This window comes from Triticum urartu, chromosome 7A (genome assembly GCF_056163025.1).
Source record: "Triticum urartu cultivar PI428250 chromosome 7A, HENAU_Tu73, whole genome shotgun sequence".
Taxonomy (NCBI): domain Eukaryota; kingdom Viridiplantae; phylum Streptophyta; class Magnoliopsida; order Poales; family Poaceae; genus Triticum; species Triticum urartu.
Window position 1 is genome coordinate 690,546,370 of NC_141879.1, and position 71,588 is coordinate 690,617,957.

Below are 71,588 nucleotides of genomic sequence, written 5' to 3' on the forward strand. Positions count from 1 at the left end.
TGCGCATCGTATTTGTGGCGAAGATCTCGAGGGGAAGGCGGCGGTCGACCCACACCTTGTTACTGCAAAGCGGGACGGAGCGCACATTGTATTTGTGGCGAAGCTCTCCAGGAGGAGGTGGCAGTCGATCCGCACTTCGTTACTGTAGAGCGGGATGAATCGCGCATTGTATTTGTGGCGAAGCTCCCCAGGAGAAGGTGGCAGTCGACCTGCCCCTCGTCGTCCTTGAGGATTGAGATGTGTTTCGTACTTAGGCGAGTTCTGGACTGCAGCTAAGCCCCCGAGTGGGAGGATTGCTCTCCACTCGGTAGGATTTTTTCAAACTTAGGCGAGTGTCGGACTGCAACTAAGTCTCCAAGTGAGAGAATTTAGGCGAGTACTGGACTGCAGCTAAGCCACCGAGTGGGAGGATTGCTCTCCACTCGGTAGGATTTTTTCAAACTTAGGCGAGTGCGGGACTGCAGCTAAGTCTCCAAGTGAGAGAACTTAGGCGAGTACTAGACTGCAGCTAAGCCCCCGAGTGGGAGGATTGCTCTCCACTCGATGGGATTTTTTCAAACTTATGCGAGTGCCGGACTGCAGCTAAGTCTCCAAGTGAGAGAACTTAGGCAAGTACTGGACTGCAGTTAAGCCCCCGAGTGGGAGGATTGCTCTCCACTCGGTAGGATTTTTTTTCCAAACTTAGGCGAGTGTCGGACTGCAGTTAAGTCTCCAAGTGGGAGAACTTAGGCGAGTACTGGACTGCAGCTAAGCCCCCGAGTGGGAGGATTGCTCTCCACTCGGTAGGATTTTTTCAAACTTAGGCGAGTGCCGGACTGCAGCTAAGTCTCCGGTGAGAGAACTTAGGCGAGTACTGGACTGCAGCTAAGCCCCCGAGTGGGAGGATTGCTCTCCACTCGGTAGGATTTTTTCAAACTTAGGCGAGTGTCGGACTGCAGCTAAGTCTCCAAGTGAGAGAACTTAGGCGAGTACTGGAGTGCAGCTAAGCCCCCGAGTGGGAGGATTGCTCTCCACTCGGTAGGATTTTTTCAAACTTAGGCGAGTGCCGGACTGCAGCTAAGTCTCCAAGTGAGAGAATTTAGGCGAGTACTGGACTGCAGCTAAGCCCCCGAGTGGGAGGATTGCTCTCCGCTCGGTAGGATTTTTTCAAACTTAGGCGAGTGCCGGACTGCAGCTAAGTCTCCAAGTGAGAGAACTTAGGCGAGTACTGGACTGCAGCTAAGCCCCCGAGTGGGAGGATTGCTCTCCGCTCGGTAGGATTTTTTCAAACTTAGGCGAGTGCCAGACTGCAGCTAAGTCTCCAAGTGGGAGAACTTAGGCAAGTACTGGACTGCAGCTAAGCCCCCGAGTGGGAGGATTTTTTAAATACTTAGGCGAAACGGATTCGCAGCTAAGCCCCCGAGTGGGAGGCTGGCTCGCCACTCGGTAGGAAACTGTTTTTTCAAACTTAGGCGAAGCGGATTCGTAGCTAAGCCACCCACTGGGGGACTTACGCAAACAAAAACAATAATAATCATTGGGAAAATTATAACGATCTTGTCTTTGATAAATAAACTATAGGAGTTTTTCTTATTACATCTCATCCAAGTGAGAATTCAAGTATAAAAGGGGCGGAGTAGCTCCGCATTCCAGGCTCGTGGCTCATCAATCTGGCGATCAACATTGTAGAGGTGGTATGCTCCATTGTGGAGGACTCTGGTGACTATGAAGGGGCCTTCCCAAGTAGGAGCGAGCTTGTGTGGTTTCTGCTGATCCACTCGGAGGACTAAGTCTCCTTCTTGGAAGGCTCGGCTCTTCACGCTTCTGGCATGGAATCGACGCAAGTCTTGCTGATAGATGGTCGATCGAATTAAGGCCATTTCTCTTTCTTCTTCTAGGAGGTCGACTGTGTCCTGCCGGGCTTGTTCTGCTTCATCTTCAGAGTAGAGCTCGACTCGGGGAGCGTTGTGAAGCAGGTCACTCGGTAAGACTGCCTCGGCTCCGTAGACCAGAAAGAATGGGGTTCTTCCGGTCGATCGATTCGGGGTTATTCTCAATCCCCAAAGGAATGATGGAAGCTCGTTGACCCATGCACCTGCTGTGTGCTTGAGATCGCGCATCAATCGGGGTTTCAGTCCTTTGAGAATTAGGCCGTTTGCCCTTTTAGCTTGCCCATTCGACTAGGGGTGAGCGACCGAAGCATAGTCGACCCGAGTGCCCTGAGAGGCGCAAAAGGCCCTGAATTTGTCGGAATCGAAGTTTGACCCATTGTCCGTGATGATGCTGTGCGGAACTCCATATCTGAATATCAACTCTCTAATGAAACTGATAGCGGTGCAAGCATCGAGATTCTTGATAGGCTTGGCTTCAATCCATTTGGTGAACTTGTCGATTGCTACCAGCACATGAGTGAAGCCGCTCTTGCCTGTTCTCAGTGGTCCAACCATGTCCAGCCCCCAAACAGCGAAGGGCCAGACGAGTGGAATGGTTTTCAGGGATGACGCGGGCTTGTGCGGCATATTGGAGTAATACCGACATCCTTCACATTTGTCGACTATCTCTTTTGCCATCTCATTGGCTCTTGGCCAGTAGAACCCCGCTCGGTATGCTTTAGGCACAATGGTCCGAGAGGACGCATGATGACCACAGGTCCCCGAGTGGATATCATTAAGGATCATCTGACCTTCTTCTGGTGTAATACACTTCTGGCCGACCCCAGTCGCGCTTTCTCTATATAACTGTCCCTTTATGACTGTAAAGGCCTTGGATCGACGGACGATCTGTCGAGCCTCTTCTTCGTCTTCTGGGAGTTCTTTCCTTAGGATGTATGCGATGTACGGTTCTGTCCAGACGGGAGTGATAACCAAGACTTCCATGATCAGGTCGACCACAGCTGGAACTTCAACATCAGTCGGATCCGTGGCGCTTTTTGGCTTCGGGGCCTCTTCAGTGAAGGGATCCTCCTGGACCGATGGTGTGTGGATGTGTTCCAAAAACACATAGCTGGGAATGGCTTCTCTTTTGGAACCTATTTTTGCCAGATCATCAGCTGCTTGATTTTTCAGTCGGGGTATGTGATGAAGCTCTAACCCCTCGAATTTCTTCTCCAGCTTTCTCACTGCATTGCAATAACCAGTCATGGCTGGACTTCTGACGTCCCGTTCCTTCATCACTTGATTAACCACCAAATCTGAGTCGCCATAAACCATGAGGCGACGGACGCCGAGTGAAATGGCCATGCACAACCCATATAAAAGTGCTTCGTATTCTGCCTCGTTGTTAGAGGAACCAAAGTGGATTTGAAGAACATATCTGAGTTTATCTCCTCTGGGGGAGACCAATACCACTCCGGCGCCGGAACCATTTAGCATATTGGATCCGTCGAAGAACATGGTCCAATGCTCCGAGTGAACTTGAGTCGGCAGTTGCTGTTCAATCCACTCGGCGACGAAATCCGCGATTGCCTGGGACTTGATAGCTTTCTTTGCCTCAAACTTTATATCTAGAGGAAGGAGTTCAATCGCCCATTTTGCCACTCGACCAGTTGCGTCTCTGTTATGCAAGATCTCTGACAACGGAGCGTCGCTGACGACTGTAATGGAATGATCAGAGAAGTAATGGGCAACTTTCTTTGTGGTCATATAAATCCCATATACGAGCTTCTGATAATGAGGATATCTTTGCTTCGATGGGGTCAAGACTTCAGAAATATAATACACTGGGCGCTGAACTTTGAAGGTTTTCCCTTCTTCTTCCCGCTCGACCGTAAGTACCGTACTGACGACTTGTCCTGTGGCTGCAATGTAAAGCAGCAAAGGCTCCTTGCTAATTGGGGCAGCAAGCACCGACTGGGTGGAGAGCAGAGCTTTGAGCTCTGCGAACGCTGCATCAGCTTCAGGAGTCCACTCGAACTTGTCAGACTTCTTCATCAATCGGTAAAGAGGCATTGCCTTTTCACCGAGACGAGATATGAATCGACTTAGGGCGGCCAAGCAACCAGTAAGCTTCTGAACATCGTGCACTCGCACAGGAATTTTCATTCGGAGTATAGTACCGACTTTTTCTGGATTGGCGTCAATTCCCCGCTCGGAAACGAGAAAACCGAGTAACTTCCCGCCAGGAACCCCGAATGTGCATTTTGATGGGTTAAGCTTGATATCAAACCTTCTGAGGTTGGCAAAGGTTTCAGCAAGGTCAGTCAGCAGGTCGGAACCCTTCCGTGACTTGACCAAAATATCATCCATGTACGCCTCCACATTCCGACTGATTTGGGTGAGCAAACACTTCTGAATCATCCTCATGAATGTGGCTCTGGCATTCTTGAGGCCGAATGGCATGGTAACATAACAGAAGCACCCGAATGGAGTGATGAAAGCTGTTTTGATTTCGTCAGGCCCATACAGACGGATCTGATGGTACCCGGAATAGGCGTCTAAAAAAGACAGTCGCTCACATCCCGCAGTCGAGTCGACTATCTGGTCGATGCGGGGGAGAGGAAAATGATCTTTCGGGCAGGCCCGATTGATATGTTTAAAGTCAATGCACATGCGAAGTGACTTGTCCTTTTTGGGGACCATGACAACATTGGTGAGCCACTCGGAGTGGTAGATTTCTCGGATGAACTCCGCCGCTAAGAGCCGAGCCACCTCTTCGCCGATGGCCTTTCTCTTCTGGACGGCGGACCGTCGGAGATGTTCCTTGACAGGTTTTACTTTTGAGTCGACTCTTAGGCGGTGCTCAGCCAGCTCCCTGGGAACACCCGACATGTCAGAGGGCTTCCATGCGAAAATGTCCCAGTTCTCACGGAGGAACTGGATGAGCGCTTCTTCCTATTTGGAGTTGAGTGTTGTCGAGATATGAGTTGGAGCAGCGCTGGGGTCGGTCGGGTGGATGTGAGCTGTCTTCGTAACGCCAGTCGACTGAAAAGCTGACTCTGTAGCGGGCTTCTTGGCTCTCAACAAATCACTCGGGTCTGCAGTCTTCTGGTATTCCTGCAACTCCACTACTGCCATCTGAGCATCAGCGATCTTCGAACCTTTCTGAAAACATTCTTCTGCTTTCTTTCGATTGCCCGTAATAGTGATCACACCTTTGGGGCCAGGCATCTTTAATTTGAGGTACACGTAGCATGGTCGGGCCATGAAGCGTGCATAAGCCGGCCTCCCCAAAATAGCATGATAGGCACTCTGGAAGTCTACAACTTCAAATGTCAATTTTTCTTTGCGGTAATTTTTGGAATCACCGAAAACCACATCAAGAGCAATCTGGCCGAGTGATTCAGCCTTCTTCCCAGGAATGACTCCATGGAAACTCATGTTGCTAGCACTGAGTCTGGACATCGGAATGCCCATCCCTTTCAACGTCTCAGCATACAATATGTTCAAACCGCTGCCACCATCCATCGGGACTTTGGTCAGTCGAGTGCCTTCAACAGCTGGGTCGACCACCAAAACTTGCCTCCCAGGGGTGGCGATGTGCGGTGGGTGGTCGGACTGGTCGAATGTTATGGCAGTCTGAGACCATTTCAGGTAACTAGGTGTCGCCGGAGCGACCATATTCACCTCTCGGTTAATAACTTTCAGTCGACTTTTGCTTTCAACATCGGCAAAAATCATCAGAGTGGAATTGACCTGAGGGTATCCGTCGTCACTGTCTTCTTTGTCCCCGACCTTGTCCGACTCCTTTTCCTTACCTTTGGGCTGCTTGCCCTGGAACTGCTGGATCAAGAGTCGACACTGTCGAGTGGTATGTTTCGGGTAAATGAAATTACCCTCTTCATCTTTCTTTGTGTGGACGAGACATGGCAAGTCCAACACATCATTTCCGTCCTGGTCTTTAACCTTTTTGGGGTTCCAAGGCCATTTAGGTTTCCCTTTAAACTTTCCTTGGGTTAAAACCAAGGCTTCCCCGGGAGCCACTGGCTCGGCTTTTCGCTTCTGTTTCCGATTGGAATTTCCTCCGGTTTCTTGGGCGACTGACTTGAGCTTGCCACTCCTGAGTTGATCCTCATCTTCACCATTAGCGTACTTGGTGGCAATCTCCATCATCCGATTCAGGGACATATCCCCGGTTCGACCGAATTTCAAATTCAGTTATCTGTACTTGACGCCTTCCTTGAAGGCACAAACTGCTTGGTGGTCAGGCACATTCTCCATCGAGTGATGTAACGTGATCCACCTCTGGATGTAATCCCTCAAAGTTTCATTCGGCTTCTGCACGCAAGACCGCAGTTCTGTCAGCCCTGCCGATCGCTTGCATGTGCCTTCAAATGTGGTGACGAACACTCGGGAGAGATCTTCCCAAGTGTAAATGCTGCTAGGTGCTAACTGGTTCAGCCACGCTCTGGCCGAGCCCTCCAACATGAGAGGCAGGTGCTTCATGGCCACTTCATCATTGCCGCCGCCAATCTGGACGGCCACTCGGTAGTCCTCAAGCCAAGTATCGGGCTTGGACTCGCCAGTGAACTTACTGACTCCAGTCGCCAACCTGAAGTTGGGAGGAATCACAGCGGCCCTGATGGCTCTACTAAAGCACTCTGGCCCCGAAACATGTACTCTGCTGCTGGTAGGTGCATCTCTGTCGTGACCTTCTCGGTGAGCCCTGTTCCTGTCGACCAAACCTTGGACGAGAATGGATCTCGCGTCAAAGCCTGGCCCTCTGGGGTCGACTGGAATCCTTCGCCCACCACTATGAGGGCGTCTGTCATCCTGCTGGCGAGGCACATACGACCCGCTCCTCGGGGGAGACGTGGGCACTCGACGTCGACCGTCACGGTCGACTCGGTGATCATACTGCTCATGGTTCCCATACTGGTCACGCCGGTCTCCACGTCCCTCACGCCTCGGGGCGATCTCGGGCTGTGAGCCGACTGGACTGTGTCCGCGGCAACGGATCTGCTGTGAATCCTGTTCCGCGACTGAGAAACAGCGGAATTCTGATCTCCTGCTGCCCGGAGTAACGCTCTGATCTGCAGCAAGCCTCTGCCAGCCTCCGACTGGGAAGGCTGAATCGACTCCGCTATACGGGCCGCAACTGCTAAATTCTGAATCGGAGTTCGATATACCTGCGGGGGCGGGAAGAGCTATCGTCGACTGGATTCGGGAACCCGTTGTCGCGCACGCTCGTCGAGTGCTCGCTGGAGGTTCTCCAGTCGAGTGCGCTCGGCCAAGTTTGCCAGGCGCACGTCCTCCAAGGCGCGAGCCTCGGGGTTTCTCCAACGATAGGAGTGTGTAGTGCATCCACGTTCCGGCGGCGAAGTTCTTCTCTCTGCAGCGACGTGAGAGGCTCGGGAAGATACTCCTCATGGAGATGCGACGGGTCGCCTCCACCCGCGCCTCCGTCGGTGCGGGGAAAACCGGGAGGACTGGGCGGTCCACCGACCATCAGAACCTCCGCCGCCGGATCGCTGTTGTCGCACTCGAATGCGGTCTCTGCGGAGCCAGTCGAACAGGCCGTAGAGGGATTCGTCGGGCTCGATTGCCGCGACTTGAGAGGTGGCCTACTAACGTGCCACCGCGTGTCTCATCCACCACTGAAGTCTCGACCGACCGAAGCGCTTGCGCCAGCGGGAGACGGGGAGGGAGGACAACACAGGAGCCGACCGATAGGGGGTCAACGGTTGCCGCAGGAGAACGCCGCAGACGCACGCGCTAAAGTGCGTTGCCCCGCGAACAGGGAGTGCGTCCACGTCGAGTGGAGCCTCCTGGAGCCAAACAGAGTCGTCGACGATGAACGTGAGCGCACCGAGACGGATCTCGCGGCCCTCCACCAAAACTCCGCCGAAAACCATGATGATTCGGGTCGGAAAAGGTCGCAACTCCTCCAACAAACGCTAAAACATCGGCCCCACGGTGGGCGCCAACTGTCGTGGTTCCAAGTCTGACAGTAGTGTAGGGGGGTAAGTATGGAGAGGCAAGATCTTAGCTGTGGAGAAGTTGTAAGAACGCAAGGTTTACGAGTTCAGGCCCTTCTCGGAGGAAGTAATAGCCCTACGTCTCGAAGCCCGGAGGCGGTCGACTAGATTATGAGAGTATGAATTACAGGGGTGCGAACCCTTGTCTCGGAGGAGGGGGGTGGCTTATATAGAGTGCGCCAGGACCCCGGCCAGCCCACGTTACAAAGGGTTCAATGTATATTAAGGCAGGGCGTTACTGGTAACGCTAGTAATAAAGTGCTATGATGACCATAAAAGCTACTTAATGACCGACCGTTAGCGTGCGGAGTGACTTTAGGTCTCCTGGCCGTCGAGTGGTTGGATCTTGGTCAAGTGATTGCTTCTCGGTCGAATGTCTTCGAGTCTGTCGAGTGGAACACCTCCAATTCGATTGAAAGGTGATTTCTTGTAGAGATGTCTTTGGATAGGGCAGTTAGGACAGGTACATGATCCTATCCTAGGTACATAGCTTCATCACCCTCTGGGCAGGGCACTTCGCTTTCAGATAGCAACCAGAGAATTCATTCGTTGATCCATCCTTCCCGATCTCTGGCACCCAAACAAATTCAGCCGCATGGATTATTAATAGCGCTCCAGCCCTCCATACACGTCTACTGTTACCGTGTAGGCAGTACAGGTAAGTAATTTTTTGAGCTGATGAACTTACATGATTCAGGGGTCCTGCTAAGCCACCAGAACAACTTTCAGACTGAAATGAATCTGGCACCTGATTGATCTTGTAGTACTATTTTCATTACCTTCAGAGAGTGCTGACATTTCTCCATGGCTTGGGCGATCTGGCGTATCTTGAGAATTGATGGAGCCTGGAAGTTAGGTGTATTTTTGTCTGTGTGGTGCGTCCAGACACTGTTATTATCCTAATTGATGCCGGAAACAGTGCTCAATTAGTGTGTCCTTTCGTACCATCAATGGCAGCTACAGTCGGTGTACGTGTTGATCAAGGGCTACGTTTCACCATCGGCCGTTGAGTTGGGGCAAGCTTAAGGGTGGTACAATTGTTATTACTACAACATCATATCGCTCTTGAAGAGAAGAAGAACAGAGAACGTCAGGCGACTGGTTCCTGGCCATGGAGAAGGTGGGTACGAACAATTGTTTTTGCTTTGTTATTAAACTGTTAGCAATTCAAACTACAGCCTTGGTTTTGCCGAAGATCTATGGTTTCCTGTTGCAGAACTGGCAGCGCCTTCATTCATCCATCCCCAAAGATGACAACCTTTTCTTTTCCGGAAAGAGGCAAAACGCTGCCATTGCGCTGAAGGAAAACAAAAAAACTCACAACAGCGGGCAAATTCAGAAGGCAAGCTTACTGTAGCTAGACTTAGTGGCAAACAATCATGCTGCATGCATGTGAGCCATGTATTATTGTTACTTCGTATTTGAGAGTTAATTAAGGGCCCCTCCATTCATGGGGAACGACTAGTACAGAGATGCATGCGTGTGTATACACTTGACTTCGCTTAACTCCTACAGTCCTGCTTGTGCGAGCGGTCCCGTTACGGATGCAGGAACTCTGTACACCATACATACACAGTAGAATAATCGAGATTGGGAAATTCTTTTGGAGTCTACTTTAAAGTTTAAACCCTATGTTTCTCCAAGAGTACGTGCTCAGTTTTAGCAGTGTTCTATACTACTAGTACTACTATAGTACTTCCTCCGTAAACTAATATAAGAATGTTTAGATCATTAAAGTAGTAATCTAAACGCTCTTATATTAGTTTACAGAGGGAGTACTACTATTTTGGTTTTGCGGGAACAAATTGGTAGGAGTACTACTACTATACCGTTTGCAATCTTTTGGTCATGTTATTTCCCAGCCATGTCTTTGACACAAAACCTACATATATACTACACTTTAATTGGTGATCCATCAATTCCGTATGTAGCTAGGCACGATGGCGATGGAGCCGAACAGGGGTATCCCTCTCTGACAGCTGAAGCAGCTAGCGAGTTCCGGCGGGAACAAAATTGGTTGGCGAGCGGAGCTTAATTAAGTGCCACTTACTCCGGCCATCCTGACGCGCGAGGCCGGTCGAAGCATCAGGCATTCAGGCGTCGAGGGACCGATCCAATATGCAACCTCTGGAATCAATTTCTTTTTAAAATAGCTACTACTACTAGCTAGCTAGCTAGCTCTGAAAGCGATGCGCCGATCGACCAGTAATCATCGGCGAGCGCGCGTTAATGTCGCGGCGGCCGGCGGTTGGTCGACGGACGGTCCGGCACGGCTCGCGCATCGCGTGGTCGATCGAGGGCTACGTGGGCCGCGGTCCTGCGCCTGTGGCCGGAGGTTGGCTACGTCGCGTAGTATGTGTACAAGCTCGGTCGAGGCAGGTGGCCACCGCTGGCGCTGGGCGCCGCATGGGAGACGAGTGCGCGCGCGCGCGCGCGTGCGTGCTGCTGGCATGTCGATTATTTTTGCGCGTGGAACATGTCCGTAATGAATGTGCGAACTACGGTAGCAGATTGCGTGGGCGCACGGCAACCGCGAGATGGACGGATCAGCGTGCGCGCGTGCGTGCATGCATGCATGCCGTGTGGATCATCCCATGTGGTACTCGTAGTACAAAGCATGCGCGGGCGAGATGGATGGATCAGTGGGTGAGACAAGTAACCTGGACTTTGGAACGTCGCCGGCGAGTTTGCACTAGGTAGGTACACGTGTTGCATGGGGATGGGAGGAGGAGGAGTCCATGCGTATATATATACGCGCGAATAAAGTACGCAAGCAGCATTGCCAACATGTAACAAATAATACTCGTGGGCAAGCTAAGCCACAGCCTGTGTAGAGGGGCGATCAGGCTCAGAGAGTTCTGGCCTTCTGGGACCTTCAGTGTCATCAGTGCGGCCACATTAAGGCTAGTCATAGTGGGGTAACTTAGGTAGTAACTTAACACATCCCAAGATAATTTTACTTATGTGACAAGTATTTAATAAGGAAAGAGATGCTTATGGTAACATAATATGTTGGGTGAATTCTGTATATGCCACTCAAAACTTACCCGTACCCCCATCTGTCATTGGCAATTTCCCTCTGTCAAATATGCCACCGAAAATTTGCACCGCGTACAGATATGCCATTATGGCCAGTTTGACCGTTAGTTGACCGTCAAGTGGAAGGTGAAAAGACAATTTTGCCCTTGACCTACACTGTAGCAACAAAGCGACATTGCAGCGTCTGATGCACTGTAGCGCCCACTTTTTAGAAAAATGTGAATATCTATACCGCCCACTTTTTTCAAATTTTGTTCACTTTAAAAAAAATTGTTCGCAATATGGGATGGAGCCTGCTGTAGCAACAATTACTGTAGCACGCGATTTTTTAAAAACTGTGCCACCCACTTTTTCCAAATTTTGTTCACTTAAAAAAATTGTTGGCAACACAAGCTCCGTCGCAGTAATTGTTCACTTTAAAAAAATATATTATTAAAAATTGTTCGCAATATAGAAGGACACATTTTAAAAAAAATCATGCGCTACAGTAATTGTTACTACAGTGCGTCGCCCGCATCACTAGTTGCTCCAGTACTGGACGCGAAAGTATTCTGTGCAGTGCATCGAACGCTACAGTACTGGATCAATAAAGTTGGTGCTGCAGTGCACAAGAACGCCCAGGGGCAAAATCGTCTTTTCACCTTCCACTTGACAGTCAACTAACGGTCAAACTGGCCATAGTGGCATATCTGTACACGGTGCAAATTTTCGGTGGCATATTTGACAGAGGAAAATTTCCAATAGCATATGCGGATACGGGCAAGTTTTGAGTGGCATATACGGAATTCACCCTAATATGTTACTGTAACATAGCGCTTCCCGAGGCAAAATGAGTCTATGAGCTAATAAATGAAGCAATCTATGACACTACTACTATGTTACTTTGCACTATGAAGGAGTAACTTAGAGTAGTGTCATATTGAAAGAACATGTGGTACCCCCATGTTTGGTTTTGGTAATTGATGACAATCTCTATGGACTAATGGTTGCCTTGAGTTATATTTGAAGGTTTTGTCCATAGGCTTTTCTTGGAGTACATGTGTTGGTTTCAAGGAGAGTTTGTGTCGACCAAGGTGTTATTCAAGGAATTATCCAAAGATTGGTCATGTGAGAGTTGAGCTTATTGCAAGCATGTCTTGAAGAAGAAGATTGTGTGATCATTCATGTCTACCTTCAAGACATCATTCAAATGAAGAGAATTGGAAAGATTCAAGGATGATCAAGACTAATTCAAGAGTGAATCAAGTTGATCAACTCACAAAGCGCAGAAGATGTACCGAGAGGGCTCAAGTGATCTCATGGTATGGTAAGAATTGTCAATTACGCTTTGTGTACTAACCCATGGTCTTCGTGAGAGTTCTTTGTGGGGTTAGGTTGCGGTGTGCAAGTTCAAGTGGAGCATCACGAAGAGATCAAATGCTTGAAGCTTGCCGTCCTTTGTGGTGATAATGGACTTGTGAAGATGTGCGGAAGAGTGGCTCACCCATAGTGGAGTATGGGGGAGCAATCAACTAGTCTTCATCGAGTCAACACAATCAAGAAAGATGGTCCAACTTGAGGGAGTCAAGATTGTCATCATCTAGCTCAAGTGGACCATGTGCAAGGCAAAGGTTTGCCCTTGATAGGTTTTCTATTTTACCGGTCTCATGATGGTAGTTGGGAGACCGGGTTATAGGATCGATTGTCGTACTATCAAGGGGGGCTCTCGATGAGTAGCTTGATCGTATTGTTTGTAGAGAGCTCAAACCATTGCATCCTTGCATCATCTTTCTTGGTTCTTGTTTGGTTCTCTTTGTGAGTCTTAGAGCTTATGGTCATCTTGATGACAAGCTTGAGTTCATCGAAAACGGAGTTCGCATGCATCTTCTATGATGTTTTCGATGTTGAAGGTTTTGCCGATTCTTCTCGGTTGGAGGTTTCACTCCTCTTTTGTTAGGCATACCTTCCCTGCCTCTTCTTACTATTACCAGTCGCTGTTTTGATGCTACTCGTCGTCTTGTTTCCAACAAGCTTGAGTTTGCTCAATTCGGAGCTCATATGCAGAAGTTATGGCAGTTCTTGTTTTCTTGGAAGTGGTTTTTGTCTGGTCCCAGCGGTAGTACCACGAGCCCCAGCGGTAGTACCGCTTGGAGCTCTCAGCCGTTGTACCGCTGCTTCCGGGCGGTGGTACCGCCATCTTGCTCAGCAAAGACTTGGGCGGTTGTTCCGGCCAGGCACCGCCCAAGTACCGGTCACGCCTCTGTTTTGATGCGGTACTCGGGCGGTGGTGGCCCGGTTGGTCCGGTCGTACCGGTACCACCGGTGTCCGGAGCGGTTCTACCGCTCAGGACTTAGCCGCCCGAGCGCTCAAGGCCATGCGGTTGCACTGGCCCGGTACCGCTCGACTACCGCACTCAGGGGTGACTCCCTTCTGTTCCTATGCGGTGGTTGAGAGGTGGCTGGGCGGTTTCTCCGGTTGTTCTTCTCAACCGGTGCTACCGCCTGGTCGCCCGGTTGTACCGCCTGGTAGGGTTCTGCACGTATACTGTGAGTCTCGGTTGTACCGGGACCAGGAGCGGTAGTACCGCTCGTGTGCGGGCTGAGCACATAACGGTTGGATTTCCCCCCTCCTATAAAAGGGGGTCTTCTTCCCCAATGAACCCTATCTCTTGAGCTCGTTTTTGCCCCCATTGTTGACCTTCTTTGAGCTTGCTAACTCTCAATCCCTCCATGGATTCTTGCTAGTTTTTGAGGGAAAAGAAAGAGGAGATCTAGATCTACATTTCCACCAATCACTTTCTCCTCTATGTGAGGGGAACCCCTTGGATCTAGATCTTGGAGTTCTTGGTGTTCTCCTTCTTGTTCTTCCTCTCATTTTCCTCCCTAGCATTAGTTGCTCCGGTGGGATTTGAGAGAGAAGGACTTGTGCACTCCGTGTGCCCTTGCCATTGCATTTGGTGCATCGGTTTGAGTTCTCCACGGTGATACGTGGACGTGAAGTTTGAGAAGCTTATTACTCTTGGGTGTTTGGGCACCCTAGAGCTTGTTCCTCTTGGGTGCCTTGGCGCCCTAAACGGTTGGTGTTGTTCGGAGCTCAATCATTGTGGTGTAAAGCTCCGGGCAAGCGTCGGGGTCTCCAATTAGGTTGTGGAGATCGCCCCGAGCAATTTGACGGGTACCGGTGACCGCCCCCAAGGGTTGCCAAAGTGTACGGGTTCGGTGACCGCCCCCAAGGGTTGCCATTTGTACGGGTTCGGTGACCGCCCTCAAGGGTCCCTTAGTGGAATCATGGCATCTTGCATTGTGCGAGGGCGTGAGGAGATTACGGTGGCCCTAGTGGCTTCTTGGGGAGCATTGTGCCTCCACACCGCTCCAAACGGAGATTAGCATCCACAAGGGTGTGAACTTCGGGATACATCGTCGTCTTCGCGTGCCTCGGTTATCTCTTACCCGAGCTCTTTACTTATGCACTTTACTTTGTGATAGCCATATTGTTTCTTGTCATATATCTTGCTATCACCTAGTAGTTTATCTTGCTTAGCATAAGTTGTTGGTGCACATAGGTGAGCCTAGTTGTTGTAGGGTTTGTGCTTGACAAATTAACCGCTAGGTTTATTCCGCATTTGTTCAAGCCTAAACCGTAATTATTTTAAAACGCCTATTCATCCCCCCTCTAGGCGACATCCACGATCTTTCACATGTCGGCGTTGGTCTTGTCGTTGTCGCCGAGGTGCAACGTGGAAGCTTGTGAGAAGGGCAGCACGCCACGGCGGAGAGGGGGCATCGGGGAGCACGCGTAAGCCGGCGGCGAGTAGTTGTATGGAGGGTACTGCACGCCGGCGAAGGCGAGCGAGGGCGTGCACTGGGCCGGGTGTCCATGGGGGAAGGTGACGTTGGGGTCGAACCCACCGTGCGCGTCCCAGTCGGCGTAGCCCGGCGACGGCGTGCATCCCCATGGCTGCGGCGACAACGAGAAGCCGAACGGAGAGCCGACGCTTTGCTGGCTCCAGGGCGTGTACTGGGCGTGGCCGCCGGGTGGATTCGTCATCCCCACGCCAGTTGCCTCGACCTCGGCTTGGTCCGCTGCAGTCGCAGCCGCACGCGCCGCGTTGTCACGGGCCTTCTTGGCAATTGCCCTGTTCCGCCGGTCGGCGGTGACAGCCTCCCGTCGCTGAACTTCCTCCCTCCACTCGGCGTTTGTCATGCCCGGTGGCTTGGACGACGACGCCCTCGGTTTCCTCTGCTTCGGCTGGGCGATGGAGGCGGTCGCGGTGGTCGCGGCGCTGGGGATCACGTACTTCTTCGGCAGCATGGCGGCCGGCTGGGAGGCGAGCGGGAGGGAGATTAGCGGAAGGAATGGAGAGAATGGGGGAAAAGCGGGAAGAAACGGCGGGAAGAGGCTCTCGACTCGCCGACAGAGCGGCCCCACGCCCCTTTTCGCTTGTGCGGTGTCTCCAGCGCGCCAAGTTCGGCTCGGGTCCGCCGGCACCAGTTTTGACCCGTGCCGGCGAAAAACGGGCTACTAAGGACGCGACTAGAGCGTTTTTGGGCGCCGGTACGACAAAAACATCTAGAAAGGGCTTGTTGAGGACACGGCTGAAGATGCTCTTAGATAGAGAAAGGCCAAGCTTGTGAGTTCCTCTTCAGACTGCGTTTCCCTGCCTTCAAGGCACGAAAAGTAAAGTCGGGTAGCTGCATCATATATTTTCTTACACGGATAGAGAAGGATAGTACTTGGCTACATAATATTGTTACATGGACAGAGAAGTGACACCGATGGTTACATGAGCCCCCAATGGTTCGCCATTGCCTTCAGGTTACCGCTCGACTACCGCACTCAGGGGTGACTCCCTTCTGTTCCTATGCGGTGGTTGAGAGGTGGCTGGGCGGTTTCTCCGGTTGTTCTTCTCAACCGGTGCTACCGCCTGATCGCCCGGTTGTACCGCCTGGTAGGGTTCTGCACGTATACTGTGAGTCCGGGTTGTACCGGGACCAGGAGCGGTAGTACCGCTCGTGTGCGGGCTGAGCACATAACGGTTGGATTTTCCCCCTCCTATAAAAGGGGGTCTTCTTCCCCATTGAACCTAACCTTTTGAGCTCGTGTTTTTCCCCCATTGTTGACCTTCTTTGAGCTTGCTAACTCTCAATCCCTCCATGAATTCTTGCTAGTTTTTGAGGGAAAAGAGAGAGGAGATCTAGATCCACATTCCCACCAATCACTTTCTCCTCTATGTGAAGGGAACCCCTTGGATCTAGATCTTGGAGTTCTTGGTGTTCTCCTTCTTGTTCTTCCTCTCATTTTCCTCCCTAGCATTAGTTGCTCCGGTGGGATTTGAGAGAGAAGGACTTGGGCACTCCGTGTGCCCTTGCCATTGCATTTGGTGCATCGGTTTGAGTTCTCCACGGTGATACATGGAAGTGAAGTTTGAGAAACTTATTACTCTTGGGTGTTTGGGCACCCTAGAGCTTGTTCCTCTTGGGTGCCTTGGAACCCTAGACGGTTGGTGTTGTTCGGAGCTCAATCATTATGGTGTAAAGCTCCGGGCAAGCGTCGGGGTCTCCAATTAGGTTGTGGAGATCGCCCCGAGCAATTTGACGGGTACCGGTGACCGTCCCCAAGGGTTGCCAAAGTGTACGGGTTCGGTGACCGCCCCCAAGGGTTGCCATTTGTACGGGTTCGATGACCGCCCTCAAGGGTCCCTTAGTGGAATCACGGCATCTTGCATTGTGCGAGGGCGTGAGGAGATTACGGTGGCCCTAGTGGCTTCTTGGGGAGCATTGTGCCTCCACACCGCTCCAAACGGAGATTAGCATCCGCAAGGGTGTGAACTTCGGGATACATCGCCGTCTCCGTATGCCTCGGTTATCTCTTACCCGAGCTCTTTACTTATGCACTTTACTTTGTGATAGCCGTATTGTTTCTTGTCATATATCTTGCTATCGCATAGTTGCTTATCTTGCTTAGCATAAGTTGTTGGTGCACATAGGTGAGCCTAGTTGTTTTAGGTTTTGTGCTTGACAAATTAACTGTTAGGTTTATTCCGCATTTGTTCAAGCCTAAATCGTAATTATTTTAAAACGCATATTCACCCCCCCTCTAGGCGACATCCACGATCTTTCACATATGCATGACACTAGTATAAGTTACTCCCCACTATGACCAGTCTAAGCAAGCAAGTTATGAAGTTAGCTAGTTGCTACTCCCTCATTTCCGGTTTATAGGGCTTATCTCAAAATTTTAGTTTTTCCATTTTATAAGGCTCAATTTGGTTGTTCCCCATCACATGTTTAGACTTCAAGGTGCATTAAATCATTGCATGCAAGTATTAAGAGAAAACTGACCAATGCATGCACTTTATGCATGCATGCATTGCAATTAATGCATTCGTAAACATAATTTTTTGAGGAAAACAAGAGCATTAATTGGGTGCTTTTGTAAACTACAAAAAATATTTCATCATTCATCATCTACCTTGGTTGGTGAGATTTTTGAATTGAGCCTTATAAACCGGAAAAGAGGGAGTAGCTCCCAGCTGCCAACGCCAGGATCCGGCGCCCATACCTAGCTTGCTGCTTGCCCTGGTTCCCAAATACGTACAGCAGTACTCCCTTCATCTCATCATAATATAAGCTGGTTTACAAGGTTATGAGATGGAGGGAGTACTACCAATACCAAGTCGTTTCGGGATCTCCGCCTTCGCCCGGTTGCCTCGCAGCCGCACGAAGCAACCAACACGAGGAGGAGGGCGGAAACAGGGGAAGGGAGCACGGTCAGTGGCAGGGGCAAAAGTTTTTTTAGGAGTCAATTACACCAGTGGTGCCAGAACTTGTCGTGAACGATCATTTTGGTACTAGAACTTACGGCATACATCGAACTGGTGTAAAAGATTGGCTCGGTCGTGCAAATACGGTGCAAATCACGTTTGGATACGAAAGCGGCGCTGACCAGGCTCGCATGCATGGTGCAGGTCCGGCTGTCAGTGACAGGAAGGGAGGAAGGAGGGCATGTGCCTGTTTTTCACGAAAACACTCTTGATTTTTATTTTTTATTTTCACATAAGAGCTCCTTCTCACGTTGGAGAGTTGACATGTTTTCCGTCTCTGTTGAAAGCCCGTCCCGCCTGTTAGTATAATATGGAAATTTGAAAGAAAAACTCAAATTTGCTATCATATAGGTGGGAAACAACCCGTCATAGCCACTGCACCAACAACGTCATCACACCTATAGTTCGTAAGTCCTTTGTAATGTACTCCCTCCATCCCAAAATTATTGTCTTAGATTTGTCTAGATACGGATGTTTCAAAAACATCCGTATCTAGACAAATCTAAGACAATAATTTTGGGACGGAGGGAGTAGTAGAACAAAGTCGCTCCTGGAGTTTGTCTTTTTAGAAATATGTAAAGGTATCTAAATTCTAATCTCACTAATAAAAATAAAGTTTAATTATTCTTGCAGTATAAATAATACATAAAACAGAAGAAATTCTTTAGAAAATAGTTCACGTATTATTTTAAAATTATGCATCTATCTAAAATAGTATTTATGAACTATAAAAATGTTTTTATACTGTAAAACAATACAAATAAAGCCAATTTTGCACTCTATTTTTAGAACACTGTAGAATATATATATATATATATATATATATATATATAAGTAAAATCTAGTACTATATTATAAGTAATATACATAAAATAAATCACATTATAAAATGTTGACGTATTAATTTAAAATTTATCCATATGATTAAATTATAAATTACAGAAATATTCATGTAATAATATGCATATTGAATAAAATATGTCAAATTTATTTTTATATTTTTCCGTATATTTCAGTAAATGCTTATATAAGTTTAAAAATGTTCAGAGTTTTCACAAAATATTGATTGATTCATGTTTTAAGAATTTAGTTTTTATATCCTTTTAAATATTATAAGGGAATGCACTTCATGCGGCCCATTTTGCACTATTACTTTCGTTAAGTTTACATAATATATGTAAATTATAATCAAATGTTATAAATAATATATATATATGTAAACAATTTAATTATAAATTATTCACTTTTTATTTAAAATTTTGCCCATATATTCGAATTATAGATTACAAAAGTATTCACATTATAATTTTCATAATTCACAAAACATGAAATGGAATTTCTATGTTTTATATATTCAATAAATGTTCATATATGTTTAAAATGTTCACAGTTTTAATAAAATATTATGCATATAAGGTGCTCATTTTTATAATTTAATTTATTTTACTACTATGTATATTTTTTGTAACACATGATTATAATATAAATAGATTTTATAAAAAATAACACTGCAAAATGGGGGTCCCACCATGTGCAGCCCACATAGGACGTGAAGGATATATACATGACGTATCCTGTCAAAACAAGAAAGTCTAGTCGTGGTTAACCATTGGCGGAAGCTAGCAAACCTACATGGTTTGAATTCGCAGTCGCGCTATTTTTTTAATATAATTTATGTGTGGCTGACATATGGAACCCATATGGCCAACATTTTGACACGTGTCAGGGGCTATTTCGTGAGGATAAAAAATTTGAGTTTCTTTTTGGTAAAATAACAGGCCTCATGTCATCTGGTAGCTGACAGCGGGACCCTGCTCCATGCAAGTGAGCCTAGTCAATGTCGCTTTCGTATCCAAACACGATTTGTACCGTATCTGCACGCCCGAGCCAAATTTTTACACTAGTTTGATGTATGCCGCAAGTTCTAGCACCAAAGTGACCGTTCACGACAAGTTCTAACATCACCGGTGCAATTGACTCTTTTTTTAGCCCCAAAAGACGTAGTAAAGGATCCTATCCTATTTCTTGTGGCTGAGAGCGCCTGCCTCTCCCTCTCTCTCTCGTCAGGGTTCGGAGGACCAAAAAGAAACAGAGCACAGAGGTGTCGGATTGACACGGCCGGCTACCTCTAAGGGTGTTCATGTCAACCGCGCCCTCAAGAGAAACTCCCAAGCTTGGTCGGTTTATATACGCAAGCGTTATGGGTCAACAGGTTCAAGGCCAGCAAAGCAGATTGTATCTCCAGGTCCAGGGTAACAACAAAAGCCGGTCCAAAACTGTGTGACATTCGGCAGTCAGGGAATTGCTTTGTTCACAGCAGATAAGAGCGCAAGCAACATGCATTTAGTGTGTACGTACATATGTACGGAGTAGTCAGTAAAGCATCGTAACTGGAACCAGTACAGAGTACAGAACAAAGCAATGCAAAAATCTCCATGCTATCACTGTGCAGTATATACAGATGAATAGATTTTTCACACGCTCTACAGTATGTACAGTGCATACCCGTGGCAAAAATGTACCGCCACTGTGTTATGTGCACAGGATGAGGTTCATTAATACGGCGCACAGCATAGTTAGAAAAGAGAACAGTTCTGCCCTGGCTCGACGTTCCTACGGCCGAACGGAATATGCCCATCGCCCTGCTCTGGAGCACCTGCGCCACGCGGCGCACGCCGCCGACGCATTCTGCCAGGTCCTCGGGGCGGCTGAAGTAGTTGAAGCGCGAGCAATGCTATACCTACGATGAAGTTACGTTAAGTTTTACGTAATTACCTACTCCCTCCATTCCGAATTACTTGTCTTAGATTTGGCTAGATACGGAGGTATCTAGCATTAAAATGAGTCTAGAAACATCCATATCTAGACAAATCCAAGACAAGTAATTCGGAACGGAAGGAGTAGTTGGCAAATTGTGATTGGGAGTAGGGGGGAGAGGGGTCCACCCCCTGAAATTCAGGGGTCTAAAGAGAATTGTTGAAGGAGAGTTACGTAACCTTTTGTAACTTGTTCGTAGGTGCAGGATTATTCATTGAAGCACACTACACCTACGAACAAGTTACGAAGTCTTACATAACTTTTCTTCACGACATTCTCTCCCCCTCGCCAAATTCTAGGGGGTGGGCCCCTTGCCCCCTACTCTCAATCACAATTTGTCAACTATTTCCTTCGTTCAAAAAATCTTGTTTCTCAAATGGATGTATTTAACACTAAATTAGTGCTAGATAAATCCATTTGAAAGACATGTTTGGAATAAGTTTTTTCAGACGGAGGGAGTAGCTATTTACTAAAACTTAACGTAAGTCTTCTTATAGGGGTAGCATGATTCGGGTCTCCATAGGATTGGGTGATGATAACCAGAGTGAGCCTTCAGATAATGGGTGAGGAACATTCTACTACATTAACCGAAAGTTTTGTTTGCAGTGTTTTAGTTCTATGTTATTTATTTTGTACTCTCGTTACTTTGTTACTATCCCTGATTACTTCTTCTCCGACACCATACTAATCCCAGCAGATACCAAAATAGTTAATTCACATAAGAGTAGTGACAACTTGTGTGCGTCAGAAACACACACATTAGCACTCCTTTCTGCTCCTCGTTTGGGGCCGATGCTATTTGGAATTCTTACACAAATGCTACATAATCCTGTGTGTCTTGCAAGTTATCAAGCAATTTTCTGAAGTTGTTGTCGGGGAGCGTGTTAGTTCTGTAACTGATTTGCAGGTATAACTATTGTAGATGCTTGCTCTAGCAGACAGAGGTTCTACCCACTCGGAAAAAATGTATCTACCATACTATATTGGAAAGAAGAATTCATGAAAAGATTACAAAAATCTCAAACTACGGACATTAGCTCTTTATTTGCAAAGATCAACTCCAAAAATCAAAAAAGACACTAAGGGAGTATGGTGTACCATCTAGGTTGGTCGCTAAATCTCCTATTCATTATGCTACCAATTATGCTGCATTTTTCTTTATAAACACCGAACTTCTCTGTGTAGTACAAAATTACACTTTTTGAGGAAAAGAAGATGAAGACCCTCAAGCACACCTACCAAATTTTTATGCCCTGTGTGATACTTTTAAACTAAATGATGTGCCTAGAGTAAACCCGATCATCGGTCGGGCCGGGAGGTGTTTCGGGCCAGTCTTGCATGATGAGTGCAAATCATGTGAAGTTTTTACGCTTTATTTTGTGTCTACACAGCCAGCTTTGTGAATTTTTATCGTGTTTGCATACTAACTTTTGTCGGTTTTTCCTAGGATACGTCTTTTGAAACAAATAGAGCACTATGAAAGAAATCCCATAAAATTATGATGGAATCACGTCAATCAGTGTGACTATTACCTACCATAATAAAAATATAAACAATTTGATGCAGTTGGAGCCAGCGCGGCTCATCTAGAGCGCAAGATGGCCAACCATATGAGCATGTGCACTCGTATGAGCTGCCGTCGCCGCCTCCTGGTCGACTACTTCACCCTCGTGGAGTTGGATCGGGGATCTGACGCACAACACCTATAGAGGCGCATTCAGAACACATAACCCTAGCCTCTGGGAGGCATCCGGAGGGGTAACCGATCGAAGGACTTCGTCGCCGCAACGCTGCATCAAGAGGGCTTCACCATCATCATCGTCACCATTACCATCTCATTACTATCCACAGTAGTTGGAGTGGATTCAATCGTGTATTACCTTGAACTCATCATGATCATCATAATTCATCTCGTTCCATTCATTCCCTCGATGTGCGGGTAGTTTTCCTAAATCTCAGGGATATGGAGGAACCCTAGTATGTAATAGATCATTTGGTATTACTCCCGCCGTTCCAAAATAGATGACTCAACTTTGTCTAAAGTTAGTACAAAGTTTAATCATCTATTTTGGAACGGAGGGAGTAGAATTTAAGATCCTCTTTAGATTGGAGGTACGATTGCAAGCGCTTTGCCCAGTCCTCATACCCAAGGGGCTCAAAAATCTCCATTGATTCTAGAAGAGAAGATGGGGCGCGGTACGAGTGCAAGTGCTCATACCGACCCTCATACCAAGTACCCAAGAAACTCTAATTTGCATTTTACATGCAATACAGCGTGTGATACAAGCACAAGCGCTTGTACCCGTGCTCATCCGCGTGAAATTTGGCTCTTAAGAGTCCAACGGCGGAGGTAAGGGCTAATCCAGCCATTATCCCGCGATTCTTTCTCTCCTCTCTCATACTCACACCCTAAATCCTCGTAAACAATCGTTTCTTTGCCGTTTTTTTTGTTTGAGTCGGGGAATCTTCTCTTCTCCCGCGATGCATGATTTATTTTTCTGCAATCCTTGATTATTTCTCTTGCAATATTAATCCAGATGAGAATGGTAATACTTTGATTTCCCATTTGATTTTAACGTTAGAGTTTGTAGAAAATATATGGATTGATTATATGTGTTGCATGAACTCGATAACTACGTAAATTTTATGGAATTTCGTCATTTTTTCGTAGGTGAAGATGAATCTCCTTTTGAGCAGGAAGGGGAAAAAGTCCGTGGAGGGGAACCCCCGTAGACACGGGCGCTTGAGGGGAATAAGTGTGTCTGGTCAACTACGCTCCCAAACCTATAAGGAGATCACCCACGAGTTCCTTTCCACCTTTGAGGATAAACTAGATATCAGGCAGTGGTGGAATGTGGGTCAACAGCAGCTGGGTGGCATCGACGATGCTGATTCACATGGACAGAACCATCAGCCTCTGCCTAATGAGTGCATGTTGTGTTATTTATTTTTATTTCATTTTCTTATCATCTTGTGGGAGTTCGAACATCAATTTGTTTGTTTTTCACTATCGGAGATGAAACTGATCCTCAATTGAGAAGCAGCTAGTGGTTGAGTTCCCTCTTTTGTAGGGTAGAATACCACCAATTTATACTAAAACTTTTACTTTTTGTATACCACTTTTTAACTAAATCTTATATTTAAATATAAACTTCACAAACAAGTTTAATCGATATTTCTCTATTGTGTTTAAAAAGATTGAAAACAAAAGTATATTCGTCATAGTCTAAATCATGGTTCAGAATTATAAATTTCATCCATCATTAGAAAATACACTAGTATAAAAGCGGAACTACATTTCGCAACAAAATTGCAATAATACTTTACTACCTCAGCTTGGAATTTTTTGTTGAATTGAATTATGCCAACCTAAGAAAAACAGAAAAATATGACAAAATCATACTTCTCTACGGATTATTTTGCGACGCTTGGATCTGGTGTAGTGTGTCTATATTGATTTTAGTACTTCTAAATATCTTGATAAGGTTTTCTACAATGTACGGGTCCAACAAATATCCTAACAAAGATTGTTGACTAGCTTAGTTGTAGAAACTAAATGATTCTGGACCGTGTGAGTGTTACAAGTTATTTTTCATCGGTGTCACTTCTCTGTCCATGTAACAATATTATGTAGCCAAGCACTATCAAACTGGGCTTGGCTTGAAGGTGTAAGAAAATATATGATGCAGCTACCCGACTTTACTTTTCGTGCCTTGAAGGCAGGGAAACGCAGCCTGAAGAGGAACTCACAAGCTTGGCCTTTCTCTATCTAAGAGCATCTTCAGCCGTGTCCCTAACAGGCCCTTCCCATATGTTTTTGTCGTACCGGCGCCCAAAAATGGTCTAGTCGCGTCCTTAGTAGCCCGTTTTTCGCCGGCACGGGTCAAAACTGGTGCCGGCGGATCCGAGCCGAACTCGGCACGCTGGAGACGCCGCACAAGCGAAAAGGGGCATGGGGCCGCTCTGTCGGCGAGTCGAGAGCCTCTTCCCGCCGTTTCTTCCCGCTTTTCCCCCATTCTCTCCATTCCTTCCGCTAATCTCCCTCCCGCTCGCCTCCCAGCCGGCCGCCATGCCGCCGAAGAAGTACGTGATCCCCAGCGCCGCGACCACCGCGACCGCCTCCGTTGCCCAGCCGAAGCAGAGGAAACCGAGGGCGCCGTCGTCCAAGCCACCGAGCATGACAAACGCCGAGTGGAGGGCGGAAGTTCAGCAACGGGAGGCTGTCACCGCCGACCGGCGGAACAGGGCAATTGCCAAGAAGGCTCGTGACAACGCGGCGCGTGCGGCTGCGACTGCAGCGGACCAAGCCGAGGTCGAGGCAACTCGCGTGGGGATGATGAATCCACCCGGCGGCCACGCCCAGTACACGCCCTGGAGCCAGCAAAGCGTCGGCTCTTCATTCGGCTTCTCGTCGTCACCGCAGCCATGGGGATGCACGCCGTCGCCGGGCTACGCCGACGGGGACGCGCACGGTGGGTTCAACCCCAACGTCACCTTCCCCCATGGACACCCGGCCCAGTGCACGCCCTCGCCCGCCTTCGCTGGCGTGCAGTACCCTCCATACAACTACTCGCCGCCGGCTTACGCGTGCTCCCCGACGCCTCCTCTCCGCCGTGGCGTGCTGCCCTTCTCACAAGCTTCCACGTCGCACCTCGGCGACACCGACAAGACCAATGCCGACATGTGAAAGATCGTGGATGTCGCCTAGAGAGGGGGGTGAATAGGCGTTTTAAAATAATTACGGTTTAGGCTTGAACAAATGCGGAATAAACCTAGCAGTTAATTTGTCAAGCACAAAACCTACAACAACTAGGCTCACCTATGTGCACCAACAACTTATGCTAAGCAAGATAAACTACTAGGTGATAGCAAGATATATGACAAGAAACAATATGGCTATCACAAAGTAAAGTGCATAAGTAAAGAGCTCGGGTAAGAGATAACCGAGGCACGCGAAGACGACGATGTATCCCGAAGTTCACACCCTTGTGGATGCTAATCTCCGTTTGGAGCGGTGTGGAGGCACAATGCTCCCCAAGAAGCCACTAGGGCCACCGTAATCTCCTCACGCCCTCGCACAATGCAAGATGCCGTAATTCCACTAAGGGACCCTTGAGGGCGGTCACCAAACCCGTACAAATGGCAAACCTTGGGGGTGGTCACCGAACCCGTACACTTTGGCAACCCTTGGGGGCGGTCACTGGTACCCGTCAAATTGCTCGGGGCGATCTCCACAACCTAATTGGAGACCCCGACGCTTGCCCGGAGCTTTACACCATAATGATTGAGTTCCGAACAACACCAAACGTCTAGGGCGCCAAGGCCCTCAAGAGGAAAAAGCTCTAGGGTGCCCAAACACCCAAGAGTAATAAGCTTCTCAAACTTCACTTCCACGTATCACCGTGGAGAATTCAAACCGATGCACCAAATGCAATGTCAAGGGCACACGGAGTGCACAAGTCCTTCTCTCTCAAATCCCACCGGAGCAACTAATGCTAGGGAGGAAAATGAGAGGAAGAACAAGAAGGAGAACACTAAGAACTACAAGATCTAGATCCAAGGGGTTCCCCTCACATAGAGGAGAAAGTGATTGGTGGAAATGTAGATCTAGATCTCCTCTCTCTTTTCCCTCAAAAACTAGCAAGAATCCATGGAGGGATTGAGAGTTAGCAAGCTCAAAGAAGGTCAACAATGGGGGAAAACGAGATCAAGAGATAGGGTTCATTGGGGAAGAAGACCCCCTTTTATACGAGTGGGGAAATCCAACCGTTATGTGCTCAGCCCGCACACGAGCGGTACTACCGCTCCTGATCCCGGTACAACCGGGACTCACAGTATACGTGCAGAACCCTACCAGGTGGTACAACCGGGCGACCAGGCGGTAGCACCGGTTGAGAAGAACAACCGGAGCAACCGCCCAGCCACCGCTCAACCACCGCATAGGAACAGAAGGGAGTCACCCCTGAGTGCGGTAGTCGAGCGGTACCGGGCCGGTGCAACCGCATGGCCTTGAGCGTTCGGGCGGCGAAGTCCTGAGCGGTAGAACCGCTCCGGACACCGGTGGTACTGGTACGACCGGACCAACCGGGCCACCACCGCCCAAGTACCGCATCAAAACAGAGGCCTGGCCGGTACTTGGGCGGTGCCTGGCCGGAACAACCGCCCAAGTCTTTGCTGAGCAAGATGGAGGTACCACCGCCCGGAAGCAACGGTACAATGGCTGAGAGCTCCAAGCGGTACTACCGCTGGGGCTCGTGGTACTACCGCTGGAACCAGACAAAAACCACTTCCAAGAAAACAAGAACTGCCATAACTTCTGCATATGAGCTCCGAATTGAGCAAACTCAAGCTTGTTGGAAATAAGACGACGAGTAGCATCAAAACAGCGACTGGTAATAGTAAGAAGAGGCAGGGAAGGTATGCCTAACAAAAGAGGAGTGAAACCTCCAACCGAGAAGAATCGGCAAAATCTCCAACATCGAAAACATCATAGAAGATGCATGCGAACTCCGTTTTCGATGAACTCAAGCTTGTCATCAAGATGACCATAAGCTCTAAGACTCACAAAGAGAACCAAACAAGAACCAAGAAAGATGATGCAAGGATGCAATGGTTTGAGCTCTCTACGAACGATACGATCAAGCTACTCATTGAGAGCCCCCCTTGATAGTACGGCAATCGATCCTATAACCCGGTCTCCCAACTACCATCATGAGACCGGTAAAATAGAAAACCTATCAAGGGCAAACCTTTGCCTTGCACATGGTCCACTTGAGCTAGATGATGACAATCTTGACTCCCTCAAGTTGGACCACCTTTCTTGATTGTGTTGACTCGATGAAGACTAGTTGATTGCTCCCCCATACTCCACTATGGGTGAGCCACTCTTCCGCACATCTTCACAAGTCCATTATCACCACAAAGGACGGCAAACTTCAAGCATTTGATCTCTTTGTGATGCTCCACTTGAACTTGCACACCGCAACCTAACCCCACAAAGAACTCTCACGAAGACCATGGGTTAGTACACAAAGCGTAATTGCCAATTCTTACCATACCATGGGATCACTTGATCCCTCTCGGTACATCTTCTGCGCTTTGTGAGTTGATCAACTTGATTCACTCTTGACTTAGTCTTGATCAACCTTGAACCTTTCCAATTCTCTTCATTTGAATGATGTCTTGAAGGTAGACATGAATGATCACACAATCTTCTTCTTCAAGACATGCTTGCAATAAGCTCAACTCTCGCATGACCAATCTTTGGATAATTCCTTGAATAACACCTTGGTCGACATAAACTCTCCTTGAAATCGACACATGCACTCCAAGAAAAGCCTATGGACAAAACCTTCAAATATAACTCAAGGAAACCATTAGTCCATAGAGATTGTCATCAATTACCAAAACCAAACATGGGGGCACCGCATGTTCTTTCAACATGGACGACATCATCGCAGCAGGCTCGACCGTGGCCGCCGCGTCCCCCGGGTTCGCTACCCCGGACGACACGGTGGATCTCAGCGGCGGCATGCATGGACGGCGAGCTCGACTACGGCGAGGAGGAGCCGGAGGAGTAGGAGGACGAGGACGAGGACGAGGACGAGGAGGAGGAGGAGCCGGCAATTGTTTCGGCGAGGAGGCGCAAGAAGAAGAAGGAGGTGGCCAGGACCGGCGAGCCGCGCATCAAGTAGGCATCCAAGGAGCAGGAATGCCTGGCCGAAGCGTGGAAAGTCATCTGCCTTGACCCGACCACCGGCACGAACCAGAGCATCGAGACATACTGGGAGCGCATTAAGGCCGAGTTCGACGAGCGCAGACTCGTTGACCCCTACTTTAAAGGCGTCTACATGCAGCGCGGGGCGAAGGCAATGGCGAACCATTGGGGGCTCATCCAGGCGGCGTGCAACAAATGACATGGGATCGTCGAGGAGGTCGCGACTCGCCCGGAGAGCGGCGCCAACGTTGAGGATCAGGTATGGCACGCTGGTCTCCCGCTTCTCTTCGCCGCGTGCGCCCGCCAACTGTTTGTTCCTCCACGCTGCTGGTGCGCATGTTCGCCATGTATCGCCAGGGCAACAACGACCAAGAATTCAAGTACCTCCACGTTTACAAGCGCATTGACAAGTGCGAGAAGTGGGCGGAAGTCCGGCGCACCCTCGACAAGGCCAAGGAGACCTACAAGCCGGACGCGCTGTCGCCGGACGCGTCAGAAGGGCGGCCGGACGGCAACAAAGGGGCTAAGAAGGGGAAACACACCGACGCGGCTATCGCGCGAGTGCAGGAGTCTATCGAGCATTGCCTCGCCGACGCACAGGCCCGGGCCGTCCTGCGTGAAGAGAAGACCGAGGCGCAGTGGTCGGCGTTGATGACGAGCAGCGCCGTCAAGCTCGACCTACTCCAGACCAACGTCGCCGCGAAGAAGAGGAACACCGACCTGACTTTCCTGCTGGGCGGCGCGGACATGCTCCAGAGCAACGACGAGGCGGTCAAGGCGTGGTACTTGGCGGAGCGTGGCCTCATCCTGAACCAGCTGCCGTCGACGACGCCGCCAACTCCCACGCCCACGCCGACGCCGCTTCCAAGCCCGAGTGATGATGCCTCCACGACTCCCCGCACAGAAGCCACGCCGACGCCGCCTAGCACAGAAGAAGCTCCGACCCTGCCAAGCCCGCGCACGCCGACTCCGCCGACGCCGACCTCGCCGTCTGATGCGCTGCACGCGCGACCTTTCTTTTTTGTACGCTGAACTTTTTATTCGATCGCCGAACTGTGGCCGCTTGATCACCGGATTTGTGGCGTCTATTTTGTGAGCGGGAATGACTACGTTTGAATTTGCCGCGGCTTGAGGGGCGGCGCTGGGGGGCTTGGCTGGGAGCTAGGTCGCCCCCAAGGGCCGATATAGCGCTGGTTCGCCCCCAGGCCACTCTTTTTCGGCGTCCTGAGGGGCTGAACGGCTGGAGATGCTCTAAGACGTTCTGGATCAAGCAGCTGCAGGCTTCCAGGTTAGCAAATGAAATTGCATCTACAGGTCCAGGGTAACAAAGCCAGTCCAAAACTTTACGAAATTCGGCAGTCAGGGAAACGCTTTGTTCAGACTATAAAAGCACAAGCAACATCCATTAGCATGCATGAAATATACTGTCAGCATAGTTGTATCCCCGTGTACAGAAAATAACTAATCTTCGTAAAAACATCGTAAATGGCATGAATTGCTACAGAACAAAGCGTTTCCCTGACAGCATATAGCTACTGACCATATAGATCTTGCAGTACATACAGATCCTTACATACTCTACAGTATGTATGCACAGCATATATCGCTGCCAAAAACGTAGCAATGCGTTATGTGCTGGATGAAGAAGAGCATTAATACGGTGCACAAACATAGCTGGAGTAGAAAGTAAAATTGTATCCAGAGTAGCAAAGTCATGAATTCGGCAGTCCTCTGTTAGGAAAACGCTTTATTCAGGTTAAATAAGAGTACAGGTAACATCCACTAGAAATAGGCTCTCAGCATAGCTGTATCCTCGTGTATATGGTCAGTAACTAATCACCGTAGAGCATCGTAACCGTCAAATGCTATTCGCGCCATGAAAAATTGTGATATCCAGGCATGTCATGCTATCTCCTTCCTCGTGCATATGCTATCACTGTACAATATATACACGTTGTATCTCGCTAGCCAAAAAAGTGTAGCAGTTCTGCACCGGATGCAGGAGCGGTAATACGGCGCACCCCAACACTCCACAGGATATCTCTGAAATGCTGCCAGGTGTTGGATCAGTTCGCAAGCACTGGAAGAGGGTTACTCCTGCAGTTCACTGTATGATGATGTGTTCACTAGCCTTCTGCTGTGCCGCTCCGCGATCATCCTCAGCCCCATGTACCTGTCAAATGTCAGTACGCAAGGCAATCATGTCAATTACTATCTCAGGTTAGTAGTATAACATTGCTCAAAATGAACAGCAGAAGAACTATATACGTCCCCAAATTCATTACCTGCCCATCATCATCACCGTGGCCTGAGGATTCGTCCCTGGCGTCACACTGAACGTCGACCCATCCACCACGCGAAGCGACTGCGTGCCCATGACCCGGAAATCCTTGTCAACCACCCTTCCAACCACACACCCTCCATGGTAATGCCACAGCGTGGCCACGGTTCGCCTGCAGAAATCCGCCACAGAAGTGTTGTTTGTGCTCCAGTCGAGTGGCAGGGTCGCCCCAACGATCCTGAAGTCCCTCCTACCACGCCCTCTCCTGCCCTGGCCCGACGTTCCTACGGCCGAACGGAATATGTCCATCGTCCTGCTCTGGAGCACCTGCGCCACGCGGCGCACGCCGACAACGCACTGCGCCAGGTCCTCGGGGCGGCTGAAGTAGTTGAAGCGCACTGAGGGGGTCTCCACGGGATTGGGTGATGATAGCCAGAGTGAGCCCTCGGACAATGGGCCAGGGACCTTCTCCATGATGGTTGCCATGGTGACATAGAGCGGCGAAGTCGGGCTGATGAAAGGACCGGCGGGGCGCAGCATGGGAGAAACGGGGACGATGTATGATGCAGCCTCGAGGTAGGAGGCAGTGCCGTTGGCAGAAGGGATGCCGACTACCTGGATGAGGGAGTGGTCGATGGGGACTGATGGGATGATGGAGATGCCGTTGCGAGGGTTGTCGAACACGTGCTTCCCAACGTCAGGGGCATCCACGGAAACAGGGATGCCGAGGGACGTAAGATCGTTGGCAGGGCCAACGCCACTGAGAAGCAGCAACTGGGGACTTCCAAGTGTACCTGCAGAAAGTATGACCTCCCCACCCGGACGCAGCAGGGCATGGTGCTGCTGGAGAAGACGGTCCTGGTACACGACGCCAACTGCTGCTACTGCTGGTCGTGACCTTCCACGGCGTGCATCTGGATAAGAAATACAGAAAAAGGGCAAAGTTTACTCATACTTGCACACACTTTTACAGCTAAAAAACCGTATGTGCTGGTAACATGAAACGCCATTGGTTCAGGATAATTCCTATAGTAGCTAATGTGGAAAGGAGCTAATCTAGTACAAGTAGATTGTACCATTAAGCTTCTTTTTTCCTCAAAATGTTAAGCAAGCATAAGTGACATGAATAAATACCACAAAAGTTTCAGTTTGCAGTGGCAGTTACACAAAGAGTAAGTTGTGATCGGTAATTCGGTATGTTCTGATATTTCTGAAATGCATGATGTATTGGTCTTTTTGGATCCATAACTGAAATAACAAAATCATTAACATGGCGACTTCTGCAGTTATGTGGGCTCTTTGGAAAATAAAGAAATAATACACACTCTCAAAATGTTAATTAGAACAAGGTTCTGCGATCATTTTAGTGGTACTATGAGGCAAAAAGCGCTGGCGCTAAGAGTAGGAATGTAGGATGGCTCTGAGTAAACTGAAGACAACAGGAGGCAGCGGTGGAGCTTGAAGAAAAAATATTCATGGGGCAAAGCTAAGAGTAAGAACACCAATTATTTGCATTCAACACAAGTCATTCTGGCATATCCTTGAAGGAACAATTGCTATAACAGGACCACAAGAGAGGGCTGTTAATTTTGAACTGAGTTGAATTAGAAGACTACTATGGTTGTTTTGTTAACCGATGCTCAGGAATTACTTGAACAAGAGAAGATACAAAATAACCAGTTGTCCAGTACACCTGCTGCTAGTTTATATATCCAAGTGTCTCGATAATGCATATTCTGTTTGTGAAACCTATAAGGTCTCAAAATGTTAGTTAGAGCTCTATGCAATACTTTGGAGGAAAATTGTGCAAACGCTCAAGTACTGGTACTTGCTGTACCAGGACAAGGTTGTGTGATTATTTTAATGGGACTTTGGGGCAAAAAGCATTGGCACCACTAAGAGTAGGAATGTAGGATGGCTCTGAGGAAACTGAAGACAATAGGAGGCGGCAGTGGAGCTTGAGAAAAATATTTAGGGGCCAAAACTAAGAGGAAAACACCAATTGTTCACATTGAACACATATGTCATTCTGGCATATCCTTGAAGGAGCAATTCTCATAACAGGAACACGAGAGAGGGCTGTTCATTTTGATGAGAACTAAATGAGAGCAGTACTAATGTTATTTTGTAAACAGATACTCAAACATTACTGGAACAAGAAAAATTGCAGAACATCTAGTTGTCCACTACAGGTGCTACTTGTTTCTCCACACGAGTCTCAAAAATGATTATTTTGTGTGTGAAACATACAAGGTCTTAAGTTACCAAGCTACTACAGTGGATTAATTAGGAAAAAACTTTTACTATTCTAATCTAGGTACAGCCCCTCACAAGTAGCATATCTCATACAGAAACAAGCAAACAAAACAATAATAGAAGTATGTTCACACTCTGTTGTGCACATCAGCATTTTCACATGGCTTGCCGCTCAGAAATCGGCATTAGTCTAGACTCTTGCTATCATGTGAGTCCAGGAGGTCCAATAGTTATTATGATTATCATGCATTACCTATACAGCAGCTCGCTCTTCCTAGAAATCAAGCATTCAAACAGTTGGCATGATCAAACAAACGGTAACCAAACTGATGCAAGGCATTGAGGATACCACTTACTAATGTGGTTATGGGCTATGGCACGTCAAAATTGGCATTTCAGACATAATTTTGTGGCAAAATGCACTATGCAGCAATATGACAAACAAATTCAAAATTTCTAAAGTGGAACTATGTGGACAAACAAGCAAGAAGTAGAATAAGAAATCACTCACCAGGATTGATAGGGTTAATTATGACGCGGGTAACGGCAGCACGGACAGCGACATGGAGACGGCCAGGGCGGGCGAAAGCAAGGAGGTCCGCGGCGCTGTGGCGGCGTCCCGATGCATCGAAGGTGGTGGCACCAATCTTTGTGCCAGTGACATGTTCCACCGTGAAGCCGTTCCACGGCGTCACATTAGCTTCCAGCAGCGCGGCCCTCACCGCCGCCTGCCACCCGTGCACCTCCGGCTGGAATGTCAGCTCTTGCTCGACCCACTCATACGATGAGTTCACCAGCCGCATGTCCCAATCCGGCACCTCGGCGCCCTGAATCTCCAATAATCGGAAAGAAATCACTTTCAGAGTGTGTCAATGCATATAATCCTTATGGGATGAATGTTCTTGTTTTAGACATCATGATTGGGCTTTATTACTACTCAATTTTGAATAATCCTTCTAGTTCAAACAAAATGAGGATTTGGAGGAGCAGACCTCCCCGTGGCCGTGGAACCAGCCGGGGTGCGCGCGGGAGTAGAAGCCGGCGTTGATGGCGGTGCCGCCGCCGAGCACCCGCGCGCGCACGTTGGGGACGCCGTCCTCGGAGCTGAAGGCCTGCGCGGGCGCGTCGGAGTCCGGCGAGGGGTCGGCGAGCGCGAGCGTCCTGACGAAGCCGCCGGCCGTGGCGAGCGCCGGGAACTCGGCGGGCGCGCCGCCGCGCTCGAGCAGCAGCACGCGGCCCCCGCCGGGCCCCGCGAGCGTGGCCGCCAGCGGGCACCCCGCCGCGCCGCCCCCCACCACGATGTAGTCGTACTCCTCCGCCTCCGCTGTCGCCGTCGCGTCCGACACGTACCGCGCGTACCCCGGCGGCACCCCTGCGGAAGAGCACACGAGTCAGACGCCCTCGGACAGATCTCGCGAATCTCGGCTAACCCCGGCCTAATCGGGGCGCGATCCTGCTCCCAGGCGCGCGGGTTTGGTTGGTGAGTTACCTCCGAAGGGGCGGGGCTGGGCCGCGGCGAGGGCGGCGAAGAGGAGGGGGAGGGCGAGGAGGAGGAGGGGTGTGGGGGTGGCGGCCATGGCCGTGGGGTGGGGAGGAGACGGTGGCGGGGAGTGTGACGAGCGGAGAAGACGAAGCTGAAATGGGGTTTAGCTGTTGGAGATGGAGGGAAAACGGAAATGGGGTGGGCCAACGTAGTTGCGGATTACGGGGTTCTCTTGCTTCCGAGTCTGTTGGGCCTTCAAACAGAACGGGACAAAAGTGGACTTCTCCAGTGGGAGGGTCTACGTCTTCTTGTTTGTCGCTTAATGCAAGACGTAGCTTCGTCCCGCCTGAATTGCTCAGCTTAGCGGTCCGATCTCCGGAAGAATCTTGAGATCGGCACTGGCTGTTTTCACAGCCTCTCCTGTGTTAAATACATATTGAACATTTTTAGTACAGGTTGAGCATTTTTATTTACAGGTTTTCAAATACACATTTATCACTGGTCGGACTTTTATTTCAATACACATTGAAAACTTTCATATACAGGATTTAAGATACATATTCCACATTTTTTAGTACTGATTGGTTCTTTTATTTGAATACACATTGAACATTTTCATATACAAGTGTTTTTGATACACAGTCAGCATTTTTGGTACAGGTTGAACATTTTTTTAATACAGGTTAAACTTTCCTAGAACATGTTCAACAGTAATACACGTTGAACATTTTTCATAAATGTCACAACCCATATTTTCTAAATATGCACAACATTAGTTAAGTGTTAGAACATATTTTTGCAATGCCATGAACTTTTCGTACGGAACGATACATTTTTTTATAAATTGTATGAAATTTTCTTTTACAGTATACGAACATTATCTTTAAATGTCACGAGCATATTTTTGGAATCCATGAACATTTTTTAAAATGCCACGAAGAATTTTTTATCTAATGTCATGAATAATTTTTGGGAAGGTACAAAACATTCTTTTAATTATGCAATCATTTCTTTACATTCCATAAACAATTAAGAATGTCATGGACAATTTTTTAAATGGGTAGATGTATTTAAATTTTACTTTTGTTAATGGTACGAAAATTTTTGTAACTTATGTTAACAATTCCTTTTTACATTGTATAAATATATTTCTAGAAGTGTGACGGGCATTTTTCTGAAACTTGCAAATGTTTTTTGTGGCTGGTACATATGTATTCTACATATGGCACAACCAAAGTTTTTACACTGCTTCACCCGCAAAAAAAGAAAAGTTTTTACACTGCGTTAATTGTTTTCAATGCATGGTAAATATGTATTTATAATATTTTAAAAAGAAAAAAACGACATATGCCTAACACGTGTGTTTATGGGTCTCGCACATTTAGGAAGCGCAGGAGGCGCGAGCAAACATACAATCTCTCAGCGGGCGAGACAAACAAACGCCCTCCAGCCTGTTGCGAGATGGTAGAACCGCCCGCCTAAAACAGCGCCTTTTAATGGCACGGCCTAGTCAAACTCCATAAATTCGTTCGCTTCTTTGGCGCTTTGTTTTGCATTTTTTTCCTTTTATTTTTTTTATATTTCAGAATATGTAAAAGTCTCTTTACTTAATTTTCCAAAGAGTTTACAGCATATTTAAAATATTCATGTAATTTAAGAAATGTTTAACTAATTTATAACAAATGTTGATATAAATCAAAAAATGTTTATCACATTTTAAATTGTTCACGCATTTTGAAATTATGTTCCTGACATGTTTAAACAATATTTATATAATGCATAGATTTGCTCGCATAATTTTTGAAAAGTTGCATACCTTTGAAAAAAATTGTGACAATTTAAAAAATATTCATAACACTAAAAAATGTTTAGCTCATTTAAAAAAATGGTGATGCCAATTGTGAAAAATGATCGATGTGTGTTAATAAAATGTTGAACACTTAAATTTGTTTCACACGTTTTAAAAAAAGATGTTCTTGGCATTTTCGAAGAATGTTCAATGTGTGTTAATAAAATATTTACTGCATATTTTTAAAATGTTAAATGTGCTTTTGACAACTCTTTCAAGGTTCAACATGTATATAAAAGTTTAATGTGCCTTTGACAATGTTCAACATGTATTTGAAAAATGTTCAACGTGTATATAAAAAATGTCCAGCATGCATACAAAAAATGTACAACATGTACTGAAAAATTCAAATATTCGAAAGAATGAAGAAAAGCAAAATGAAAAAAAACAAAGAAAAGGTAAGACAAAAAACCAACGAAAGCACGTAGAAACAAAGAAGAAGAAGAAGAAATCACAAGGAAACCTATAAAACTGGTCCGAACCGGTCCATATAGTAGAAGCTTTCTGAAACCACTCCCGTCGATTTTTTACCACCTGGTATGGGAAAAAAAATGCAAGACATAGGAAACCCCCGCGCCTTGCCGATCCAGCGGCTGCGCGTGCATCGGCCTAGATCGCACTGTCGCCCCCCGACACACGCATTCAGCAGCTCGATGAGATGATCCCATGCTGCATCCGCCGCCCCACCACCCGCCACGCGATGGACGCATGCCGCCATCCGCGCCAGGAGCCTGAGCCCCACAAACACCACCTCAACCTCTTGCGCGTGCGAGCACGAGCGCATCCATGTGAGTTGCGGCTTCTCTTCTCTGAGGCCACGCGACCCCAAACGGACGTCCGGTTTGTCTGAATTCTGTTCATTTGGATAGCGATTTGAGGTCGTATCCGGACGTGTTTTGAAATGCAGTGGCCGCGCGCCCAGCACGCGGCCGCATCTATTTGCCCCATTCTGTCCGCGTCTATTTAAAAAACCAGAAGCAATGTTTCAAATGCCAAGCCCTAGTTCAGGCCAGCGGCCCCGGTTCATCATGCCGACAACAGAGCCAGCGGCCTACACGTCCATCGCCGGCATCAGCCAGCGGCCGGCAACACAGCCAGCCTCGAAAATGAATAGTTGTCCTCGCCGGCAACACAGCCAGCGGCCGACAACACAGCCGGCCACCAAAATGAATGTTTTCTCGCCGGCACACAGCCAGCAGCCCAGCGGGCGGGCGGCACCCATGCCAGCCTCCAAAAAGAACGGCCACGGCCGATCAGACGACCTAGTTCAGGCCTTCAGTGTCGAGCATCTCCTTCTGCTTGGCCTCGAACCAGGCCCTCTTCTTGTCGCTCATCTTCGACAAGTCCATGCTCATGATCGCAAGGCCACCTCCTTCGCTTTGGTGGCGGCATTGGTGGCCTTGATGTCGAGCTGCCTCTGCCTGGCCTTGACGTTGTAGGCCTCGATGTCGAGCTGCCTTTGCCGGGCGGCCTCTTCCATGTCGAGCTGCCTTTGCCGGGCCGCCTCCTCCATGTCGATCTTCCTTTTCTTGGCCGCCTCCTCCATCTCAAGCTTCTTTCTTTGAAGGTCTAGGTATTGCTTCATTTGCTCGTCCTTGCTTTGCCGCTTCTTCTCGTCCCTCACATCCTTTTGAGACATCATGCCATGCAAAGTGTCATGCAATGCCATGGATGAGGCATCACGTATGTCATCAACCTTGGAGTTGGTCTTGCCCCACCCTCAAAGATCACGTCCTCCAGGTACTGGTTGTAGAAGGGGTCGTCGACCGTTGGCATTGGGGTTGACATTCCGTCAAACAAGACGCGGGGGGCCGGCATGGCCCCCGTGAACGGTGGTCGTGCCTGCTTTCTTTGCATCTCGACGGACGGACGGACGCCGCTGCTGGACCCAGGCGTGACGTTGAGGTCGATGACGGCCGCGGTGTGCGGTGTCGACGGCGCGAACAAGCCCTCATCCGGCGGCCCCAAGAAACGGGTCTGGCCATCGTGCCTTGGCGGAGGAAAGCTGGGCGACATGGGCGTGGTGCGCGAGGTCGGCGACTGGCAGTGCGTAGGCCGGGCGACCGACGAGCCTGTTCTCGCCAGGCCAACGGCCGCTCCAGGGAACCTGGCCAGACGGCCCATGCCAAGCATGAGGATGGCGTGCGCTTTGTTGACGAGGTCCTCCTTCTCGTCGGCCGCGGCCTTGCGCCGCGCGGCCTCCAGCTCATCGCGCCGGGCGGCGATCTTGGCCGGTGCGGCATTGACCTTGACGACAGCTCTCCGTTCCCTCCTCTTCGCCGATTCCGCCTCCAAGTTGGCGATCTCCTCCGGTGTGCACTCCGACCGCGGCTTTCTTGGAGCCTTCTTTTTTCACCTTTGCAGGCGGGTCGACGGCCAGGCCGCCGGAACTCGGCGGGGCGTCGGCCATGGACGGGGGAGAGAGAGGAGGCGGCGGGAGGGACGTGGGAGTTTTTGGGGGAAATGACGCCAAATGGGCGTGGGGGAGAGGGGGGTTGGTTTCTCCCACCGACAGGCGGGCCAAGGGAGGACAAGCGCGCGCGTCCCGCCCGTCCACGCGTTGTCCGTTTCACCCCAAAACCGGCGCAAACTTGGACCATGGATGATTCGAAAGCAGACACAAAACAGACAAAAGTCCGTTTGCGCCCGCGCGCTGGACCGTCTCGTTTGTCCCTTTTACTCCAAACGAACGGGGGCGAACAGAATAGGGTCGTGCGGTGGAGTTGGCCTGAGGTTCGGGGTAGACCTTGATCGGGGGTGGCCGGCGTCGCCTGGCTCTGCTTCTGCTCCACTCGTTCGATCAGCTCCCGGCCCTAAAGAAGTTTGGACAGGGATAAACTAACCACCTAACTAACTTGCAGATCGTTGCAGTCGGTTGTCGGTATGAGGAAATCTACGTGACGTACGTCGAACTAGCAGAGAGATCACTGAGCATCCACAGTGGAATATAATCCTAACGTGCCTTTCTAAAGTTCTGAACCGATAACTCTGTTCAGAAGGTCTGGTCCGTCCCGTGGGTGACGGTTAGGTTTTCCTCGGGAGATTAGGAGGCGATCTCCTTCTAGGTTTTCTGTGCCCGTGCCGCCGCTGGAACCCAAACCTTGTAGATCAATTTGAGTCCAGATCTGCTTTCTCCTCCTTTCCCACACCAAAGGCCTTTCGGGTGATCTAGGGCGCACGATCGTACCCCACGTTTTCTGCCCTGGATTTTGGTGCGAGGGCTCGTGCTCAGATTGGAGTCCTTGAGTAGGATGGATCGTGTGGAGGGGCTGATGAAGAACTTGAAGTTGTCGGAGATGGAGAGCAAGGGGAGGAAGATCGTTTGGGGAGAAAGGAACAAGGTGGGAATGGTGGAACCGCAGGCGATTGCTAAACTCATGTCCGACAAGCCGGCGTACGCGGAAGGCCTGGCGAACGCACTGGCCAGGGTCTGGTGCCCTCTGAAGGGATTGGATTGCAAAGACATGGGTGAGAACACTTTTCTGTTCACCTTCCATCAACCAGTGGGGAAAAGGAAGGCTTTGGAGGATGGTCCATGGGAGTTCGGAAAGTGTCTCCTGGTTGTGGAGGATTTTGTACCTAGCAAAACCCTAAAGGAGTATGAATTTCTACCAGTGTGGGTCAGGATCTTTGATCTACCACTTGGCATGATGTGTCGTGAGGCGGGGGAAGCGATTGGCGGGTTCATGGGGAAGACGTTGGAAGTAGATATTGGACCTGATGGGATGGCCGCAGGAAGCTTCTTAAGAGTCAAAGTCAGGATTGACATTCAACAACCTCTAATGCGAGGGTTCACTAGGGAGGAAGGCGAGGAGGAGAAGAAGAGAAGGATTGCTGAGCCAGGTTGGGGAAGAGAAGTGGATCTTTGGTGTAGGTTTGAGTACGAATTTCTGCCCGATTTTTGTTATACCTATGGGAGGCTGGGGCATGTGGAAAATGAGTGTAGTTCGAAGCTGAAGAAGGGGGAGGTGGCCCAATACGGTGCATGGATGAAGGCTTTCATACCTAAGAGAGTCCCGGAAGGAAATCGGGGCTCATGGGCATATAGCAGAAGCTATGGAGGGAGCAGGAGCGGAGGGAGTGGGAGGAGTTTCAGTGGGGGAGGACACAGGAGCTTATCTGGGAGCGATAGCGATTCTTGGCGGAAAAATAACAACCTGACGATCAAAGACAAGGGAGATAAGAAGGGGGTTGAGCAAGAAGTAACTAGGCGGCTCAAGTCCACTCCGCCGATGACTATAGAGAATGCCAGGGATGGTGGAATCAGGAAGAAACTCTCTTATGAGAATACGTCAAATGTAACAAGTCATAGAGGGAGTGAACTAGTGGTTGCAGAGGCGGGCAAAGCAGCTATGGTCATGACTGAAAAAGCAAAAGTAGCTAGTGGAGCGAAGGAGGGAGAGGTGTATGTGGGAGAGGGGAGAAGTGAGGGGCTGGTCCATAGTTCACAAAAGGAGGAGCAGGTAAAGAAGCAAATGTCCAGATTTAAGAGGAGGAAAAGGGAGGAGGGGATAGGTAACCAACAGGGTCTTGGTGTGGTCGTAGGAGAGAAGAGGCAAGGGATGGACATGGATGTTGTTGAGGAGGAGGAAGATAGTCAGAAGAGGGCTCGGACAGAGGAGAAGATGACTCAAAACCATGAGGCGGGGCTGTCAGAATAGCTCCGCGAGCAGAAATGAAAATTATAGCATGGAACTGTCGGGGGCTTGGGAACCCCGCGGCAGTTCGAAGCCTTTTGGAATTACAGAAGGCAGAAGATCCTGATGTGCTCTTTCTCTCTGAAACTAAAAGCTATGAGAGGGAGATGGAGCATTTGAGGTGGAAGCTTGGTATGCCAAACATGGTGGTGAAAGATCCGGAAGGTCGTCGGGGAGGGCTCGCTCTCTTTTGGCGAAGGGGAGTGGATGTACGACTACGGTGGAAGGATAAATACTTTATAGATGCGGTGGTGATGGAGGAAAATGGAGTGCAGTGGCGGTTGACGGGCTTGTATGGGGAGTCCAAAGCGGGGGAGAAAGGAAATACGTGGAAGGCATTGAAGTCATTGAAGGGGCAACTGAACCTACCATGGCTATGTTTGGGCTATTTTAACGAAATCCTATTTGCAAATGAGAAGGAAGGAGGGCCGGCTTGGGCCCAGGGGTGTATGGATGCTTTTCGTGCCACACTGGAGTTGTGCGGGCTCGAGGATTTAGGATTTGAAGGAGATCCCTATACGTGGCGTAACAATTGGCATGATGTTGAAGGGTATACAAGGGAGAGGCTGGATCGGGCAGTGGCATGCAATAACTGGCGCGGGTTGTTCCCTCTGTATAAAGTAATAAACGGGGATCCTCGTCACTCTGACCACAGGCCGGTTACACTTCTGGTGGATGGCATGCAGCAGGAGGGAGAAGGTGCTAGAGGTGATGGGTGTTTTAGGTTTGAGGCAAGATGGTTGACGGAGGAGGAGTGTGCTCGGGTGGTGGAAGAGGCGTGGAATGCAACATTTGTAGAGGGGGATGCTTTTGTTAAGGATAGACTGGCTAAGGTGGGGGGAGAACTCACAAAGTGGGATCGAGAGGTGTTGGGTGAGCTAAAAGGAAGGATTAAGAAGGCAAAGAAGGAGCTTGAGAACTGTCGGCGTGGCTGTATTAGTCAACATAAAATAAACCAGGAGCATCTTCTTCGATTTAAGCTCAGCAGGTTGGAGGATCAGTACAATTTATATTGGAGGCAGAGGGCGCATGTTAATTGGTTGGAGAAGGGAGATAAAAATACAGACTTTTTCCACGCCCATGCAAATGAGAGGAAGAGGGTGAATACGATAAAGAAGCTTAGAAACGAAGGGGGTGAGGTAGTGGAGGGAGAAGAGGAGATAGGAAAAATTATTACTGACTACTACAAAAGTTTGTTCATGTCTTCTGCAGGTATCGCCAACGACGAGGTGCTGTCCCACATGCACACCTCGGTCACACACGATATGAACTCTCGCCTAACTCATGAATTCACAGAACAGGAAGTAAAGGAGGCCCTAAATTCCATTGGTGATTTGAAAGCACCAGGTCCGGATGGCATGCCGGCCATATTCTATAAGCGGTTTTGGGAGCTGGTCGGGCCAAAAGTGAAGGAGGAAGTGCTGGGTGTGCTGAATGGTGCTCCGATGCTGAATGGATGGAACGAAACTACTATTGTGCTCATACCCAAGGTCAAAAACCCAGAGAAGGTCACTGAGTTTAGGCCTATAAGCCTTTGTAATGTTTTATACAAGTTGATCTCAAAGGTACTTGCAAATCGGCTCAAGGTAATCCTGCCTGAAATCATCTCGCCAACACAGTCAGCATTTGTCCCCGGTCGGATGATCACCGATAACGTGCTCATGGCATATGAAATCACTCACCTGATGCATAAACGGAAGGGAGGGCGCAAGGGACTGGTGGCGGTGAAGCTTGATATGAGCAAAGCGTACGACCGCGTTGAGTGGGGCTTTCTAGAACGGGTCATGATCAAAATGGGTTTCGCTGAACAGTGGGTGCACCTGATTATGAAGTGCGTTAGATCAGTTTCATACAGGGTAAAGATTAATAGGAGTTTGTCAGAAGTGATCACCCCAGGCAGAGGACTCCGGCAAGGGGATCCGTTATCACCGTACCTCTTTATAATGTGTGCGGAGGCTTTCTCTGCTATGTTGTACCAAGCGGAGCAGGAGGGCTCTATCCAGGGGGTTCAGATATGTCGTGGAGCTCCAAAGATAAACCACCTTTTTTTTGCGGACGATTCGCTAATTGTTATGAAGGCAACAGTGGAGGGGGCAGCCAAACTGCAGCAAATTTTAGCTCTTTATGAGGATCAATCCGGCCAAATGATTAATAAGGAGAAGTCTAATGCCATGTTTAGTAAAGGAACCAGTGTAAACACACGGGGGGCTATCCTGGCTGGCCTTGGCATAGAAGTAGAGTCCTTTAATCAGCGATATCTGGGACTGCCAGTTCACATTGGAGCATCCAGGAGTAAGGAATTTGAATATTTGAAACAGAAGATTTGGCAAAGGATTCAAGGGTGGAAGGAAAAGCTGCTATCGAAGGCGGGGAAAGAGGTCTTGATCAAGGCTGTAGCTCAGGCGATAGCCACGTACGCAATGTCGTGTTTTGATCTCACAAAGCAACTTTGCGAAGAGATCAGCGCACTTATTGCCCGGTACTGGTGGAGCCAACAAGATAAAAGCCGATGTCATTGGATAAGCTGGGAACGAATGAAGAAATCGAAGAAGGATGGAGGACTTGGGTTCAGAGATCTGCATATTTTTAATCTGGCCATGTTGTCTAGGCAGGGGTGGCGATTACTCGAGGCTCCGGATACACTATGTGCGCAAGTACTGAAGGCTCGCTACTACCCAAACTGTTCTCTTCTTGAGGCGACAGAAAGAGAGGGTATTTCTTATACCTGGAGAAGCATACTGAAGGGGGTTAATCTGCTCAAGGAAGGAATTGTTTGGCGGGTGGGGTCGGGTGATAACATCAAAGTGTGGGAGGATCCGTGGATTCCTCGAGGAGATACTAGAAAGCCAACATCAGTAAGAGGGAACACAGTTATCACACATGTTTCTGAACTAATGGACCCGGTTAGGGAAACCTGGGATGAGCAGTTAGTGAGGGACCTTTTCAATGAAGATGATGTGTCGCATATCCTCGCTATCCCGGTGCGACCGGATATGGACGATTTTGTAGCATGGCACTATGACCCCAAAGGAAAATTCTCTGTAAAAGGGGCGTATCATGTCGGTATCCGGATAAGAGATGCAAGAAATGGCAATGATGCAGGCCCATCATTGAGTCAGGGAAGGGGAGAGGATAAATGGCAAAGATTGTGGAACCTGGAGATGCCAGGGAAGGTGCGTATTTTTCTGTGGAGGTTTGCGCATAATAGCTTGCCCCTCCGTATGAATATTAAACGAAAAAGGGTGGACTTGGATACAAGATGCCCAGTGTGTGGCCGGCTGGATGAGGATGGTGGTCATCTGTTCATAAAATGCAAAGCTGTCAAGCAAGTTTGGAGAGGATTGGAGCTAGAGGATACAAGAAGTGCTCTGTTGGAGTGCACTGGGCCAGGAGAGGTGTTTGATCACATATGGAGCTTGGATAATAGTAAGCGAGATACTTCCCTTATCCTACTGTGGGAATGGTGGTCAGTGAGAAACAAGGTAAATGCAGGAGAGACGATGAGGTGCACTGACAATATCTGCTATACTATCCGGCAGTATCTTCATGAATTCAGTAAAAGTGTTATGAAGCCTGTACAAGTGCCTCCCCAGGAAAAGGTTACGTGGAAGCGACCCCCACCTGATGTCGTTAGAGTCAATTTTGACGCATCCTATCATGCGGACACAGGGAGAGGAGCATGGGGGTGTGTTGCTCGTACTGACCAAGGTGAATTTCTGGCAGCAAAGGCCAGCACACTTGAGCATCTTACAGGGCCTCTACATGCAGAAGCTTTGGATGTGTGCTAACTACTGAAGCAAGTGCGGAACTGGGCATCCACAGGGTGATTCTTGAGTCTGATTCCCAACTGCTTGTCCATGCACTCAATTCTGGTGAATATGAACGAGCGCTGATCGGTGTCCTCCTACGGGAGACGCGAAGTATCTGCCATCTGAACTTTGAATCATTTAGTTTCAGTTTCTGTAACCGAAATTGTAATAAGGTAGCACATGAGTTAGCTGCTTTTGGCTTCAGATCGGGAGCTGCTGATCTGTCGTGGATCGAGTATGCCCCAGACTTTGTTTCTGTTCTGGTCGCCAGCGACATTGCTGAGCCAGTTTAGTAATGGAATGAATTGTTCCGGGTCAAAAAAAAGTTCTGAACCGATAAAACAATGCCAAGTGGTGCGGATCAACTGCTCCACTTCCATGCATGCAGACGCGACGTGCGTATTCAAATCATGGCAGCTTTCTCCATGAACATTTTACTCGTCTTGTGAGCATCTATAATACAGTTGTACTTTTTTTGTTATGGGATGCTCTCTACTAAGATTGTTAATTTTGGTAAATTTGACAATTTTGACCTCGGGACGAAATCAATTCACAGAATGAACTGGCTGTGAAACTATTTCACTCCCCTGACCTTTTTGTGTAGCGCCCACCACGCAGGCGTCACACCCTACGGTGTAACGCCTAGCTCGGGGGCGTTGCATGCCAGTCCACCGTGGCGGCCCTGGGCCCCGCACCCAGCAGTGCAGCGCCTAGGAGCTAGGCACCACACATGTAATGTGCAGCGCCTAGAGCTCGGGCGCTGCACTGTGACTTAGATCCAGCCGCGGCGGCCCTCTCCTCCCCCACCCACCCCATTGCCAGTTACAGAACAGAACAGAAGAAGCCGCGGCGGCGGCCCTCTCCACTCCCCCCTCTCAATCCCCTCTCCCAAATCCATCAGATCTGACGATTTGGTCCGTAGATGTCTTCACCAATCCATCCTAGAAGGTACCCTCCTCCGATCCCCTTCTTTCTATCCATATAATGTATGTTATTTTGAAGATTTTGAGAAACCTTGTTTGATTTGATTAGATTTGAATGTTGCATGTATTATAATCTTGCATGTACCTAATTTAGCAACCCTAGTTTAGTATATTTTATTGAAAAGATATGGTTTGGATACAAAGGTTGACATGTTTTTTATATGGAAAAGAGATTTGTATTAAATCTTGCATGAAGTAGGCCTAGTTTAGTTTATTTGTGTTGAAATTATATTTGTATATTTGTATTGACAAGAATGCTTTGGATACATATGCTTTGAATTATGTATGTACTAGGCGTACTTTAGTTTATTTGTATTCAAAAGATAATCGTGTTGACAAGAAAGCTTACTTTCAAAATTATTAGGATGGTTTGGCTTCTCGATGATCACTGGGACAAACAACACCGGCCGTACGCTATGGCGGTGGAGCAGCGGGTAATAATGAAAGTGGCCGGTTTTATGAATTTCGTGTTTATTTCAAACACAAATGCCCCATATGTAATGTTATGATTTGTTTGTTTGTAGGAGCTTGCACCTCTGAAGCTTCGTTCTCACGGGGTCACCCTTGGGTGGATGCTCTATGATGAGCGATACACACCGTATGTAAGGGAGACATGAGTTCTCCCTTTCATTCATATGGTCAAACGTTCGACGCCACCCAACAATGCTCCAACACTCACCGCGCTTATTGATCATTGGCGGCTGGAGACACACAGTTTTCATCTTCGGACCGGGGAGATGGCCGTGACGCTCCAGGATATTGCTATGATCACCGGTCTTCCTATCGATGGGAATCCTCTATGTATGAGCACCGATTCTGATGGGTGGCGCGCGCAGATGTATGCCCTTATCGGTATGGTTCCTCCGGAGCCTCGGGAACCAGCAGCAGAAGACAAGAAGAAGGAAAGAGTCGCAGCCGGTGCTACTTTCACGTGGATTACTGAGCACTTTGGTACTTGCCCACCGGAAGCTAATGAGGACACGGTCAAGACATATGCTCGTGTCTACATGTGGTACGTGATATCCAGGACTATGTTTGCTGATGGCACATGCAAGAATGCTCCATGGATGTGGCTGAAGGCGTTGACCGTCTTCGATAGCAATTGGAGTTGGGGTTCGGCGACACTGGCTTACTTGTATAGACAGGTATGAAGTTGTTTCTTTTTCACTTCATTGCTACATTATGAATGCGATCTTGCTCTTAATTCAACCATGTTCTCTTTCATGTGCAGTTGGACGAAGCTTGTTGTAGGTCATCTGGAGGTATTGGTGGTTGTCGCTTTCCATATGGAGCTGGGAGCGTTTGCCGGTTGGACGCCCGAAGACCGTGAAGTATGATGATTGGGACGACAAAGGCGACCCACTATGGTGACCCACTTGGGCTTACAAGTGGGATGTGTTAAATGAGACGACAGATGATCCCTCGGTTATGTACAAGTTGTACTAGAGTGAGCTTGACGCGATCACGCCTGAGCAGGTGAATCGACATTGCATAAGTGATTATGATGCTTCTATTGTAAGTCGATATTAATTTTGCATTCTATCCCATTTTGCAGGTGGTATGGGAGCCGTATGGAACAGGAGACAGTTTTGGTAACCCTATGGAGTTCAGGCTGAATCCGATGTGCACTAGGGATAGAGATCTCTGGCGTATGCGGTGCCCACTCATATGCAACTGGGCGGTTGAGCTTCACCTCCCACATCGAGTGCGCCGTCGGTTTGGTTTGTTCCAGGCACACCCGCCGGAGTGGGAGGACACGGACAAGTTGCTACACACGTAATATATAATTAACCTTGAGCACTTAGCAGCTTCTCGGCGGTTTCGATGCTGCTAATATTCTGTTTCTAACTTGCAGGTTGGATAGGAAAAGGCAGCGAAAGATCAAGGATTGGGACAAGCATCACAGGAAGTATGTCGTACAGTTTGCGCTTAGTGTGGAGCAAGCTAGGGCTGGAAAAGGAGTCCAGCTTCGTGAGCACTGCCCGATCGCGTTCAACAACTATCTCACATGGTTTCTTGCAAGTACCCATGTGGAGGTATGCAAGCCGGCGTATGCTGAGGAGATTTTGGAAGAACCCACCGTTTTTGATGAGGTAGCCCAGCACCAGTACAACGCATTAGTTAGGAAAGGCAACTCAGTGATCCCTTCAGCTCCAATGATGAACTTTGTGGTATTTGCCCTCTTTGCTTTTCATTCACACTATTCACATCTTCGCTTGCCTAACACGTTAATACCATTTCTGTTCATAGCGTGCCCAGATCAAGAAAGCAGCTGATGAGACCGAGACTATTCTTGAAACAACCCCGGCTGGCAAAAGCGATGGGGAAAGTGCACTTCGAGCATTCATCAAGATTCACATCTCCTTCAAACTACCACTTAACATGTGTTGCTACGTTCGATGTCTCATTCACTTGTACATGTTGCAACGCCAGGGCCAAAAGTTAAGGCGGCTATCAAACCTTTCGGTTGTCATGACCCCGAGTATGTATCACCAGAACGGTCTAGGTCGGCGACACTATCAGATCCCGCTTCGGGGCAGGGCCATGGTGATCATTTGGAGGATGAGGATGTGGGTGTGGTCACCCAAGAGGTATGGCATGAGCATATATATCCAATTGTTGATGCATTTGCTAACTATATCCTCACACACGGTCTTTCCATATCTTTTGTTGATGCATAGGTTGCTGATGATATGACCTTGGGGACGTACCAGGTTAGGTCCGCATACAGGTTAAAGCCTAGAACGGGAATCAACAAGTACACACCTGAAGACTTCACCCAAAGAGGTAAAAGGACGTCGGCACCTCGCGGATGGCGGCTTTGGATGACTATTTGGATGACGATGTGGATGACATGGAGGAACCGGAGCCGGAGCGGGAGCGGGTTCCTCTTCCTAGGAAGGTGAAGAAGTTAGCTAGCAAGAGGGGGGGAGCAGCCAAAAAGCGCTCAAGGAACTAGTCATCGTCCTCTATTTGTAATGTTGAACTTGTAGTGGTGGTAGCTTGTAGTAATGTGGAACTTGTTATGTCGGTGAACTTAGAGTTGTGGTAGCTCTATGTTGAACTTGATCCTCTTCTATGTCTTAGTTATGTTGAACTTGCAGTGGTTGTCTTAGCAATGTTGAACTTGATCGTCTTGTATGTCCTAGCTATGTTGAACTTTGAGTGGTTATCTTAGCAATGTTGAACTTGTTGTCTTAATAATGTTCAACTGTGACTGAAATGTGAACTTAAAGTTCCTGACTGCTTATTCTAGGAAATGTTGTACTGAGCCTGAAAATGACCAAGTTTGCAAGTTACAGCCGTGCAACGCCTAACCTGGAGACGCCACACTGAGCAGTGCAATCTAGCTAGTTGCAAAATCAGTTAAATCAGCAGAAGGTTCTGTCATCGCCGGCGTGCTAGCGTGGTGAGTAGCCCCAGCGAGCTGTCACAACTCCCAACTTCCAACTGTGTGTCTGTTTGCCACTTGCTCTGATTGCCTATTGCCTTGAGTTGAGTGGCAATAATTGCAATAATCTAAGTAGCTACGACAAGGGTCTGTGCTCTTGCGAGTTTTTTTTAGCAAATCTGTGCCCTTGTGAGTGCCTTGAGTATTTTATTCGGTCATAGTTACGTCCATAAAGCATGATTAATAATACAACTAACAATTGGCTACGAGGAGTTGTTATGTTATCTATAGTCAACCTAATAGCCGGCATGTATAATAATAAGTTTCAAATGTGTATTTCTTTATTAGAGCAAGGTTAATAGTATAGCCAACAATCGTCTATATGAGGTTGCCACATCATCTATAGCCAACCTAATAGCCAACATGTATAGTAGCTAGTTACTAAGTGGCCCGCCTTACACTCTCACATTGTTTCTTGGAGCACGTGTTGCAGCCAGCTGTTAATCTATAGCCCGCTTACCTTCTCTTTTCTCTTCTCTCACACCCAACTCAGTAATAATATAATATTTTAATCCTTACAACATGCTGACTGTACCTTATTATACTTGCTCTTAATGGTTGGTCTATCTTACAATCTCACAAACTTGCTATAAGGACTAACTTACAGCCTGCTTCTCTGCTATCTCCCCTTCTCTCTGCCAACTAGGCAAATATATAATATTTTAGTCCATATAGCCTGCTTATGTCACTTTATTATACTTGCTCTAAAATAAAATCATAGCAGCTTGAATTTATTTCTAGAACAAGAAAACAACTTGAATGCATCAAGATGAGAGATTCAGCTCGTGGCGGGGCATGTTATTTAGAACAAAAGCACACTGTTACATACTAATGCTTATAGGAATGCATAAACTTGATGATGGTTGATTAGACCGAAATTGACATCCAGTAGGAAGCAAGGTCGAAGAATGTGTGAGGTTGCAAGCTCTCCGTTGTTGCTTCCATTTTCATGACATAATGTTGAAGGTAAGTGAATCCCTATTTCACACTTAGTGCATCAAATTGCCAGGACGATGCACAACGATTGGTTTTCCCTTATTTCCACTAAATTCAACAAAACTAAAATATGAATGAACTTCAAAATGTGTGCATGAATTTTCTTAACAAAAACAAACTGAAAACCCAAAAAAAATCTCCAAAGAAAACCGGTGGTACATTACCTACTAAAACACAAAGAAGAAAATAACGAAAATGGGCAGGCCCAATCGCAGAGACAACCTAAAGGATTTGGAGCACTCTTGAGGTGCCAGGGCTATGTCCGACCTATTGCGAGACGTGCCCTAGTCTCGGCTCTGGCGCTCTGCTAATGGTCAGCTCAACACTACAACTCTGTGGAACGGTTTTGGGATGGTTCTATTCACCGGTTCAGACTAAATTTAGACCCTTTTGTGCGCTTTTTCTTCTGATCTTTTTTATGTGTTTCTTGTATCCTTTTCTATTTTTTGTACATTTTGCTAATTTTGTTATTTATTTTTTCATTTGTTAAGTACATGATGAACATTTTTCAGATACATGTTGAACATTGTTTTAAATATAGGTTGAACACTTTCCTGGAATACACCTTCAACATTTGTCTAATGCAAAAACTGAACATTTTTTGAACACACATTGAACTTTTGTTATTAAATCCCACGAACATTTTTCAAAGTTGCAACTCATTTCTTAGGTGTTTAGATTATATTTTAAAATGCCACAATAATTTTCTCGAATTGTATGAAATACTTTTTGAAACTTACATAAACATTTTTAATATGGTTGAAAAGATTTTCAGAAAATTCACTAACATTTTTCTAAAACATGTGAACATTTTTTAAATGACACGAACATTTTTGAGTGGTACAGGTTGCACGAACAAATTTTTATAATCTATAAACAGTTTTCAAAAATGTCAAGAATGCTTTCTGAAAACTTGTGAATATTTTTTTAAATGTAACGAACATTATTTTAAAATTATGCTAACTCATTTTTACATTGCATAAATATTTTAAAAATCCACGATGAATGATTTTAAATTTTAAAGTAAACTAAAATTAAATAATTAATTTGGGAAATTTATGAAATATAAAAAAATTGAAAACGAAAAAAATAAGAAAAAACGATGAGCAAGCACACCTATGTAACGAACCCACATGTTCCTAATGGGCTGGCTCACTTGAGGCCAGGATACCATTTGTTCAACTGCGGTGGGCGATACAAAGTAAGATTGTCGAGTAGTTTTACGGGTAGCTACTAGACAATGGGAGGAATAATACACACATGTTGTGGGAGCTAGTGGGAAAGCAATTAAGAGCAAGTACAATAAACTTATGTAAACAGGCCATAACAGTTAAAATATTATTTTTCTGCTGACATGGAGGGAAGGGAAGAGGAGACAAAAGAGGAGTCGGCTACATAATAAAAGCGAGCTACAACACGTGCTGTTAGGCATTATGTGAGAGAAGGTGGGCCATGTGTTAATAAAATTGCACATCTTTATAGTATCTAGCTATTGTACTTGCTGGCTATAAGCTTGACTATACATGACATGGCAACACATATATTCATCAACTGGATGTAAGGAGAAGGAGGTTCTCTCATCGCAAGTAGGCGTCATAGCTCCAGCGAACTGTCCCAACTCTATATTTTGTCTCTTGCTCTGATTACCTTGACATCAGTGACAATAATTGGAATACTCTATAACCCTAAGCTCCCTAGTTTTAAAGGGCTCACAATCAATTGAGATTTACAATTGAAATTGGATCATCTGATTTTGACAGAGTCATCAATTTCTAAAAGCTATCTCATTTAATTGTGTTATACTATACACCATGCTTTCTAATTTTTAACGCCTCACAGTTAACTGAGGTCTCCAGGCAAGGACCGGCATACCCAAGCTGAGATGCCGCGATTTGGACACCATCACAATCTTGATGCTTTGGAGGTTGTGGAAGGATTGAACTCTAGAGTTTTTGACCAGGTGGCGAGTAGTGCCGAAAGAGTCCTGGATCTGGTGCGGGAAGACATAGCGGTGTGGCGTACGGCTGGATGCATTGAAGACCTGGGCTATTAACAAGCAGAGTGGCAGTTCGTGCCTTGTATTTTGAGTTGGGCTAGTTGGTTGTTTTATCCCGGTGTAATAGCTAGTTTGGTTTGTGTCGTCATGATGTCCTGCCAGCCTGGAGCGCGCCTGAAAAATTCTTAAAGTCGTTTGGTTACTGTCATCATGATGCCTGAAATGGCCTGGCCTCAAATACCATGGGAAGTGATTAGCCTCGTTAGAAAAGCCAGGGATGTGTTTAGCCTGGTCCAGACGTAAGAAGGGGAAAGCCTGACGGTTGCGGAGCTAGCAAATCACTGGGGCAGGAAGGAAGGGGGCGAAACACAAATCATCAATGTTTTGGTGGGTGGGGTGGGGTGTGTGTGTGGTGGGGGGGGGGGGGCTAATGCTAAAAAAAATCTAATGTAAGCCTCCCTAAGAAATTCTTCAAACATTGATCCAAGCCCACCCCCCCCCCCCCCCCCCCCCCCAACATAGCTCTGCCACTGCTGCCTGCGTCGGTATAGAACTGTACATCCAATATGACTTCATAGGCTAGTATTTTCAAAATAACTCTTTCAGGCCAGGCCAAGAACCAAAAAACCTATAGCCCAGGCTGTCTGGCCAGGCGCAATAATTTTGCAAAGTTCAGTGCCAGGTCAGGCAGCGGAAACCCATGGACACAAACCAAACTAGCCTTAAGACTCTGGTTTTCAGTCCTAGTTTCGCCTAGACAAGCATCTTGTACTTCGCTTCTTTTCTACATCTAATAAAGATCGTCCAACGGCCCTTCGATAGGACAAGGTTGTATGCCCTTGTGAGTGGCGAGGCAAGCATGTTAGTTTATTCAGAGTCAGGCCATAAACTATACTCCCACATCAAGTTGGTGGGAGTAGATCACAAAACCTTGTAGTAGTAGTTAGGATTAATAGGGTTGTGAGAAAGCAACTTGGATGTATCGATCCCACATCAAGTTGGTGGTATCTCAATCATGTAAGATCAGAACGCGTACACACATCTTTGCATAAAGCAGCCAGAGAAATCAAGGCCAGAGGGGCTATGGGTTATAATACTGGCGTGTAACCCAAGCGGATTGTTTATGAGTTGCTCTGACAGGTAGTACTGATTCTGCTGGCCACTACTCTACAGACTTGCTCGTGGTTAGCTACTTGCTGAATGCGGCTGTTTACCGCAGCTTTAATTTGACTAGTGGATGGGGCGCGCCCGTGGCACGCCTACTGAACAGTGCATGTGCGGTGCCAGGTTGGAAGCGCCCATTCTGCTGTCTTTTTCTTTATTTGCTACACAGATGCATGTATAACTGACAACCTTGTTAATCAATGACAATAACCAAATCGTTAGAGCTAAAAGTAGATTAAATTTGGTTTAGTAGCAATCAACTGTATGGTGCTGGTTCAAAAGGAAGGGGACGCCAATTTTGATCATATCATACACTTTGTAGATACTGTCCAAAACCGACGTAAGAAGCACACTACATTGACGTATGTACGACTCTAACGGCCTTAAGATTCACACTACATTGAGTATATATAGGTGGCAATGACGGTCAGCAACGATCTGTCTACAGGGCGGTGAATGATGAATTCTCAAAATAAAGTACATTGGAGTTGACCTGACGACGGACTCCACGACGAGCTTGTTGAGGAAGAGGTCGTCAGTAAGGCGGTGCTCCCTGAGGCCTTGAAAGTGTAGCGAACAGCGGAGCAGCAGTGAGCAGGCCTCCATCTCATCGCCCTAGTGAGATCGGGCGGCAAGTTCTCAAGCTTCCTCCTGGCCTACAAAAATATGTTCCTCACCAAGAAAGAGTTGATAACATTGTCCTGTTATCAATTCAAACGATGGCTAACCTAAATAATAAGAATGATGCATTCCAAATAGCAAGAAGCATGTGGAATAGAACCAGCCCAAGTGTGGCAACAACGTGATGGCAATAATAGGAAGTGGAGTGGAGTGTTGTGTCTCCTCCTCCCATCATATTCTCTCAACGCGTCACATAGCACGCCTGAATACACATCAATTTTTGGAACATAGGAAACCTGCAATGCAAAGAACAGAAGTTGTTCGCTTCTTCAGCTACCTACGAATCAAACTTTGTTCCTAGGATGCACAACCTATACAAACCACTAATTTTGTATGCTACAAACTACTGTATCTTGAAGCACAATCAACATGCATGAGCTACCTCCTAGTAACTCATAGATGGATTATTACTATGTGACAACAATATCTTCCTTACATTCACACTCGATCCAAACTAAAAAAATTGAAACAAAGTGCAGTGAGAAACTAATCTAGCTAATAGACAATTTGAATGTTATATAAGATCTGCTGAAGAGTGGGGATCTGTCTGACGCATTTTATTCACCAAAATACAATAGATGTATTCACCGAAAGACTGTTGTGTTTAAGATTTATAAATCCATAGCAGCAGCAACTGAAGTGGGTCTTTGAAATTTATACTATAGCACCTTCCAATAAAATGAAAGTTCATCCTATTGCATCCAGGAAAATTATATGGAACTTCTTGCTTATTGGAAGTCCTATAAGCTGCTTCCTGATAAATACTCCCTCTTAAACATCCACATTTCCATCATATTCAACAATAATAGGCATGTATAGGCAACAGTTCCAGAGTTCAAAAGACAAGCATATTTGCACTCATATTCACACTTTTGGCAATGGATCTTTGAATTAACCACAAGAGAAAGAAACTGAACGATGAGTGATTCAGAGAAGCAGTTTTCTGTGAACTCCTACTTCTGAATTGTGGACACTACAAGTTGTACAACGAACATACTGAATGAGATGCATGTATACCAGCAAGGAGGGCGAGGTGGAGATTGAGGCGGGCTATGGAGAAGCCCTAGTTTCCAACGTGGCCATCAACGGACTTGAAGTAGCAGGTGGCGGCAAGGGAGTGCGGCTGCATATACCAAAGGCTCTGCATCTGCAAAGTACCCAACAAAGGTACAAGTCATTAAATCAATGAACTAACGCCCCTAAAATAACTAAACAATTTAATTGCAAATAGATAATGAGCAAATACTACTTCCAGTTGAGTTTAGCTTATATATCCAAGACATAGAAGTAGCATGCTATAACAAAAAATTTCTGGAAAACGAAAAGATGCCTGTAAAAATGAGAGGATATGTTATTCAATACCTTGTATGGTGTATGTGTGACTTAAATGTGTGTTGACAACCATCAAAAGAAGGAAGGTTATGCCAAGCAAGCTATGACAGTGACACCTAGAACAGATAAGAAGCAGATCACCATTGTGAAAGAAAGACCACTAAGATATAGCAGCATCATGATGTTGCTTCTCTCCATCGACTCTGGACCTGATACCTGCAGCATAAAAATACTCAGAAAATGATGGCATAAGAAGGTTACCCAGCAATAGAAAAGCGGACTAATTATAGTCGACTGTATCTACTTGGTTGGTTTAATGCTGATCCTTGGTTAAATTGATGTACTAAATAATTAAGAACATAGGCATATGATTTTTGTACAATTTAATTATTTTGTTGTATGCAACTTGGGCTCGCTTGCTAAGACCAAGAAACTTCCAATAAATTTATCTGTACTAATTGACTCCATGATACTAACTGTATGCTATTGTAGTTGATATCTATGTTATACATACATGTTCAGTAGACACGTATCGTGAGTAGATAAAGTTTGGTTTGTATTTCTTTACTTTAAGCAGAAAATATGGCCTTGTGTACATGTATTTCCATTCTCATACAACGCGATATATTAAAACGAATAATCATGTGTATGCTCTAATATCTTATGCACAGTGAACTGGAGCACCTCTTCTAATTTTAGTTGTAAGTACACAAGACGTTTCCGAGCAGGACATAGTTTCTTCAGTCTACCTCTCTTTTTGTTTACTTTCATATAACCTACACTCATAGACATAATGCTAACTGAATACACCATACTTGATCCAGAAATCTCTTCTGGAGTTGTTGGGAAAGCAAGAGAGAGCCTAGATGCAAAGCCAAGCTAATCCATGTCAAAGCACAGTAAATAATGCATAAGCCAAACAGTATTCAAAGACAATCCAGTGAACTTACATCCTTAGCTCGGTTGGATCTTGCTTTGGTATACTGTTGCTCTAACAGGAGCAATGCTAACTTCCAATCATCAAGAGGAGCAAAACTGGATAAAAATATAATTCACGCAATAGTAAAGCAATACAGAGTCAGAGAAAAAAAATTTGAATGCACGGTTGAACATCCTACCCTCTAACAGTAATAAAATCCCCAATTGGAACCTTTCCCTTTCGAAGCTAAACGGCATTCAAGGCGATGCTTTCAGTAGCAACGGAATCATGGGGAGTAGATACTAATTAAGGATCAAATATCAAACATTAAGGAGAGTATAATTCTAAAAGAAAATTGGCACAGAACATCATCAAAACTCTGTAGGATTTGGCATGAAAGCAACACAAAGTTGAGATAACACGAAGTGATTTTAACCAAGGTAGACACTTCAGAGCAATAACATCAGGAAAGCCAAGCTATGGTTATTCCAGTGGAGAACACAAAAAGCACCAAACAAAATATTAGCATAGCACATGGGCTCAAAAATCAAGCAACATCTTCCAAGAACATGTATGCCTCTACATCGATGATGATTAAACACCAATAAAACAAAGCCTTTCTGCAAGGTAAGTGGTATAAGCATTCGAGTCAAGTTCATCAACAAATCTATAAGCCCAAGCCTAGTACAAATTCTAGAAAAGCGTAACAACAGCCTGGTTGTCAGAAATTAACTATAGTTAAAACCCACTAAATATGGTTGGATATAAATTAAGAAAACTTGTTTGCTTATAATAAATTAAAACATGGTTAAGAAGTTCACCTATCTTTAATATCTGTAATCTCTACCACATCCAGGCTTCTATGTCTGAATATACGATATTTTTTCAGAGAGTTTATGTGTTCCCTAATTTTCTGATGCTCCACCCATTGTGAATCTCGAGACTCGTGCTAAAGCTATGAAACCGATAGGGGCTTACCAGGGGACAAACGGACAATGTCTTCAATTCTGTTGGCAGCATGAACATTCTTCGAATGCAACGTCTGTTCTGGGTGCTTGCATCGTGGCTCCACCAATGGACACCCTACGGTTTACACCACCAATTGAGTGTCTAGCTAGGTGACTTCTTTATACTTTTGAGTCTTGGATGGATTTTTTCTTGAACCGTAGAGAGCTTCCTGCTCAGCTTTGAGTTAATCCTGGAGCTTCTTCTGATCCTGCAGTTATGCACATTTGAGGAATTCAAACTTTTGACTGAAATGCAAAAAAGATGCCGTAAGGAATTTAGATAGTAAAATGCAACTGCACAGTACCCTCTGTGTTTTCTTTCCTGTTCTTTGTCCTGCCAAACGATCATGTATTCATCCAGCATTGAAAGAAGGAGTACCTGCAAAATAGTTCATGAAAAAACCTCAAGGAAGAAAGAAACACAAACACCATTTAGAAATGAAGTATCAGTAAATGGACGTACGCCATCATATCATGTGAACTCTTCCTCTTTCATTTTCGAAGCTATGATTTTTGTGGTCAAAACATCTACAATTCCTGCCCAAGGTGAAGAAAATATAAATCACATGAAGTGGTAACAAAAAATAAGCAGTACATCATCTGAAACTAAGGAGTACCCAGAATCTTGTCAACCAAAATCCGATCTTTCTCGGCCCTCTTGAACGTGAGATGTGCCCCACTCCCAGCATTGTAACGATTGTCATCCTAAATATTCCTGATAAAGGGAACAATCAATAGTCACAAAAAAGGAGCAACAATTATCCGAAAAATAAACATGTGAAGCGCAAGTGAATATAAAATTGGCCAACATTCATACTTTGCTGTAATCTTCCAGCCAAGAACGAGCTAAATCATGTAAACCTAACTCCCCTAATCAATACCTCGAGGAAATCACAACAACACCCTTTGATGCAGCACTCACTTAGAACCTTCAGGGGACATGAAAATTCAAGCCAACAATGTATCCACCACTTGACGCACCAAAACTGCAGCTATGACTACTGGTAATGAGCATCTCGCCACGCGAGCTACAGTTTTTTCCCCAAGTACAGCCTACAGAGAGATGTGGGTCATACCTTGTTCTGAGCCCGGTCATGACGCCACGCCCGCAAATTCTACCATGGCAGTTTGTTTAGCTCAATTACTAAAATGATATACATAATAGTTTGAGAAAGTTCAGCACGATATAAAATTGAATTAGGGGCATCTCAAATGACAAGTTATCTTTGTCTCATGTCCCATTGACATCTTAAAAGGAATCACCAAAGTAGTTACATCATTCTTTTGGTTCTATTGCAGGTTCTTGACAAATTTCAATTCTTCATAGCTGTCCACGAGAAAGAAAGGGATTGGGTCACTTGGTAGGGAAAGATGGCCTGCACGCCCGCCATGGTGCTCCTCCATCACACCCGCAGCCTGCACAAACCAACCACACGGACTAACTTGAGAAATCCAGAAGAAGAAGAAGAAGAAGATGAGGGGAGGGGAGGAGGATGGAGGGCGTAAGTACCTTTTGCGTCTACGTGCTGCAACCCGTCGCCGGCGTCGAGGGCCACCACATCAGCAAGCACCGAGAGAAGGTGGCCGCCGTCGTCGCCTGATCCCCATCCATCCATGGGTGGGTGTGGGGCTAGGGTTTCGCCCCCATCCATCCATGGGTCGGGTCAGACCTCCATGGCCGACCACGAGGACCAGGTGGACGAGGGCGCGACGGTGCCGCTGCGGATCTGGGCGCCCTCACCTTGTCGCGCGATACGGGGCTTTCCCTCCCTTGGATTCCAAGAGTTGGGATAGAGATAGAAGGTGAAGGGCTAGAGCGGCAGCGCTAGGGGAGGAGGAGGCCGCCGGCGGCGGCGGTCGGATTGGGGATGACGAGAAGCAGTTCTCGTTTCTGGGGAGAGGAGGGGAGAGAAGGATGCGTGTGGCGTGACCCCCGATCTCCTTTCCCCTCTTACCCAATCGCTAGTTCGCTACCGCATTTTACTTTTGTCGTATCTGTGATGACGTGGCTATCACGGGGAGGCGCCCTTGATGGACACGTTAATGTTTTGGATTTGGCTATAGCTCCGATGATGCGTACCCGGGGAATTGATCCTTATTCTATCTTTCAGTTCACGTCAATGCATCGGGTGGCACTCTCCTAAGGCTGCCCGTAACGGGAGTATCATAGGTAGTATCATGCATGTCAACTAAGTAATTTAGATGAGGTGATATTTTTTTTGAAAAGGATCAAATGAAGAAAAAGAAGCTTGAATATTACATCATAATATCGTATTATATTAAATGATGTGCTACTTTGTGTCATACATAACAATAAATGTAGTCTTCTATGATACCAATATACGATACTATGTATTACGGATGTAGTATCATAGACTAGTATCATGTACATGATACTAGTATATGATACTTCTCATTATAACCAGCCTAATAATTTGGCGTGAATCCACCTCCATGAGTTTTAATATGCAACCCTCATAATGACCCCAAGAGAAAGCGGCGGGAACTAAACACAAAAAATGCTGGTTTCATCTTTTCAAGTTCTGTTTCGTAAAGGACAAAATTACAGTAGACACAAATCCCGGTTTTGCAGAACCTAAGCTGATGAGGGTTTATATTTTTTGACAAAGGAAACTATTTATGTCTAGAAAAAGTAAAATTATGTATACAATTGAATATAAATGTATATGTATTTAAAATGAAATATTGATCATATATATTACTACCCCCGTTCCATGTAGATTTTTGGAAAAGTCAAACATTGCAAACCTCGAACAAGTTTATAGAGAAAATTATTTATATCTATAATATCAATTATATAAATTATGAAACTACATCTTGTGACGAATCTAGATATATATGTTTGGCATTCCATATGTCATTTTTTTTCACAAACTTGCTAAAAATATTGTGGAACGGAGGGAGTATAAAACATGCCACGAACCAAATTTTTTTCATGTATTTATAAAGAGTCCATCTGCTAGAGAAGAGTTGTTCATATGTGCAAGATATATGTTAGTGTAAAATATTCACGTGTTAACACAAAAGATAAAAACAAAACAAAAAAGGTTAATGTTTTTGAAAAGAGAGAACAAAATAAAAATGAAAAAAAGACAACAAAAAGAAAAGCGAAAGAAGAAAATGCCATCCTTTATTGGGCCCCTCGTAATCGAGTGAACATGGGCTGAAACTTCCTATAAGAAGTTTCATGAAAAAAACAGGAAGTCTTGTGCTCACATACATAACTACATTGCTCCCAAAAAAGCATACATAACGGTGTCGCCAAAATTCTACTGTGGTTGAAATTGAACACAGAAAGCTAGCATTCGATGTTTGCATTGGCACATATATTTTATTTACTATCCCCTGGCAAGATCTAATGACAAAAGCGTAATCTAATCATCACAAGAGATTCATTTGGATTCCTCTCCTCGATCGAGATAAGGAAAAGAAGAAATGGGCTCGTTGTCTCTTTAAGATCTAGGCATCGTGCATGCACGTTTACATAACATTTGTTAGCCATGGTGGATGCAAGCGATGACGTAGGGATGGATTTTCCAATGTTGAATATAAATGTTTGTTCTTAAATATTTCATTTAAGCGGTTCTACCTAATAAAATGCCAATGAATAAATCAACACCATTGTGGAAATAATATACAAAGACCAAACTATAAACTTCATTTAAGCAACTAAGAATATTCTCATGAATAGGCAATTTTTTTGTAGTTTTCCATTGTGTTTCATTCCTAGATTTTAGCTTCTGGCTTATTATTATTATTATTATTATTATTATCAGCATCATCATCATCATCATCATTTTATTTTTTTATTTTTTTGTAACGAAAATTCATGTATTTAAAATATCATGTTTAAAAATATATTCAAAATTCTTACAAAATATTCAAGAACTTTAAAAAACGTGCATCAATGTTAAAGAAAATTATCGAACGAGAAAAAATACACAGTTTGAAAAACCCCAGCTAAAATAAGAAAAAGAAAAGGTCAGAGAAATCCGATGATATGTTATCTTGAGAACACAAAAGCGAAAATAACAAAAATGGGATAGCCAAATCGCAGTGAGCAGTGTATAGGAGCATTCTTGGTTGGGCAGTACTATGCCCGGTCCACTAGTATTTTGGGCTACACCGAAAGAGGAGAAGCATGCTTTTTTTTTTTGTTTCTTTCAAAAAAGTCTTCGTTCCTCCTTTATTTCCTGTCTCCACGTCGCTGCCTCCCCCTGCGCGGCACCGTCTCGAATGATCGGCGGCAAGATCGCACTGCCCCCGTAAGACGAGACACACGGACGGCTCCCCGACCCACCCGCCGATCATGCATAAGCTCGATCTACCGATCATGCCGGCCATCCCGTCCCGTCCATCTCCCCCGGCTCGCCGCCAACACCGCGCCACGCACGCCGCAATCCGCACCTCCTCCACCTCCTCGACCTCGCCCCGCTCGCCCACATGCCAGCACGCGCGCATCCATGCCACTTGCGGATTGCCGGTTGCGTCGTCCATCTCCGGATCGAAAATTAGATTCCAGTCTCCAACCATCGTTCCCCGTGACGAGAGCACGAGATTCCCATGGATTCGGTCGGGTTGCTGCTGCCGGCGGTGACGTCGCTTCTCTTGCTCCACTCGTTCCACCCACCCCGCGCCCTATAAAAACCTCCGCATCGAGATCTGCATGCCGGGGGTGTCAGATCTCCACAAAATTCTGCTGTCGCCCGTCGTTGGAGCCGGCCGGCACACCAGATCGAGCATCGAGGCCGTCAACGCCGATCCATCGAGGATCTATCTGCACGTCGTGGTATGCGTCGTCGATCGATCATCGCCAACGAACGAATGCATGCATGCATGCACCTACCGAACAAGATCGCAGCGACAACATTTCTTTTCCTAGTGTCGAGGAGAGGCCGCGCTATCTATCTATCCACTTGCTCAGTTAACTACTCTGAACTCTGATGATGGTTACGATTCTGTCAGTAGATCTCGCCGGCGATAAAATAAGTATGGAAGTCTGCATGACGAGCGAGCGGGATGGACCATTGAGCAACGACCGGCAGCAGAATATAATCCGAACAAGCCTGTCTGAACTCATAAAACAATGCGAGAGATGGTGCAGGACTGCAGACGCGATGTTCATAGTCAAATCAGAGACAGGAACCTTTGGGGGAAAACAAATCACAAATAGTACAGTACGAAGACAGGTTCTTGTGCATGCACGAGTTACTCATACGCTACTGGACCATGGGAGGAATAATGAACACATGTTGTGCGAGCTAGTGGCAAAAACTGTTAAATTAGCAAAGGGTTCTCTCATCGCCGCAACCGCAAGTAGGCGGCGTGCTAGCGCGGTGAGTAGCCCAGCGAGCTGTCACAACTGTTTGTGTCTCTCTCTCCTGCTGTGATTGCCCAGAGTTTAGTGGCAACAATTGGAACCCACGACAGGGTTCTGTTCCCTTGTGAGTGGCGAGCATCGTAATTTATTCAGTTAGCTCCGATGATGCATACCCAGGGATTAAGGCCCTGTTCGGCAAATCGCCACGGAGCGGAGCCTGCGGAGCGGCCTTCCAGCCACTCCTCAAATTAGAACTAGATGCTGCTCCGCTCCAGCATGGAGTTGGAGAGTGGAGAGAGACCGAACAGCCCCTAAAATCCCATTTTTTTTTAAAAAAAAATTGGGAATTGATCCAGTTCACGTCAGTGTATCGTGGCACTGGGATACTACTAACAATTTGGTGCGAATCCACCTGCATGGATTTCAAATATGCAACGCTCATAATGATCCCTAGAGAAAGCAGCAGCAACAAAACAAAAAAATCCAGATCGGCTGGTAGAGCTGATTCCATTTTTTTCCGAGAAAAATATATATTAAAATTACAGTACATACAAATTCTGTTTTCTGGAGATTTTTTTGATAAATAATAAATATTTTTATATAGTAAAATCAAAATTATTTAAATTGAAATCTGCATCTCATATTATAAACATTCCATCAACCAAAAATTGAAAAACATGTATTTAGAAAGAGTTCATCTACCAGAGAAGAGTTGTTCATACGTGCAAGATATATGTTAGTGTAAAAAATTCACGTGTTTACCTAAGAGATAAAAAACGAAAACAAAGCAAAAGTTAAAAACTGGAACCAAGATAAACAAAACAACGAAAGAAAAGCGAAAGATTAAGATGCCAACCTTTATTGGGCCGGCTAATAAACGAGTGAGCATGGGCCACAATTGGACGCACGAATAGGAATGTTCGTCTCAAAAAGGAAAGGGATATGGAAAATGTCTTTATGCTCCCATTAAACTCACGCACATAACGGCTCCCAAAAATTATCTAGATGTCGGGTGGATTGGAAGAATGAAAATTATCTAGATCTCCCCAAAATTCCGCATGGGCTCCCTGTCTCGTTGAGATCTCGGCATGGTGCATGCATGTTTTTAGAAATTAACATTTGGTGGCAATGGCCAATTGTGCAGGCGACGACGATGACGTGGGATAGATTTGCGCGACGAGAGAGATCGTTGAGTATCGTTTGATCGGATCGGAAGCAGAACATAATCCTGAGAGACGTGCCTGTCTAAACTGACAAAACTATGCGGCGAGACGGCGCAGGGACTGCAGACGCGGTGTGCATGCATGCATGCATATATAGTCGAATCATCTCATCATGGCAGGTTCTTGAACTCACGGTTACTCGTCTTCTAAAGCATGTCTACCATCACGGGGGTACTAGCACCAGCATTATATCATGGGCTGCTTAGCGAGACTGTTTGAAAATCGTGTGGTTACAGAACTGCGGGAGAGAACGATCAGCACATGACACCATCCACGCATCCATCAGCCGAAAGAAGAGGCAAAGGGAAATGGCCTATGGATGGAAGCACAGCCCGTCATGTCATGCATGTAGGCGGACTGGGGAATATACCGCTGCCTTATACCCCACGAGTCCACGACCTCGGATTTGATCACGCGACGGAGAGATAGTACGGTCTTTTCGCCGGTGCGATCGATCGAGCTGTCGAATTCCGGGAGCGGAGGCGGTGGTCGATGGTGCCATCGCGCGGAGATTTCAGAGGGTGCTGGGTGGTGGTGGTGGTGGTGGTGGTGGTATCTGTTTCTTTTCTTGACCCCTGCGTCTCCACTCACGTCCCGTCGGTCTCAAGGGCGCGATTCCGTCAAGCAATTCACCTAGCTAGGATCACACCAAGCTCCGCCATTGCGTTGAACATCTGCAAAGGGACAGGCAGAGCTGCGCGCGAGAGAGAAAAACTACCAGGTTGTCCCTCCTTTTGGCACGCACTGTACGTGCGTTCACCATGTGCAGAGTGGGCTAGCTGTTTCTGAGTTTCTCTGCTGCGTGTGAATCAAATGTGAAGTGTTCGCACAGTCAGAGCATCTCCAACAGCCACTCAACGCGCGGCGTGCTAAAAAAGCGTTGAACGCTTGTTTTTGTCCGGCGCGGAGCACTGGCTTCAGCGGCCGCTGTAAACTTTAACGCGCGTGAGTAGCTTCAGCAGGCGCTGCAAAAATGCTGCGCGCGCTCACACACACACCATATGCACTCCCAACTAATATAAAAAACATATGCATTCCAAACTAATATAAAAAAACATATGCATAGATTAAAATAAATAAAACAACGATGCATAGATATTTTACATTGCATACATAGTTCATCATAGCATAGATAGATAAATACTACGGCGCAACTAGATAAAAACTACGGTGCAACTAGTACCTACTGCAAGTCGTCGTCATCATTCTCGCTGGTGTTGTCTGAGGTATCGAGCCATGCGTCTTCCCAACGAGATCGCACTGCGCCTCCGCGAGTGCCTTTCGCCGACGCCTCTCCGCCCGTTCCGCATGGCGCATTGTTGTCCTCTCCGTCTAGAAGGCGTGCTCGTCGGCAACGTCCCGCGGATAGCACTGGCGCCACTCCACCATTGCTCGCTTGTCCGCCTCGGCGATGAGGAGGCGGCACTGCCGCCGACGATGTTCCTCCCGGTCCTGGTTTGTTATAAGACGAGGCGGAGGGGCGACGCGCTGCGCCTGCTCGCACGTCCAGACGTCGTGAAAGTTCATATGCGCGCGAGGCCTCTGGAGGCGCCACGCCGCCGCATCGTACGCGCGGGTGGCCTCGTGCGTGGTCTCGAACGTGTCGAGGCCGAGGCGGATGTCGCCGGACCGAATCTCGTCGTAGAAGGCGCCGGAGGGACGTTGGCGGACGCCGCGGTAGCTCGAAGATTACCAGCGGGGCGACGGCATGGTGGCGCGTCGATGGCGGGGCGAGGAAGCGACAGAGGAAGCAGGGAGAGAGCACATGGCAGTGTGGATAGCGATGGGAGGTCGCGTGGCGAGCGCCGTAATTTATAGGCGCGTCGGAAGCGGTGCGCCAAATCTAGCGCGCGACCTCCCGTTTTTCCCCGCATGTACAGCCATTTCTCGCGTGCTAGTTTCCCGTCTCTGCTGAAGCGTACGAAAACGTCTCACGCACACTAAAATGGCAGTTTATCGCGTGCACGAGGTTTTTGCCGTTGCTGTTGAAGATGCTCTGAGAAAACACAGTGGTCGCAACTTCTCCTTGACGTGACTAAAGTAAAGTTTGTGTGCCCTCTGGCGTCGGGACGAGGCTGACTCCCCGGAACAATTGGAGACGGCCGGCCGGCCGGGTCAGGAGGAATCAGCAAAGCCAGGCGGGTGCGGTGGGTAGAATGTGATCCCGACACCAAAACCGTCACCGTCGAAGCCAAACCACGGCTTTGTTCCACGTCAGTCAGTCAGGCTCGGACTTTCCGTCGCTCCCGACGGCAGGGCACGGGCCGATGTCGGAGCGCTTGCAGCTCGCGTACAAGTGTGTGGTGCCGTAGGGAAGAAGGCGATGCAAAGGTGTGGTGCGGTACAGGTACACGCGTCGCCGTCGTGGGGCGTGCGGGATGCCGATGGAGGGCAACGCGTGGCCAACCGGCAGCTAGAGCAACGGATCGGGCCAGCACGCCGACGGCCGAGGCGCGGAGAGCCGCGCACGCAACGGATGGATGGTGCGCTGCCGGGACCAGCCACTGGCCACAGCGACCGGCCGCCGGTACGGCCGTGCGGAGCGCGCGTGATGAGGATGAGGATGCATGGACGCATCGCGCGCGACGGGAGGTGGCAGTTCGGAAGTCGACTCCATCGTCTGCATGCACACTTTTTCTGAACACACCATGAAACCTGCACCTGTAAAAAACAACATGCAATGCCAAGTGCATGCGTCACTGTACTTGCACATAATTAAGGACATCGCTATTGATGGTCCTGCCCGTTCTAGACGCAATCTATCTCCCCGTACCTGTCATGGAGGTCACGATGAATACGATGGTTAATACGCGACTGTGTATGATACTAGTATATAATCCATCTACCTATTGGCCGTATCCGTATGATGACTGGACGTCTGTAAAATACGCGTCCCTGCCTGTTTGTAAGACGCCGACGCAAGACCTCCAATGGTGTTCTCCCTCCTTCAAACTCGATCCAAGACCTGCGTCGTTTTCGCTTCTTGCTCCGAACCCATCACATTCCCCGGGTTTCTTTGCCAGCTTCTCCCTTCACAGTCCGCTGATTGCGCTTGCTTTGGGAGCCACACAGTGCCAGTAGGTTGCATGCCATCATCTTCTTGACTCCCGATCGAGCAGAGTGGAGTAGAGTGTAGATTCGACATAGCCTTACGCATGGTGTGTGTTTCCCCTTAATTTTGACCTGAAATTGTGCCCGTCGTTGCTTCATGCATGCACAGTCCTCAGTCAACACTCGGCTCCATGCATGTAAGAATTTTACAGAGACCCTGACTGTCCCTTTGCAATTCAGAAAATTTGCTACGCGTGCTGGCTAGGGCCTAGGGCTGGCTAATGACAGAGTTATCTCTCCCCTCAAAAAAAAAACAGAGAAAAGTAGAACCTGGCATATGTTGTTATGCTTCAGCTCACAGGAATATGCCTTGCCTTTTTTTTTGCGGGTGAAGGAATATGCCTCGCCTTGTGTGTCTATTCTCTCTAATTTTCAGTTCCAAGGATTTGTAATCCATGCTGTACGCTGTTATTGAGCTGAAATGTTAAGTTTGGCGCTTCGTGCACCTTCCGTTGTTAAAAACAAATTAAAAAATAGTGGTGCTGATCGAGACGAGCATATGCTTTGCACAATTCGGTGATGCTGCAGCATGGTCCTGGTTGCAACTCCCACTCGTGCCGCCCATTTACGTACATATGCTTTGCACAATTTGAAAGGAGAAGACCAGGGCCAGCACGCACGTACGTTACACCTTCTCCTTCCACGTACGTACGTCGGCGGTCGGCGCCCAGTGCCAAGTTTGCTCGCTTCGCCGGCAAGCTTTCGGCCGAGGTCACCGCCGGGCGACGACAAACAGGCACGATAGTTAGATTACACGCGTAACTAGGACCATCGACCTTGGTGCGTCGGGACGGGACAAGTCTCCGCACCCGGCCGGACAACCAGCTCGCAACGGACGCACATCGATCGATCCACGACCACGAATGCAATATCCCAGACCCACTTATTTCTCGCTAAACTTTTGCATGTCTAGTTTCTCGCATGTGATTATTTCTCGGTAAACTTTTGCATGTCTAGTTTCTCGCATGTGATTTTTCTTCTTCTCACTGATAGAAAAATGGCCTATATTCCGTTTCGTAAGGGCCTTTAGTCCCGGTTCCTGAACCGGGACTAAAGTGTCGGTACTAATGCCCCGACCCTTTAGTCACGGTTCAATCCAGAACCGGGACTGCCTCCACGTGGGCAGTGCGCAGAGCCCAGGCAGGAGACCCTTTGGTCCCGGTTGGTGGCACCAACCGGGACCAATAGACATCCATGCGTCAGCATTTCTGTGCCTGCGGTTTTTGTTTTTTTTTTAAAGGGGGGGGGTGGGGTTTTAGGGGGTTAATTTAGGTGTTTCATATATTGTGTTAGCTAGCTATAATTAATAGAGAGAAGTGTCCTCTCTTACGTCCGTGCTTGGTCGACGCTACTTACTATACATACGTATAGAGAGGACTAGACATGCTAGTTAGCTAGTAAGCAAACGAAGGAAACAGAAGATCGTCATGAACATATATGCATACAGAGAGAAGTGATATCGACCACCTCTCCTTCTCCGAGAGATTGGTCGAACAACAAGTTCTCGTATATCTATCCGACACTACCGGCTACATATATACAATAATTATCTTTTACAAATATAATCATACGGACTCATGGTCCACATAGTATTCTCCGTCTTCAGCGATCACTTGGTCAAGAAAGAATGCCGCCAATTCCTCTTGAATTGCTCGCATGCGAGCTGGTGCTAGGAGTTCATCCCGCTTCCGAAACATCTAATTTGAAGAAGGGGGTCAATACATATATATATGAATGAATGAAACTCAATACAAATGATGGTAATAAAATAAAATTGTGAATGTTGTTATTTACTTACTTCATATTGTTCGTCAGAGTACCCGCCCCGCTCACAGGTCGTGTGGCGGATGGACTCGCAGACGTAGTATCCACAGAAATCATTCCCTTATTCCTGCCACAACCACTTTACAAGAAATAGAGGTCAATCAAACTGATAAGCAAGAATGCTAAATGGTATTGATGAAACTAGCGCTTGAATCACTAGGAGATGCGCGGAACATGCTACTATAGTGCTTACTTTCGGGTGTCTAAATTCTAGCTCCTTCGGTAGTCCCGGAACTTTTCTGGTGAATTTTCTTCAAACCCTGCCGGACAAAGAAAACAATTACTTGATATCAGGAAATGAACAAAGTTGCTGATATGGTGGATAATGATCGATTTAACTTACTTCTTGAGGATTTCAGTCATGTCCGCATACTCCTGGGAATCTTTTCGTTTAGAGTCCAAGACGGTTACTACTCCCTGCTCAAGCCTAATCTCTAGGAGAATATAGTGAAAAGTGCACACGCATGCATAACTCATCAATTACATTACTATAATCTGGACTAATATATAAGGGAAACCGAATATGCACAAGACAGTAACACTCACTTGAAGTTGTAAGGAAAGAGTATTATATCTTTGTTTTCATTTTTTTTGAATGATCGTAGCAAGTTGGCCTCGGTATCTCGGGGACGATGTTCAACCTCAGTTGCATCTATGAGATATGTGTTAACGAACCCAATATCACCGATTTGTCTTTTCTTCAATTCGGCAATCTTCATTCTGCATAATATAGTGAGGATAATTATAAATACATGCAATGAAAGAGATGAGCTATATAGAGAGACTTAATGACAGAAGTAGTAGTACTTACAGACAGTAGCAGGTGATCGTTGTTTTATCGAGGGCCAATTTATTGAAAAACTAATAGAACTCCTCAAATGGAATAGGCAACAGTTCAATTCCAACGAGGTTATGCTCCGGTTTAACTCTCGCATACAAAGTACTCCTCCCCCCAGACTCTCTGCAGATTTTCAAGTACCAATCATGTAATCTTCGCATCATCGTTGTTAAAGATTTTTCATCTTTGACGAGAGGCTTCCCGTACTCGTATCTGTGTATCTGCACCTCCATGGGATCATAATGTACATCGTTGGGCAGGTAATCGTCAACATTGCCATAACCGGACACCATCCTCGGATCGACGATGTCGCTAGGCACCTTGAGGGGGGGGGCACGATTGCTTCGCTTGTTCGCCGAGCCGGGCAATTTGTTTCCCAGCTGCTCGTCGTTCTTTCAGCCTTTGATCACTGACTGTACTTCCCGACCGCTCCGCTTCGGCCCATGTCTTTGCAATAATGCGCTCATAGTTGCTTTTCGGCGGAGACTTGGGTGGTTTTGGGCGGAGACGTGTGCCCTTCCAGTGCCTGAACGCGCCCTTCATAAGTAAGCCCAACTAGCATTCCCTAGAGATGCATTCTGCTACAGCGCAGCAGCCTTCAGCACCTTGGTAAGCTTCTTCCATGTTGCTCTCTTTGTTTACAATTTAGTCATGTTCTTTCTTCTTCTTCTACATCTACATATGGAGCAGCAGTTCCCCTGATTTTATTTTATTTTATTCTGTTCTGCTTACTTATTTCGCCTGAACTTCAGAAACTGTTAGGAGTGTAGAAAGCAGTCATGCTATACAACGACAGGAATTTTAGAAACTGAATTTATATGGTTGCTAGCCATCAGTGATTTTTTTTCCTTTTTAAAAAGATACCACTGATCAATTTAGAGATATGCATTTTATCCCCCTATTAACATCACAAATGGAGCCGAGTGATCAATAGATTCAATTAGAAAATTATTGCATGCACCAGAAAGATCAAGACAGGGCTTCTTCTGCCAAGTTTCTCTCTTTGTTTGCAATTTGGTCATGTCTTTTCTTCTTCTTCTACACACCTGCATGGAGCAGCAACATTTTTTTGAATTTAACTGTTGTTTTGCTTTCCATTTTGTTTCTGCTGATTGTCAGAGACTGGCAGGATATAGAGGGCATTGTTGTTGTACAATGATAGGAATTTCTGAAACTGAATGTTCTATGGTTAACCATCAGTGATTTTGTTTTTCCTTTCTAAGAGATATCGGTGATTGATTTAGATCTGCATTGATCCCCCTAGTAGCATCACAAATGGAGTCTGGTGATCAATAGATTCAGTCTGAAAAATAATGCATACATCGGAAAATCAAGGCAGAGCTTCCTCTGCCAAGTTGCTCTCTTGTTTGCAATTTAATCAGGTCTTATCTTCTAACAGACCTTCATAGAACATCAGTATTTGTAATTCAATTTTACTGTTGTTTTGCCTTCTTTATACACGATAATCAAAATAGATTTGTACTCCAGCTTCACAAAGAGAGCATTCGCCGTTCCCCTGGTGGCAGAGCAGATATGGCACACCCGGATACGTCATCTTTGGGACCTGAAGAGAATGGAGACAATTCTGGGGGAGCTTCTGAGACCCCCTTCATACTGCCAGAGAGACCCTCTCTAACGCCAGCACAGGAGCAGAAATTGCTGGAGAAAGTAGAAGCCATTGACTCGACAGTTCCACTTTACGTCGTGATCCTGAACGGGTCCAATGCTTGTCGCGGCTTACTAGTAAGTTCAAAAGAAAAGAAATTTTATTTGGTATGGCCTATCAGTTCTTCAATTGCAACTGTGTCCTTGGATTACATAGGCATGCACAAATTTCTCTAGTATATCTGCACCTGCCTTACTAACACCCTCGCTGCTTATGCATGTAAAAAAGACATTTGGCACGGAGTATGCGTCAAGGTATCTCAACAAGAATTCCGCTGCCGGAAAGAAGAGCGTGATCAGTTTGGCGCTTCAGCTGGAGGAGGAGAGCAGGACGTGGGACACGGAGCTGCAGCGCAAGACTGATCGCACGGCGATTGTTAAAGGATGGGCGTCTTTCGCCGGTGGCAACCGCCTG

General features: G+C 47.0%; 3 protein-coding genes and 1 long non-coding RNA gene across 15 annotated transcripts in view; 2 read left to right on the forward strand and 2 right to left on the reverse strand.

Moving 5' to 3' along the window:
• Positions 1–28,603: 28,603 nt before the first annotated feature.
• LOC147961565 (uncharacterized) lies at positions 28,604–29,299 on the forward strand. Its single transcript, XM_087533863.1, has one exon. It carries the CDS (start codon positions 28,604–28,606, stop codon positions 29,297–29,299), a length of 696 nt encoding a protein of 231 aa, XP_087389989.1.
• Positions 29,300–29,978: 679 nt separating this feature from the next.
• LOC125525090 (Glucose-methanol-choline (GMC) oxidoreductase family protein) lies at positions 29,979–34,749 on the reverse strand. The gene is made up of 5 exons (XM_048690117.2): positions 34,294–34,749; positions 33,797–34,176; positions 33,316–33,631; positions 30,553–31,462; positions 29,979–30,440 (listed from the first exon to the last, which is right to left on the reverse strand). The coding sequence occupies exons 1-5, from the start codon at positions 34,379–34,381 to the stop codon at positions 30,359–30,361; spliced, it is 1,776 nt and encodes a 591-aa protein (XP_048546074.2). The 5' UTR covers positions 34,382–34,749; the 3' UTR covers positions 29,979–30,358.
• An 18,779-nt stretch (positions 34,750–53,528) lies between these two features.
• LOC125524867 (uncharacterized) lies at positions 53,529–59,135 on the reverse strand. 12 transcript variants are annotated; one of them, XR_015610527.1, is made up of 11 exons: positions 58,682–59,131; positions 58,447–58,587; positions 58,248–58,315; positions 57,789–58,157; positions 57,635–57,708; positions 57,477–57,550; positions 57,143–57,380; positions 56,196–56,280; positions 55,276–55,461; positions 54,931–55,060; positions 53,529–54,149 (listed from the first exon to the last, which is right to left on the reverse strand). It is a non-coding gene; the product is annotated as an uncharacterized LOC125524867 (long non-coding RNA). The 12 variants fall into 12 exon arrangements; XR_007290993.2 differs by having other exon boundaries at positions 57,789–57,886; positions 58,053–58,157; positions 58,248–58,587; XR_015610528.1 differs by having other exon boundaries at positions 57,789–57,886; positions 58,682–59,130.
• Positions 59,136–71,041: 11,906 nt separating this feature from the next.
• LOC147961566 (B3 domain-containing protein Os03g0620400-like) overlaps positions 71,042–71,588 on the forward strand; it is a 711-nt gene continuing 164 nt past the window's right edge. The window contains exons 1-2 of the mRNA XM_087533557.1: positions 71,042–71,251; positions 71,403–71,588. The exon at positions 71,403–71,588 is cut by the window's right edge and continues 164 nt beyond it. Of these exons, the coding sequence (XP_087389683.1) occupies positions 71,042–71,251; positions 71,403–71,588 (396 nt within the window). The remainder of the gene's footprint in view (positions 71,252–71,402) is intronic.

Coding starts and splice junctions, on each gene's coding strand:
- LOC147961565 (XM_087533863.1), top strand. CDS start 28,604: ATGTTCGCCATGTATCGCCAGGGCAACAACGACCAAGAATTCAAGTAC.
- LOC125525090 (XM_048690117.2), bottom strand. CDS start 34,381: ATGGCCGCCACCCCCACACCCCTCCTCCTCCTCGCCCTCCCCCTCCTC. Junction 34,177..34,293: donor CCAGCCCCGCCCCTTCGGAG/GTAACTCACCAA, acceptor GCTCTTCCGCAG/GGGTGCCGCCGGGGTACGCG. Junction 31,463..33,315: donor AATTAACCCTATCAATCCTG/GTGAGTGATTTC, acceptor TTTCTTATCCAG/ATGCACGCCGTGGAAGGTCA.